Source organism: Zingiber officinale, chromosome 2A (assembly GCF_018446385.1).
Source record: "Zingiber officinale cultivar Zhangliang chromosome 2A, Zo_v1.1, whole genome shotgun sequence".
In the NCBI taxonomy this organism is placed as follows: domain Eukaryota; kingdom Viridiplantae; phylum Streptophyta; class Magnoliopsida; order Zingiberales; family Zingiberaceae; genus Zingiber; species Zingiber officinale.
The window spans coordinates 79466940-79539028 of NC_055988.1; the positions used below are offsets into that span (position 1 = coordinate 79466940).

A 72089-nucleotide genomic window follows, 5' to 3' on the forward strand; every position below is an offset into this window, starting at 1 on the left:
TAATAACCCAATACAAACCAATGAATAAGGCCTGGGTTCCGAAAGCGTGTTTGACCACGCAAATAGGACCCAACCAATATTATATCCCTAAAGATAAAATATATTACATAAAATCAAATAAACCAAATAAAAAACCAGAATACAAACCTGAACTAAAAAATTTAAAATCTAAACATATTAAAACTCAACAAAATATAAATTATCACTAAGTAAAATATAATTATAAAAGAAATAGACATAAACTGAAAACTAAAAATTAAATTAATGGTCATTAATTCAGGGGGAGGCTCCAGAATAGCTGGCACCTCCAAAACTAACCTACCCGGCAGGGTAACCCTAACCAACCTACCCAACAGGGTAATTAGCATTAGTTAAAAAGGGTTCAAATTTAATTTGAAAAATGGTACTGGTAAAATTTTGGATGATAGTACGTTAGGGAAGCTTAGTCTATGCATGTCTAAGAAGATATGACTTCGACCTGGTGCATTTGGCTAAGTAGAACTGACCGAAGCTACCCTTTATAAATCCTAACCAGTTAGACCAAGGTTTTGTACTAAGTCCAGTAGATAGGACTATTTGGAAAACCTCGAAGACATGGTTACTTTAATGATATCCAAGTGACTCACCATAGCCCAGAAGTTTATCTAGAGAACGCCTATTTGTTGAACTCAAAGCTGAACCTGAATCTAACACAAGTTAAAAGTAAATCCAAAAATTGAACCTAATTCATCTCACAAAATTATAGGATTCCTTGACTGAAAACATAGATCGGGTGAGATGACTAAGAACCTAAAATGAAATGAAATTAATTAAAATTAAATTAATTAAATTTAAATTAAATTAAATTAAATTTAAATAAAATAAAATAAATTAATTAAAATTAAATTAAATTAAATTAAATTAAATTAAATTAAATTTAAATTAAATTTAAATTAAATTTAAATTAATTAAATTAAATAAAGTTAAATTAAATTAAAATAAACGAAATTAAAAATTATTTTAAAAATCTTTTTAACTTAAAATTATTTTAAAAACATTATTAACTTAAAATTATTTAAAAAATTATCTTAACTTAAAAATTATTTTAAAAATTATTTTAACTTAAAAATTATCTTAACTTAAAAATTATTTAAAAAAAACTTAAAAAATTATTTTTAAAAAAATCATTAAACAAAAAAACTTTTTAAAATAATTTTAAAAATCCTTTTAAAAATATTATTTTAAAAATCATTTTAAAAACAATTTTAAAAAAAAACTTTAAAAATCATTTTAAAAATTAAAAAATTTTAAAAATCATTTTAAAAATCATTTTAAAAACTTTAAAAATCATTTTAAAAATTCATTTAAAAAATTATTTTAAAAACTTTTAAATATTATTTTAAAAATCATTTTAAAAATTATTTTAAAAATCATTTTAAAAATTTTAAAAATCATTTTAAAAATTAAAAACTTATGAAAATCATTTTAAAAACTATTTTAAACATCATTTTAAAAAACTTTAAAAATTATTTTAAAAATTCTTCAAAAACTATTTAAAAATTATTTAAAACCAGTTAATTTTTTTTTAAAAACTATCTTAAAAATTCTTTAAAAAACTATTTTAATAATTATTTAAAAACTCTTTTAAAAATATATTAAAATAAATAAAATTAAATTCAATCAAATTAAATAAAATTAATTAAATTAAATTAATTAAATTAAATTAAAGTAAATTAAATTAAAATAAACGAAATTAAAAATTATTTTAAAAATATTTTTAACTTAAAATTATTTAAAAAATTATCTTAACTTAAAAATTATTTTAACTTACAAACTATCTTAACTTAAAAATTATTTTAAAAAAAAATAAAAAATTATTTTTTAAAAAATCATTAAAAAAAACTTTTTAAAATCATTTTAAAAATTCTTTTACAAAAATTATTTTAAAAATCATTTTAAAAACAATTTAAAAAAAACTTTAAAAATCATTTTAAAAATTAAAAACTTTTAATAATCATTTTAAAAACTTTAAAAATCATTTTAAAAACTTTAAAAATAATTTTAAAAATTCTTTAAAAAAATTATTTTAAAAACTTTTAAAAATTATTTTAAAAATCATTTTAAAAACTATTTTGAAAAATTATTTTAAAAATTTTAAAAATTCTTTTAAAAATTTTAAAAATTCTTTTAAAATTTAAAAACTTTTAAAAATCATTTGAAAAACTATTTTAAACATCATTTTAAAAAACTTTAAAAATTATTTTAAAAATTCTTCAAAAACTATTTTAAAATTCTTTAAAAACTATTTTAAAAATTCTTAAAAACTATTTTAAAATTCTTTAAAAACTATCTTAAAAATTCTTTAAAAAACTATTTTAAAAATTATTTAAAAACTCTTTTAAAAATTATTTTAAAAACTCTTTTAAAAATTATTATAAAAACTCTTTTAAAAATTATTTTAAAAATTCTTTTAAAAAATTATTTTAATAACTCATTTAAAAATGATTTTAAAAAATTATTTTAAAAGTCATTTTAAAAATTATTTTAAAAATGTTTTAAAAAAACTATATTAAAAATTATTTTAAAAATTATTTGAAAAATTCTTTTAAAAATTATATTTAAAATTCTTTTAAAAATTACTTTAAAAACTCTTTTTAAAATTATTTAAAAAATTCTTTTAAAAATTATTTAAAAATTCTTTTAATTTTTTTTTAAAAAACTTTTTTAAAAATTCTTTAAAAAATTATTTAAATAAAAATTCTTTAAAAACTATTTTAAAAACTCTTTATTAACTATTTTAAAAATTCTTTACAAAGTATTTAAAAAAAAACTTTTAAAACTCATTTTAAAAATTCTTTTAATATTTTTTTAAAAACCTTAAAAAAAATTCATTTTGAAAATCCTTTAATTTTTTTTACTTTAAAAATTCAGTTTAAAAATATTTTTAAAATCTTTTAAAGATTATTTAAAAATTCATTTAAATTTATTTAACAATTAAAAGACATTAAAAGTCATTCTAAAACTAAGACACTTAAGTTAATTAAAACTTTAAAACTTGAATTATATCTTAAAATTAAAACTTAAATTAACTTAAAATAAAATTTAAAGCTTAAATTAAAAATGAAATTTAAAACTGAAATTTTAACAATTAAAAAGTAAATAATTAAAGTAAAAAAGATTAACTGTAGTCAATTGTATTTTAAATTAGATATGATCTTATATTAAAAAAAAACTAATTAATCCTTAATTTAACTCAATCAATTTTAATTTTGACATTAGTCAAGATAAACCTAACTTAAGTAATCCTAATTAAAGGTAACATAGGTTACTTAATCAAAACTTAAAGATTAAGTAAATGATAAACAAAAGATAAATTATAACTATTATCCATTGATATTAAGCCAATGAATACAAAATTTAATCAGATAAGTTAAGTAAATAAAAGTTAATCAATAAACTATTGATAATGATTAACTATTATTAAGTTTGTAATAAATTACTTATTATTAAGAATAATTGATTATTCATTAATTTCAATAATCTTATTCTTATCAAAAAACTATACCAAGTATATAAAAATACGTATATAAATAATATACTCGATAAACATAAGTGTTACTAACACTTAGGTACAAAAATGTATTGAGGCTGTAAAATTTAATATAACCAAACCTTAGTATTAACTTAAGTGGGAGATATTAAATTAATGGGAGTAACAAATTCTAGGGGAGGTTGAATTCTTTTCTTTTTATCAAATTTCTATTTAAATCTCTTTAGAAAATCCTACCTCAATTTAATATATATATATATACACACACACTAAAAATCTCACTTTAAATACTTTTTTGTGAATATTTTTAAAAAATTTTATTTTAAAATTATGTCAGGTTTAGGGGAGGATTAAATCAACTTATTTTCATACCTAGTACCAAAATTATTTTCTCTTTAAGTACCTAATATATCCATTTTTGAAAACGAGCTTTTATAAAACTAAGCTTTTACAATTGGCTTTAATTAGTTTTGAAAAGTAAATTTTACAAACTTAGTTTTGAAATTTTGATTTTGAAAACTTAGGTTTGAAAAGAGTTTCAAAGTTGAAACTTGGTTTGAAAAATTTACACCGTGATCGTGAAACTTTGATCTTGAAAAACTCATGTTTGCAAAATGTTCCAAGTTGAAACTTATTTTTCTTGAAACTTGGAACTTAAAAATTTATGTTTAAAAATTAGACTATCTAAACTTAACTTCCCTACACTTATACTTGAAAATTAGCTTTTAAAAACTTTCTCTTTAAGTTTGCAAATTCATTTAATTTTGCAAAAATTATCTTTAAATTACTCAAAATATACTAAGTTATGTTGCTAAATTAGCCATCTTCCAAAACTTAGCTATTTTACAAACGTTAAGAAATAAAAGCTAAAATACTATGTGTTAAAATTTAAAACTCCCCCAAATTAACTTGACATCATTTCTTAAAATTTTTTACTTTGTTTGTACTCTGTATTGTTGATTATGTCCTTCTTCGATGAATGTCAAAGGGGGAGGGATAGGTGGTTAAGTTAGAGCAACTAAATGTAAATTTGAACAACTAACTTAAAACCTTAAAAACCTCAAAAATCATGCTTGATTTTTGCATATGTTTTAAACTAACTTAACCAGGTTGTCATTCCATCAAAAGGGGGAGATTATTGGTGCGGTTAGCACTAACGGTCTAACTCAAGTTTTGATGAATGACACACTAGATTAAGTTAGGTTTGTCGTGATCTAACACTTTGACCGAGTGTGCAGGATAAGTCCAGATAGGTCGACGGGCTGACTGGATGTCTAGCACGAAGTCCAAGTGGGTCGACGGGCTGACTGGACGCTTGGCGAGAAGTCCAGCTAGGTCGACGTGCTGACCGGATAGCTGGCAAGAAGTCTAAGCGAGTCGACGGGCTGACCAGACGCTTCGCGAGAAGTCCAGCTAGGTCGATGGGCTGACCGGATAGCTGGCGAGAAGTCCAGACGGGTCGAAGGGCTGACCGGACGTCTGGCAGGTGAGTAAAGGTAAGTCATTGGAAGAGAGTGACTGTGAGGGCGCATTCCCGGGAAGGGAACATTAGGCGTCGATCTGGCTTAGATCCATTTTGGATATCTAAGTCGAGATCGTGACTAGATTCCGGTCTCGGAAAGACGGAATCTAAGTCATACTTTTCATATTGAACTTATAAACTGTGCTAACACTTTATTTTGCAGGATATACATTATCTATTTGCCTCGGACTAACCTTGTCTTGCAGGAAAGATGGTCCCTGGAGAAAGGTGGTCCGAGCGCCCGGAGGTCCGAGCGCCCTGGAGGCAACTTTTATCCTATCGCGTCGTCGCCACGTGGAGCTCACTAGTTGGACCTGCCACGTCTCACCAGGGTGCCCGGAAAGGATCCGGGGCGCCCCGAGCCTCATATAAAAGGAGGGTCAGGGGTGGAGCTCAAAACAACAATTGAAAAGAAGATCTTCTGCTGCTTGCTCTGCTGCTCTGCGCTCCTACGACGCTAACAAAGTTCCGACAACACACTTCTCCTTTTCGATTTATTTCTTTGTCGATATTTCTTTTATTTTCATTAGCATTCTCTGTACTTAATTTGTAATAAATTTTGAATTGCTAGTGATTGCCCACCGAAAGCACTCAAAGAGTGTGGGCCTTGGAGTAGGAGTCGACACAGGCTCCGAACCAAGTAAAATTGGTCTGTGTTAGCATTGCTTAATTTTTCCGCTGCATTTAACTCTCTTATCGACAAATTTTTTATAATTGATATTCACCCCCCCTCTATCGAAACGTTACGATCCAACAGTTATCTTTGTTCAATATGATTTTATATGAGCCTATAAGTTCAATTGTTAAGTAAATTTGTGTTGTGAATTGAAGAGTTGATGGATGATTTTCTTGATTCAATGATGCATTGAATTTGAATTTAATTGCAGTAAAATTGATATTGAATTCTCCTTGATGATATAAGACTAGAATTTGAATCGAATCTAGAGTGTGCACATATTCACTAGTTACCCTTGGAAAAATATGACTTGGGACTCCTTACTACATGTGTCATTTTAGTTAATGTGAGTTTCCAATCTTAATTAATTTGATGCGCCTCGTGACATACAAAATGGCCAACACCAAATTTTGGCGCCGTTGCCAAGGAAGTAACTAGCAATGTGTGTTTATTTTAGATTGATCATTGATTGAGTTTATTTGTTAGCATATTGATTGGTTTGATTGCTTATTCTTTTTGTATTTTCATGTTGACTTATTCTTGAATTTTTAAGTGATTTTACTGTTCATAATTTCATGTGATTGAAACTTTATGCTCTTGAGTCTTCGAATTTGATTTTTAGTGTTGTAGTGAAAGAACAGGAGATTTCTTTAGCATGGATCCATATTTTCAAAATTTTGGAGGTGGAATGGAGAATCAGTATTTTCATCCTAAGTATCAATTTTACCCAAACATAGATCAACAAAATAGGTATGAGTCATTTTCAAATGGTTTTAATGCTAATTGGGTGGATAATTCATGTTTCAGGTATGAAAGTGCACAAGGACAATTTATTGATCTATATCCAGTCTACCAAAATTCATATGGATTTCAAGAGGTTTCAACAAATTTTATGGCACAATTTTTTCAACAAAACGATCCTCAGATGGATGAGTTAACATGGAAACTCAGAGAGATTATGCAACAAAAGAGTGAACATCATGAGCAGTAATTCTCAAGGATACAGAACATACAGAATCAGTTAGATCAGATTGCATCATCCATTCATCAGTTATAAACACAAAACGCCAGTGAGGAGTTGGATTGTGGAGTTCTTGTCAGGCTTGACACTGCATCTACTTCTTCATTAGATTCTTTAAGTACTTTTTATTGTTGTGATAATGTATTTGAACCTACTTTTGATTCTACTAATGATGTTGCTCTAGATGTTGGAAATGATGCAGGAATCGATTTTGGAGATGATTTAAGTGTAGGGGATTGTTTACTAGAAGCATTACCTCAAGAATCATCAAGAATTGAAGATGTAAGTGTAGATACTTGTGTTATGGAGCCAAACACCCAAGAATCACTATATGAGGATGTACATTCACCAGAACCAGAGCTTGAGCATTTACATGATGAGAAGGAGGTAACAATCACCACTCCAGGTACCGTTCAAAAAGAAAAGGTGAGTATTTTTTTTGTGATTTATCAGAAAATTCAATAGAGGTACCATTCATTGATTTCATTAGATGTGATTCATTTCTTGATACATTTTATACCCACACTAAAGTTCTCCTATTTTCTTTTGATCCCATATGTGTTTGGGAGGGATTTTCTTTTAATGATGTTGTAGGAGAATACAAGCTTCCAGAGTGGATGCTTGAACTGAACCGACTCAGACCTCCAGAAAGGATTTGCAATGGAAAAATGGTAAATAAAAAGAAGTTGATTGCAACCAAGGATACTCCACTTCCGGGATGGATTCTTCTTTTAAATCTACTACAACCACCGGGGAAAAGGGGAGTTTGTTCCGACTTAATTTTCTTTTACATTTTAATTCATGCTTTATGTTTAGTCTTTTCTTTAATAAATTCTTTAAGTATAAAGGTTGATTTTCTTACTGCATTTAGTTATGTTTACAATTGGTAATTTTCTTATTGCATTAGATTTTGAGTGTGAATAAAAAAATGACACCCCCTAGCAAATTTTTCTATAACATGTTGGAAGTAGGGAATGTGAGCTAGATTTGATAATCTATTTTGGAGCTTAATGTCAATAATGGACTTTTAATTTTCTTAAGGTTTCTATTTAATAATGGACACTTGATTGGTAAATTGGATTGATACTTTTTCATGCCTAGTGAGGATGAGCCTTAATTGAGTGATGCACTTGTGCTATTGCACTCTAGAACTTGCTTTGATTCTTTCAAAATCACAATCCAATGGATTAAATCATGTTTATGAAGGTAAATCGATTAGCTTAATTCTCTTCCACACAATATCTTGCTATAATCATCATATCCTTTTATTCTATTTCGATTCTTCATCTTTCAATCTTCTATACATTTTGGATGTGGATACATTAGATGTTATATGATGAAATTCTGGTTGGGATATACAAGAGTTGAAGTGTGGGGGAAGAATAGGAATACATTGAATTCAGTTATATATATATAAGATTGATTTCAATTTTTGATATTGGCAAGCCTCTTTGTATATGAGTTGTTGAATTTGTTTCAAAACAGTGAGATGTAGAGAGTTGAAGAGGATTAGAAATTGGCACAAAATAGTTGACACAAACATTGGGCCTGAAAAGTTGAAGTATCAGCACCACCTTAGGCTTGGTAATGTACATTAAAAAAATCCAAAAATTCCAGCAACTTGTGTTTTTTGTTGTGGAACCAATTGAGACACAATCAAAGTTGATTTTGAAGCTATAGATCCATTTGTGATTGCCAATCTTTGAGAATTTCTGAGCTAATGTTTAGTTGACAAAGAATGAATGGCTAGCAGTGGAGTTTCAAGAGATGCTGTAATTGGTTCATCAACACTGTTTGTTGGAATTTGTTGCTGGAACGAGTGTAAAGCAAAGGAGAATCAAAGAAGTTTGGAAGATGGTATCAAGAATGAATAAGACTTTTATCAATAGCTTAATATCAGTGAAAGACATTGGCATAAGACAAATGCAATAGTTTACAGAAATGCAGATGATCAGAAATAGCTTGATGAGCATTCTATCAGAAACAATGAAGATACAAAATTTAAAAGCTATCAGTGGTTGTACCAATATGTTATGTTCCTCTAAGAAAAATCAAATCAGCTGAAGTATCAAAGGAATACATAATATCTATAGAAACATGGCTGCACGATGAATTGAGTAGCTAAATTTATTTGAGTTGAACAGGAAACTATTTTGCATTAGGCCTGATATACAAAATTATCATAACCATTTTAGGCCTGATATGTTAAAAATCAGGCCCAGAAGAAAGATTCAGGAAAGGGAAGCTGAGTTGCTCACTGTGGAGAATTGTATCAGGGATCTATATTGATTTTCTGATTAGGAAGGAATTGAAGACAAACTATATTTGATTGAGTGTAGAATAAGATATTCTATTGAGGTTAAAGTTTCAAAGTTTGGTCTGAAATTCCAAGAAGATCAGAGAAGTAGTACTAAAAACAGTAAAAGCAGAAATTCAGACTTGATATTGTTGTGTTTTGAAATCTGGATTGCTTAATTCTTGACATTGAAGCTCTGTAGTGAATTCAGAAGATGTTGTGTTCTGAAAGTAGTAGAAGTTGACTGATCATTGCACAGAATCTGCAGGATGCAGATTTTAAAAAAATGCAGAAATTCAGAAAGTGAATTGTGATTTTTGAAACACTCAAGTTGTTAAAATGGAGTAGCTGAAATTGTTTAGAGAAAGCTGCTATTTGGAAGTTTAAGCTGATGATCAAGGTGCTAAATACAGTGAAGAAGCAGATTCTTAAACTTGCTGAATTCTAGAAGCTGCTGTTTGAAACTGCAAATAGTTTCGCTGTAGAAGTAGTAATGTTTTTCTGCTGGAAATTTGATCATTAGGGATCTAGATTCGGAATTTTATTACCATTCCATTCATGAAGCACTTGAAGATGGTATCATTGAATTTGAAAAGAAGAAAGAAAGGGTAGAACTTGAGACTTGAAACAGTGAGGTGAAAAATAGATTTTAGTTTTTGAGTTATATCAAGTGTGTGTCAACTTCAAATCAGTGAGAAACGTAAGTGAAGATCTTGTATTTTCAGTAACAAATATTGGATAATTTGGTTATTGTTGTGCTCCATTTTTGGCAAGAGAATTCTTCGTGTAACATATCTACATAGTTGCTAAATGTTAATCTGTAATCTGATGAAATATTAATCTGTTGCTGAGAACCTGATCAAGGAGCAGGATTCGAACTTTGATTAGTGATTGACATTCAATTCAAGAATCATTCTTTATGGTTTTATAAGGTTGTAAAAGAGATAAATGTAAATGTTGTCAGCCAATTGATACTATTGCAGTGAAGAGATGAAAGATGAGAATAGTTTACTTGAAATCTGTATGGAGTTTAATTTGTTGGTTTCAAATTAAAGATGGAATCATTTTTTTTCAGCTAATCGAGAATTAGCTACAAGTTACAATGAAGGAAAGGTTCAAGAAGTCTAAATGTTGAGGATTGAAACTGATAATTCATTGCAGCAACAAGTGCTCAACTAAGTTGATACAACAATTCCAAATATGAAGATTTCAGATTCAGTACTTTAACATCAGAAGCAGCTATACTTCAAGTTCCCATCACTGAGTTAATGATCCTACTGTTCTGAATTGTAATGATGCCACCAAGATTTGTAAGTCTTAAGTTGCTCAAATCAGTGAGGAAAATGCAGAATTCAAAAACTGAACAGCATTGAAATGTTTGTAGTTTTTGTTTTAGCTAAATTTCCAAATTGGGAATAGATTGAAGTCAGGCCTTCATTTGTGGAGAATAAACTGAGATGATTCATTGATATTCTAGCTTCTTGGCTTTAATCCTTGAGTGAAATCAGAGGCTGAAATGAAACCGCACAGTGATGCTTTAGAGGGTGTTGTTTTGCTGGAAACTGAGTTATAGAAGATAATTGTATTCAAGAAGCATTCAAGGTTGTATTAATATAAAGGATTGCATCATAAGCTTTGGAAACAAATGACTCAAGTTGAAGATCTAGTTTCCTTAATGTTTTTTTTTATCATATACATTCTGAAACTGAAAATAAGTGAAGTGCTAATCTGGGCAGTGCAGAAGATATGAATTGCTGGTCTTTGCTGATTTCTGAACAGCAACTTTACATATTTTGTGACTTATGTTCTGATTAAAAAGGGGATTGAATTCAAGTTTTTATTGATTGGATGCTAAATGTGAGACATGGATAAGTTCATCTATTCAGTACTCAAGCTAGAATGACTTGGAATTCTAAATCTTGATACACTATGCTAATTCTTTGAAGTTGCAGAATGCTACAGGTAATTGAGAATAAAGGAAATAGAACATAACAAAAAGTGCATATCTGTCCCTATAGCTAATGTATTAATTTGTTGAGAACTTGTTGAGTTTTATTGCTCGAGACGAGCAAAGATCTAAGTGTGGGGGAGATAAGGTATGACCTGAGTGTATTATTGATGGATTGAATGAAAAATCAGAGAACAAGGAAGTGCAAATTGATACCATATCAGTTGATGAAATGCTGAAATGTTGAAGTAAATTCCAGAATGCAGAATTTTGTATCAAGGGAAGAATTTTATATCGAAGAATTTTGAAGAATCAAAGTGCTGAAATTGGAATTTACAGAGCTGGAATTCAAGGTTATTTTGCATTGGCCAGTGATGCAGTTTTGTGCCGGAATTTTGAAAGGCTAAGAATTGAAGCTAAGTAAATGAAGATTGCTGGATTTGGGAGTGAATGAAATGGTTGTTAAGGAGTAGTTATTAGAGATGCATTCATTGAAATTAAAAGAATAGGAAACTGAAATTGTTGATCAATGGTGAAGTAATTGGAAGAAAGTTAAGGAAGAAGGAAGTATGGCCAAGTATTCATTTATATAGTACTCTTTTGTATCCATGTCTTCCACTAGAACTTAAACTCATACTTTCTTTCCATTCTTTTCTTTGTTGCTAATTCTTCCTTTTCTTATCTTTTCTTGCAACTAATGCTTTGATGTGCACTTAATTTATATCTCCTATTTCTTCATGATTAACCTTCATATTGTGATTTTGTATCCATGATCATGGTAGAGAGTAGAAGATAAGCAAGCTTATGGTAGTTCAAGAAGCACAAGTAGCATGAGTGCTCTCCATTTTTGTGATTACATGTGAAATAGGATGAGGGCCACAAAAATTCTATATTGTGAGGTTTTTAGTGTGAAAATAATTTCAATTTAATCATGATAGATGGAAACTATTATGTTGTTAACCAAGAGTTAAATTTGAAGTCCATGAATGCTTGAGATTTTGGAATGTGATAATCTTAGATGGTTCACTTTCTTTATTTTCTAATCATGTTTAGGAATTTGTTTAGGGGGTGCCATTTAAGTAGGATTTTTAGTTTTCTTGACTTGAACGAGATGTCCAAGACTAAGTGTGGGGGATTTGATAACCATGATTTTGGCTATATTATTGTGAATCATAATGCATATTTTTATTGGTCTATTCATAGCTTAATCTCGCATTTACATCATATTTCGTAATTGCATATGATTTTAGACCTAATTGCAAATTAGCTTATTTTCATGGTATTTGATGCTAATATTTATTTATTATTTTGTAGGCATTAAAAGGGTCATGGACCTGATCAGATCAGGCCACACTTGGGCTTAAATCTAGGGCAAAATGAGGCGATCAAGCTTTGGATCGATTTGGACCGTTCGTTGAAGATCGGAGAGATCTGAGCCATTCGTTGAGAATCTGGTCCATCCGACCTAATGAGGAGCAGATCTCATCCGTTGATGAAGATCCAGATCCAAGATGATCCAACCGTTGATCCAGCCCAAATCAATCTGGACCGTCCGATCAATTTTGAGGAGGTTTAAAAGCCGCGTGAGAAGCTACAGTTCACTCGGCTCGACGTTTTCGCGACATCGCACTGTTCTTCTTCCTACTTCCATGACGCCGAGGCTCCGTTCCTCAATTCCATATCTGAGGCCATGTTTCTTCAATGACGGTGATCCTAAGCTGCCGGCGTCCATCTTCCGGTGATCAGAGAGTGGCAGAGGGAGGTTTCTTGGCGCGAATTTGAATCTGTTTCACTGCCGTGATCCTGTGAGAGGGAGGTTTCTCAATCAGCGATCTCCGTATCCAACTGAGCTCAGAGGGAGGTTTCTTTGAGTTTCAGATCTTCTTCCGACTCTCATTCCATAGCTAAATTGGTAAGATCTGATCAATCAAACTAGTTTGGCGAATCTCAAATTTATACTCTGTTTCTTCGGTCGATGGGATTATCAGTTAGATGGGAGCTTGAGGGGAGGTGTCCAAGAGCCATGAGCATCATCTGGTGATAGTTGGAAGCTTGGCAGTTCGTTGGATCTTTGAGGGGAGGTTTCCGAGAACAAATATGTTCAACAGCGGATTGATGAAGGATTTGATCCGAGTTTGGGTTTTGGAATGTTTAGGGTTTTGTTTCTTTCACTTTTGTCTTTGAATTGTGTTCAAACATGCTCAGATCCTATGATCTGATGTCTTTGTTTTGTAATTTTGGTTCTGATTTCTTACTTGCAGTTTTTATTTTGTTGAATTTCGGCAATTAAAACCCATGATCAGTTACTTAAGAAGTTTGCAATTCTAATTAGATTAGTTAGTTTAACTACTTGGATTCTGAGAACTTCTGCCATTAGATCCTCGTTTTTAATGGTTAGATTAGTTTGTAATTTAGTTTTTGTTTTGGATCAGAAGTTAGGATTGACACAAGTTTGTTAGTTTAGGTTATTTAGTTTGCAAAGCTTTTATTCGGTTCATTGACATGTTATGATTGTGATCATGCTTACATTTGGAATGTTTATTTTGATATATTGATTGTTATCTCTGTTCAATATGATTTTGTATGAGCCTATAAGTTCAATTGTTAAGTAAATTTGTGTTGTGAATTGAAGAGTTGATGAATGATTTTCTTGATTCAATGATTCATTGAATTCGAATTTAATTGTAGTAAAATTGATATTGAATTCTCCTTGATGATATAAGAGTAGAATTTGAATCGAATCTAGAGTGTGCACATATTCACTAGTTACCCTTGGAAAAATACGACTTGGGACTCCTTACTACACGTGTTATTTTAGTTAATGTGAGTTTTCAATCTTAATTAATTTGATGCGCCTCGTGATATACAAAAAGGCTAACACCAGACACCTCTCTAAGATTCTATGGACGATTGGTTGGGAGTCGATGCTAGATTTGGTCCTTCACCGTGCCCTAGCCGCAGCACCTTCGGCGATCGACTGCAAGATCCGCCGAACAGCAACTCCTCTGCCGAAGATAGTATGGGCTCCGCTGGTTTCTGTCGTGTTCTAGCAAGCTCCGATGACTTCCTCCTCGGTGGCGTCGACGATCGACAAAGATCCCTGGGGTTGGCTTCGACTCGTCCGCGAGAGAGACAAGGAGGAAGAAGAGTTTGGGGGAAAGGTCGGGGAAGAGGGGTGGATCGGCGATTTTTAGGTTGGGTTCGGTGATTAAGGGTTATTTAAACTTAGGGTTACTTGATTAAGTCCTAAGTCATAATATCAATCAAGTCACACTTAAATGGGTATCCCAAACAGACTTTATCCGTACCCGCCAATTCGTCCCCTCACAACCCGTCGTACGAGCTCCGAAAAATTCCCAGAAAATTTCTAAAAATTCTAGAAAAATTTTATAAGGCTATTTCCCAAATAACCTTATTATTTAAATTTCCCGATATCTTACATTCTCCCCTACTAATAAAAATTTGGTCCCCAAATTTCGCTATAACCAACAGCAAAAACTAGAATATAACCAAACAATATAAATGCATAAAGGACTCTAACCCACATACCTCAAGTAAAAAGATGAGGGTATCGAGCTCGCATCGTATCCTCCAGCTCCCAAGTAGCCTCCTCGTCAGAATGATGCTGTCATCCAACTTTAACCAGCCGAACAGTCTTGTTCCACAGCTGACGCTCTCTATAACCCAGAATCTGTACCGGAACCTCCTCGTAAGTGACGTTAGGCTAAATAGGAACTGATATATCTGACAGAACATGTGTTGGGTCAGATACGTATCTCCTCAGGATAGATACATGGAATACATCGTGGATGCCTGCTAAAGATGGTGGTAGCGCCAAACGGTAAGCTACTGCTCCAATCCTCTCCAAGATCTGGAATGACCCAATATATCATGGAGCTAACTTACCTCGAAGACCAAATCTCTTCACCCCTTTCGTGGGTGAAACTCTCAAAAATACATGATCACCAATAGAGAACTCCAGGGGTCTCCGTCGCTGATCATCATAACTCTTCTGACGGTCCTGAGCCTCTGACATCCTCCGTCTGATAGTACGAACCAACTTTGCCTCCTGCTGAGCTCTCTGAGGTCCTAAGAGCTGGGCCTCCCCAACCTCCTCCCAGAGGATGGGTGTCCGACAAGGTCTACCATACAACGCCTCAAACGGTGCCATCTGGATAGCCAAATGATAGCTGTTATTGTAGGCGAACTCCACTAATGATAGGTGGTCCTCCCAACTGCCTCCGAAGTCCATAACACAAGACCTCAGCAAATCCTCCAAAGTCTGAATAGTCCGTTCTGACTGCCCATCTGTCTGTGGATGGAATGCCGTACTGAAATAAAGCCGTGTGCCCAAGGCCTGCTGCAGACTCTGCCAGAATCGGGACGTGAACCATGGGTCTCTATCAGATATAATGCTCAAAGGAACACCATGCAATCTGACAATCTCTTGACAGTACAACTCGGCTAATCGATCCAGAGAATCAGTCTTCCGGATCGCTATAAAATGTGCGGATTTGGTTAATTGGTCAACGATTACCCAAATCGCATCATGACCTCGTCGATTCCTAGGCAATCATACCACAAAATCCATAGTAATATGCTCCCACTTCCACTCTGGGATAGGGATCCTCTGAAGTAAACCAACAGGTCTCTGGTACTCAGCCTTCACCTGCTGACAGACAAGACATCTAGCTACAAACTCTGTGATGTCTTTCTTCATAACGTTCCACCAATAGGAACGCCTCAAATCGCGATACATACAAGTTCCACCTGAGTGGATAGCAAATCTAGAACGATGAGCCTCCTAAAGTAACTCCTCCATGACCGGGTGAGACGGAGGCACACATAATCTTCCCCGGAAATAAATAATACCCTCGTCATCTCGTGCAAACTCGGTCTGCTGCCCGGAAGTTATCTGGCTGCCAATGAACTATAAATGCTGATCTCCGACCTGGGCCTCTCGAATCCTCATCCTGATCGATGACTGAGCAACCATGGTAATAAGAATACCCTGCTCTGTCCGTCCCTGCTCCTCAAGGCCCAACTCGGAGAATCCCTTAATCAAATCTGTGACTAAGATTCGGTGACAAGCTAAAGTCCCTCTGGACTTTCTGCTAAGTGCATCAACAACCACATTAGCTTTCCCCGGGTGATAGCTAATAATATAATCATAATCCTTCAGGAACTCCATCCATCTCCTCTGTTGGAGATTGAGTTCCTTCTGTGTGAAAATATAATTGAGACTCTTATGATCAGTAAGCATCTCAAAAGTAATACCATAAAGAAGGTGTTGCCAAATCTTCAAAGCAAAGATAATAGCAGATAACTCTAAATCATGTACTAGATAATTCTTCTCATGTTCCTTTAACTGACAAGAAGCATAGGAGAGTGTTAGGATCCTTCGTACGGAGGCTAGAGAGGGGGGTGTGAATAGCCGACCCCAAATTCGCTTTCTTTCTACAAATCGAGTTAGCAGCGGAAATAAAACAGTAGAAAGGAAACGGTGAGAAGATCAAACCTCAAACTCGATGGATGTAACGAGGTTCGGAGATGAACTCCTACTCCTCGGCGTGTCCGTAAGGTGGATGAAGCCTACCAATCCGTCGGTGGATGAGTCCCCGGAGAACCGGCTAATACAATATACTCCTTCTGGGTGGAGAAACCTCGCCACAATGTTTCTTGCACAAGCAAGATAGGAGTACAACAGATACAAGAAAGCAAAAAATGAAATGACACACTTGCTTGCCTTTCTTGTTGACTGGAGTGATGAAGCAGCAGCTTCACACCAGCAGCAGCTGACGAGAAGCTCACGCGAAGCTTCAGCTGCGAGGAGCTCAGCAAAGCTCTGATAGCAGGTAAGAGCAGAAGCTCTAGAACACAAGAACAGAAGTTCTAAGGAGGAAGTAGCAACAGCAACGAAGCCCTGTAGCTTCTTTTATACCTGCGAAGAAAAACACGAAGAAATATAGCAGTTGCGTCGCAACGGCTAGTGCCCTGATCGGTCCACAGACCGATCAGGAGTGTGCCTGATCGGTCCACAGATCGATCAGCGCTTTCTCCCGAACTCCGCTAGCTACTGATCGTGCTCTGATCGGTCGTGGGGACCAATCAGGGTATGGCCTGATCGGTCTGCTGACCGATCAGGGCTTATTGAGTGCGGTTCCTCGCACTCCTCAAGATCGTCACCTGATCGGTCGGCAGATCGATCAGGATATCGTCTGATCGGTCTTGCAGACCGATCAGGCTCCATGCTGATCGGTCCCCAGACCGATCAGTAAGCTCACAGAATCGATGCGTGCCTTCTGTTTGTTATCTGATCGATCAGCAGACCGATCAAATACACAAGCGTATCACTGGATCGGTCTGGTGACCGATCCAGAGCTTGGTTTTTGCCCAAACCAAGTCCCAAGTCTCCCAAACCAACATCCGGTCAACCTTGACCTGTTGGTCCATCATGCTTAGCATCCGGTCACTCCCTTGACCTGCTAAGACTCCCTACCAAGTGCCCGGTCAATCCCTTTGACCCAATTGGACTTTCCTCTTTGTGTCAAGTATCCGGTCACTCCCTTGACCTACTTGACCTTCTCAACACCAGATGTCCTGATCACCCTTGATCCATCTGGATTTTCCCTTGCCCGGCTTCACTCACCAGGACTTTCACCTAGCTTCACTCACTAGGGTTTTCACCTGGCTTCACTCACCAGGATTTCCAATCTGCCTGGCTTCACTCACCAGGACTTCCAAACTGCCTGGCTTCACTCACCAGGACTTTCCCGAATGCCTGGCTTCACTCACCAGGACTTCCACTTTCACCTAGCTTCACTTACTAGGATTTTCACCTGGCTTCACTCACCAGGATTTCCCGACTGCCTGGCTTCACTCACCAGGACTTCTCCGACTGCCTGGCTTCACTCACCAGGACTTTTCCCCGTGCCAAACTCCCTGTTTGGACTTTCCCCGTGCCAAGTCTCCGTACTTGGACTTTTCCAGTGCCAAGTCTCCATACTTGGACTTTTCGCGTGCCAAGCTCCCTGCTTGGACTTTTCCCGAATCAGGTCAACCAGGTCAACCTTGACCTAAGGTTGCACCTACAATCTCCCAAACACCTATTCTTGTCAAACATCAAGAATACAACTCTCTTCTCGTCAAACATCGTCAAACATCAAAACACAACTCGAGTCAGGTCAACTCGAGTCAGGTCAACCAGGTCAACTATGACCTAAGGTTGCACCAACAATCTCCCCCTTTTTGATGTTTTACAAAATCCAAAATCAAGTTAGGTTAACCCGATAACCTAACTTAGGTTTACCAATGTTCTTCCTTGAACATTCTTCCAAAACCTACACTCTCCCCCTTGGGACATCTCTCCCCCTTTTTGACACACATCAAAAAGAGGGAATCAAGGTCAAGAGTTTCTTCCTAATGAAAGTCCTATACCTTTCATTGAAACCCTTAATTTCCCCCTTGATACTAAACTCAACACTCAACTTAGTGACAATCCCATATCACTGATCCTCAAAAGTCTTAAAAACTCCCCCTAAAAGTCAACTCCCCCTTGACAATTAGTTAAGACTCCCCCTAAAGGTCAACTCCCCCTTGACCATTGCACCAACAATGTCTTGGAGAGTTTCAAACCTTTAGAAACCCGAAACTCAACTCCCACAGCTGAAATTTCAGACCACAGTCGAAATTCAGCAAATTCAGCACTCCTGATCGGTCACCGGACCGATCAGGACCCCTCTGGATCCAGCCTTCCCTGGATCGGTCCAGTGACCGATCCAAGTTCAGATCAGGCGGTTTCTGATTTCTTCTCTCCCGAAATTCAGAAACTCACAACAAATTCTAGAAAATTTGAAAAATTATGAAATTTTGAGGATACATTCCTCATACCATATACTGTCAAGGAAAAATAGTTTTCTATGAAAATAACTTCCATTTTTCAATCTTGATACAAAGTTCAAAAGACTTTGAAATAGTTCAAAGTTAAGTAAACTTTGTATCACAATGTTCAATGATGAATGCTATCACTAGAATGGCTTCATCAAGGTTTCTCAAATCAATTTTGAAATGATTTTTAACCCTTTAATTTAGGACCACAATCTTAGGGCTAAATGTACATGACTTGTACATAGGCTTTCCCTATGATCCTCAATTTCTTGAATTAGGCTCATCTAGGTACAAGAACTATGCACCTTGATCCTAACTCATGATCCTAATATCTCACACACATCTAAAGTGTATCAAACACATCCAAGTCAATTTTGATGTGAGATATGGGTTTAGGTCATCTTAGGCTAAGTTCTCATGCATTTTCTAAACACCAATTTGATCTCAATATCAAATTGTGTTTCTATCCTTAAATAAATTTAAATTGATCATTAATGCAAGAGATGATGACATGACATGAAATAATATCATAAATAGAAGCATGTGCCAATGTCATGATGTCATGGCATAAAGTTTGGAACTTAAATAAACATGACATAAAACTAACCTAAGCATTATCATGACATTTCAAAAGATAAACTTAAATATGATGTCATGACATGTGAGGGCAAACAATCATGGCAAGATTTAGCATGAATAAGACATACCTAGATTACCTATCTAAGTATCCTTAGCCTTAGCTAATATTTAAGCTTTAACCCTTGATTGCCCTAATATGCCAAAATCCTAATTTTGACACTTCTTGAACTCTAGATTCATTCATGCCACTTAAAGATCAAATTTATCCTCAAATCTTGCCATGTTTCATTTTTCCTCAAGAGTTCTCTAGATTTTCCCAAATTGTGCCAATTGAAATTAACATCATCATTTTCCATGATGGCACATTTTACTCTTCCAAGGAGTAAATATTCCATTTCATTTTCAAAGGTTCCCAAAAACCTTGAAAATGCTCCTTGAGCGTCAATTTCCTCAAAGTTGGGTTAACTACCCTTCTAATCGGAGTTGACACTCTCTAACCCATCTATGGGGTAGAGAAGATGCTCCTAGGAACCCAATACCTATTTGAGCTCATTGGGTTCACTAAATATTCACTAGGGATGACTTCCCTAGCAACCCTCCTAATGACCCTCTTAGGCTTTAAAGCCTTGGTCATTTGGGACTCATCAAGATCAACTCTAGGGGTGACTCCCCTTGTGACCTTGGTGATGGTCTTCCTAGCCCTAGATTTTGTTCCATAATCGAATGGAACATTATGATAAGTGGGCTTGACCACTTGGGACTTAGGTTTGTGACCCAAACCTTTCTTGTCCTTGGACATTGGTTTTTGACCCTTAAACCCTAGAGATGACTTCTCCAAGTTCTTAAGAGCCTTTTCCAAAGTATCAAGTCTTGACCTCAAGACTTGATTCTCTTCTTCTAATACCTCAAGTTTTAATTTGTCATTGTTCTTTGAGGCATTCCTAGGCATGTGTCTAGTTGATTTGGGATTCCTACCTAGGTTTTCCTTAGCCTTAGATGAGTTAATTCTAGGGTTGACTTTCCTAGTGTTATCCTTATCTAGGCTCACATGTTTGGCACCTAAGCACATATATTGATTCCTAAGATTATCATGCTTATCATTCTTGACAATTGCAATAAAACTACTAGCATGAGTCTTATTATTATTGCAAGAATGTGCCTTAAATGTTACCTTAGGGTTTGCCTTAGCTCCCCCTATCGACGTGCTCGGTCTCTTGTCCTTGTGAGATTGCCTCCCCCTCGGACATTGACTCCGATAATGTCCCCTTCGCTTGCATTGAAAGCACACCACGTGCTCTTTGCCTTTGCATATCGGGACTCCGGCTTTCTTGACCTTTGGCGCCGGTGGAGACTTCCTAACCCTCTTTGGACACTTACTCTTGTAGTGCCCAAATTCCCTACACTCAAAGCACATTATGTGTAATTTGCTAGAAATTAAAATGCTTGAGTTACCTAGGTTTGAGGATGGATGAACGCTCTCTCCTTCATCCCTTTCGGAGGTAGAAGCTTCTTCTTCTTGCTCCGAGCTTGAAGAAGAACTCTCCTTGTCTTCTTTAGATGTTGAGTGGCCCTCAACTTCTAAATCCATTCCTCCATGATGTGAACTCCTTGGCTCACTTGACTCCTCTTCATGACTTGAAGTGGAGTTCTCCTCATGGAACTTTGTCAAGTTATTCCACAACTCCTTGGCATCGTTATATCCACCTATCCTACACAAAACATCATTAGGTAAAGAGAATTCAATGATTTTCGTTACCTCATCATTGATGGTTGATTGGTGGATTTGCTCCTTGGTCCACTCCTTCTTCTCTAGGGTTTCTCCTTTCTTGTCCATCGGAGGCTTGAAACCTAATTGAACACAACTCCTATTTTCAAGGTTAGACATAAGAAAATACATCATTCTTACCTTCCAATATGCGAAGTCGCAGCACTCGTAGAAGGGTGGAAACATAATGTCTTCTCCGAGTCGATCCATTCTCTAGCTTGTGCTCCCACGGGTGTTAATCCGACGAAGAGCGCGCCTCGCTCTGATACCACATGTTAGGATCCTTCGTACGGAGGCTAGAGAGGGGGGGGGGTGTGAATAGCCGACCCCAAATTCGCTTTCTTTCTACAAGTCGAGTTAGCAGCGGAAATAAAACAGTAGAAAGGAAACGGTGAGAAGATCAAACCTCAAACTCGATGGATGTAACGAGGTTCGGAGATCAACTCCTACTCCTCGGCGTGTCCGTAAGGTGGACGAAGCCTACCAATCCGTCGGTGGATGAGTCCCCGGAGAACCGGCTAATACAATATACTCCTTCTGGGTGGAGAAACCTCGCCACAATGTTTCTTGCACAAGCAAGATAGGAGTACAACAGATACAAGAAAGCAAAAAATAATATGAAACACTTGCTTGCCTTTCTTGTTGACTGGAGTGATGAAGCAGCAGCTTCACACCGGCGAGAATCCAATGAGAAGCTCACGCTTCAAATGCGAGGAGCTCAAAGAAGCTCGATAGCGGTAGAGCGAAGCTCTAGAGCACAAGAATACCTGCGAAGAAGACAGCGAAGAAACTAGCCGTTGCGTCGCAACGGCTAGTGCCCTGATCGGTCCACAGACCGATCAGGAGTGTGCCTGATCGGTCCACAGACCGATCAGGAGTGTCCCTGATCGGTCCACAGATCGATCAGCGCTTTCTCCCGAACTCCGCTAGCTACTGATCATGCTCTGATCGGTCGTGGGGACCGATCAGGGTATGGCCTGATCGGTCTGTTGACCGATCAGGGCTTATTGAGTGCGGTTCCTCGCACTCCTCAAGATCGTCACCTGATCGGTCGGCAGACCGATCAGGATATCGCCTGATCGGTCTTGCAGACCGATCAGGGTCCATGCTGATCGGTCCCCAGACCGATCGATAAGCCCTGAATCGATCGTGCCTTCGTTTGTTATCCGATCGATCGTGACCGATCAAATACACAGCGATCACCGGATCGGTGCGGTGACCGATCCAGAGCTTGGTTTTTGCCCAAACCAAGTCCCAAGTCTCCCAAACCAACATCCGGTCAACCTTGACCTGTTGGTACATCATGCTTAGCATCCGGTCACTCCCTTGACCTGCTAAGACTCCCTACCAAGTGTCCGGTCAATCCCTTTGACCCACTTGGACTTTCCTCTTTGTGTCAAGTATCCGGTCACTCCCTTGACCTACTTGACCTTCTCAACACCAGATGTCCGATCACCCTTGATCCATCTGGATTTTCCCTTGCCCGGCTTCACTCACCAGGACTTTCACCTAGCTTCACTCACTAGGGTTTTCACCTGGCTTCACTCACCAGGATTTCCAATCTGCGGCTTCACTCACCGGGACTTTCAATCCGCCCTGCTTCACTCACGGGACTTTCCAAATGCCTGGCTTCACCATCACGACTTTCAATTTACCTAGCTTCACTCACTAGGATTTTCACGGCTTCACTCACCAGGATTTCCCGACTGCCTGGCTTCACTCACCAGGACTTCTCCGACTGCCTGGCTTCACTCACCAGGACTTTTCCCCGTGCCAAACTCCCTGTTTGGACTTTCCCCGTGCCAAGTCTCCATACTTGGACTTTTCCAGTGCCAAGTCTCCATACTTGGACTTTTCGCGTGCCAAGCTCCCTGCTTGGACTTTTCCCGAATCAGGTCAACCAGGTCAACCTTGACCTAAGGTTGCACCTACAATCTCCCAAACACCTATTCTTGTCAAACATCAAGAATACAACTCTCTTCTCGTCAAACATCGTCAAACATCAAAACACAACTCGAGTTAGGTCAACTCGAGTCAGGTCAATCAGGTCAACTATGACCTAAGGTTGCACCAACAGAGACTACCCTGCCGTGCTGCATCAGAACAGCGCCCAAGCCTTGTAGAGATGCGTCTGTATAAAGTACAAAACCGTCCTCTCCTAAAGGTAAAACTAAAATTGATGTCGATACTAATCTCCGCTTCAACTCCTGAAAGCTAGTCTCGCAGGCATCTGATCAAGTGAACTTCACGCCTTTCCTAGTCAAACGTGTCAACGGCATAGCAATGCTAGAGAAACTCTCAACAAATCATCTCTAATATCTAGCTAATCACAAGAAACTACGGATCTCCTAGACTGACTTCAACTGCTCCCAGCTAGTGATAGCCTCGATCTTCTGAGGATCTACTGAAATACCTCGGCTTGACACCACGTGTTCCAGAAAACCAACTTAGGATAACCAAAAAGCACACTTACTAAACTTCGCATACAGATGATGTCATCGAAGAGTCTCCAAGACTATGTAAAGATGTTGTGCGTGCTCCTCCTCGGAACGCGAATAGATCAATATATCATCGATAAACACAATAACAAACTGGTCTAGGTACTCCAGAAAAATACGGTTCATCAAATCCATAAATACTGTGGGGGCATTGGTAAGCCCAAATGACATTACCAAAAACTCATAATGTCCGTATCTGGTGCGGAATACCATCTTCTGAATATCAGAATCTTTGTCTCTCAGCTAATGATATCCAGACCACAGATCAATCTTAGAATATACTGATGTATCTCTGAGCTGATCAATTAAATCCTCAATCCGTGCCTGTAATCGATACACAACCTTAGAGTACCATCCTTCTTATTGACGAATAATACCAAAGAACACTAGGGCGGAATATCGTGGAGTTCTCCACAAGGACACCGAAATGCTCCTGCCTGTGCATGCCGTATGCAGCTTTTGCAGGAGGAGCTATCCTCTGCTGACGATGCGATGATTGGGCTCTCAGCCTACCTCGCTGAGTCCCGGACTGACCAAATTGTCCTCCCGAAATAGAAACCCCGGAAGCTACATGCTGAGCCTTCAGCGAATAGTCTCGGCTCACGTGCCCAGGCAGTTTACAATAATAGCAAACTAACTGTCCCAGGGTGCATGCAGAGGTGATGTGATCTCGGGATCCACATCGAGTGCAGTGAGTCACCGGTGGACAGTTTCTGGTTTTGCTGAGAAGACCGGGAACATGCTGATGAAGATCGTCCTGACTTCTGGGGTCGACCAGATGCCCCAGAAGTACCCTGACTTGTCTGAGTGCGACTGCTCTATTGTTGTCCTGTGGTCTATGGCTGCTGAATCTGTCCGGAAGTCCGATCAGTCTGTTTTCTCTTCTTATCCGCATTTACTCTCTGCTGAGCTGACTCAATCATAAGAGCCCTATCCAGTGCCTCTATGTATGATGTTATACCAAGACCGGCAATCTTCACCTGAAGATGTCCATCCAGTCCCTGGACAAACTGAAGCATACGAGATCTGTCATCGACAACCAACTCAGGACAGAATCTGGCCAACCGATTAAATTCGGCATTATACTCCATCACTGAGCGGTTATTCTATCGAAGATTCAGAAAATCCTGCTGACGAGTCATCTGATATGCTCGGGGGAAATACTGACTCTCGAACACCTCCCTAAATCTCGTCCAGGTAATATGCTGCTCGCCTATAATGGAGCGCTGTGTGTCCCACCAAATCTCTGCCCCGTCTCGCAAGTGGTAAGCAGCCAGCTTAGCCTTCTCCCACTCGGAGCAGGCCATGTAAAAGAATGTCCGCTCCATAGTCTCTATCCAAGACTGAGCTATGCTCGGATCAGTCTCCCCATGGAACAATGTGAATCGGCTCTTCACCGACTCTGCCAAGGCTGGAATCCGTGCTCGTGCTACAACTATATCCATGGGAATCGCCGAGGAACTGGGCAGAACCACCGGGGCTGATCCTATGGGTGGTACTGAGGGATAGGTCGGAAGGGGTACCACTGGTGCTGCCACATAAACTAGGGTGGGTACTGCTAGTGGAACTACTGAGTATGCATGAGTAGGGGTGACTGAACGTATGGTGGGCGGTACCGGATAAGGAGCAACCGGTACTGCTGGTACTGGTGCCGAATATGTAGAAATCAACACCGGTGCTTGTGGTGCCAAGTACGCAGTAACAGGCACGACTAGAGGGGGTGCTGGGTATGCTGTGGGTACTGCTGATGTGGGAGGTGCTGGATATGCCGATGGTGGTACCACTGGTGGTACAGTCGAGGTATGTACCTCTGAAGTCGGAACCGTCGGGATCTTATAATCCGACATGCCTATAATATCCTGACGAGTCTGTCCCTAACGAACAAGCTCGACCCGAGCAGATCTCTCTAAAGACTCTGTCTCTAGAGAATGTATCGCCCTCTTACGTGGTCGCCCACGTCTCGGTACCGGAACACGTGTATATGTCATATATGTAAACAAAATGTTACCCAGATATCACTACAGGTATGAGAACTATAAAATTACCTATTTTACCTATTTTCCGTCTGGAGATATCCTGTCGCTGCTTAGTCCCCAAATAGAACCTCGTCAAAATATCTCGAAATTCCGAAACGAGAAAATCGACGGAATCCGTATAAATCAAAATACCGAAATAAGCTCGCAAGACTCGTAAAAACATACCAGTATCACAAACGAGGCTCTGATACCAAATAAATTGTCACACCCCAGGTAGTCCCTGCCAGAAGAAATTTCGACAGCATCTCCCCTGTACGGGTGACAATATGAATCCAAGAATACATATATCACTCCTCGACCCACACGATCAGAACAATACAATACAAAAACAAACAACCCACGCAATTATATAACCAATCCACACAGTTTATATAGACAATCCACGTAGTTTAATATACAGCCTTCGACTGTTAACAAAAATTACTAAAAGAAAAGACGATAAGGAATCATCTCAGATATATGTAAATCCTACTCCACTACAACGAAGAAACGAAATCCACGAAGTAATGAAATATCCGCGGCGGAAAACATAAGAAGAAAGCCCAAAGAGTTCAACATAAAGTCCTCAATACAAGAACCCACATCACCGGTATACACTACAAAAAAACCTACAAATACCGACGGCATTCCCGACTTAATTTAATTCAGTCGGGAAATACCGATTGAATTTATTTCAGTCGGGAAATACCGACTGAATTTATTTCAGTCGGGATTTACTGACTGAATTAAATTCAGTCGGTAATATTCCGACTGAATATATATTTCAGTCGGTATTTACCGACTGAATATATATTTCAGTCGGTATTTACCGACTGAATATAATATTCAGTCGGCAAATCCTTTAACGGGTTCGGGTATTGATGTTTACCGACGGAATATTAATGTCGTCGGTAAAACCAGTATTCAGGCGCTCCGATTAGTGTTAGGGGTTTCCGACAGGTTGTAACATTCCATCGGTAATTACCGACGGAATTATGATTCCGTCAGTAAATGCCGACGGAATTAAATTTTGTCGGTAAAATAGAGTAAAAATTAGGGCACGGTATGACTTTCCTCTCCGCACGAACTCAATCTTCTCTCCTCTTTGCATCCTCGACGATCGACAACCGGCGATCTCGGCATCCAGCCTCGTGTCCTCTCCCGTTCTCGGTGATCAGCAACAGGCGACTCTGGTATGCTCCTCTCCTCCCTCTTCTCTTCTATTTGACGCGCACGCCGCCTGCTACGCCAGCGCCTTCTCCCCAGGCGTGTGCTCCGTCGGTGGCTGCTCCCCAGCCGCCTGCTCGTGGCAGCCGTCCACCGTTGGCGCCTGCTTACTGTAGGCCGGCGCCCTCAGGGCCCTGTTCACTGCAGGCCGGCGGCGCATGCCCCTTCTCACGGCAGCCGACCGCCGCATGCCCCTGCTCGCGGCAACAGGCAGCCGCATGGCTGGCCGCCCAGGGCTTGATACATCAGGCCCCTACTCGTAGCAGGCCTTCCGCCGCAGGCCCCTGCTCGCGGCAGGTAGGCGCCGCAGGCCTGTGCTCGTGGCTGGCAGGCGCCACAGGCCCGTGCTCGCGGCTGGCCGTAGACCCGTGCTTGTGGCTGGCCGCAGCCCCCTGCTTGTGGCTGGCCGCAGGCCCCTGCTCGCGGCTGGCCACAGGCCCGTGCTCGCGACTGGCCATGTCAATTTATGCATCAACACTGTGTGTAGTCTATTTAGGAGTTTAATGTAATTTAACTTCAAAAGCAAGCAATTGTTGTTTTTGTAAGCATTCAGAAGCAAGCAATTGTTGTTTTTGTAAGCATAGGATTAGATGAACAGTTGAAAGACTTGATTAAAATTTACCAAAGAAGCTAAAAAAACATTTGGAAACAAAACATTTGATCTCTAAATAACTTATTCACCTAATAAGATTTAAGTTAAAACAATTTGTTATGATTACCAAGACAAAATAAAATTTACAAAAAAAACTCCGGTTTGAATTTGCATCAGGTCTACTGTCACAATTTTGTTAGGAACTGTATGACCTACCCATACACATCTTGGTCACGTACACAATTAGGAGCCTTGAGAACTATAGACCTTTTACTCTGTTAGCTAGAGCCCTAGAGCCAATCATTTGATGATTGTATTTTGGACTTATTGTATCATATTCTATATATATAAAGGCATTTTTTGATTTTGGTTATTATACTTACTTGTATTGGTGCCAAATAAACTAAGTATAATAATGTCCTTGAGTAGACGGTTCTCACCTATATCAATCGGTTAGTTGAACCGATAGTGAGATGATATAGGGAACACTACTCTTAATCATTCCTAGTCGAGTATTAACATTCAGGGACAATGTTAATGCAATAAGACTAGCATGTAGGTCAACTCGATGACTTGATCTCACAAGTCATGGATATAGAGATATCAAGTTGACACATGGGTATACATTAGAGAATGTATACTGAATGACCCGCCATGAGAAAGTATCATGGATCGTTATATGAGTGTCATATACTTTCTCATGTGGCTATTAGTATGACTACTAGTCCTTAGACCTGAAGTCACCATAGATCCCTACATAAGGAGTTATGTACTTTGGTTTCGTCAAACGTCACCCGTAACTGGGTGGACTATAAAGGCGATTACTGGGTATGTAACAAATTAAGCGTAGGGATGTGAGTGATGTAGATGGGATCTATCCCTCCTATATGACGGGAGTGACATCGGTATTCTTGATAGAGTGAGACCACGAAGTGCATGGTCATGCCCAAATGAGTCAATATAGGATATTGAGCTCATTTGATTTAGTGAGTCTACTTGGAGTTCAAGATTTAGATTGGTCAGAGGATGACACGGTCTATGCCTCACGTTGACCAATCTAGATGTCTAGGATAGAAGGACACTTGTCATATATTGTGAGGAGTCACAATTAGTAGTCACAAGGTGATGTTGGATCTCGAAATTCTTGTAACTTGGGTAGTAATGATGTGTTGCTAGATACCGCTCATTACTTATGCTCCTAAATGGGTTTAGGGCATTGCCAACGTTACAAGAACCTATAGGGTCATACACTAAGGACAATTAGATGGAGATTAGGTTCATATGATGAACCAAAAGGATTAGATTCATTTGATGAATCAAATTGGATTAAGAGTAATCCTAATTGGGCTAACTTGAGTTGGACTCAAGTTGATTCATGTATTCAATGAGTCTAATTTAGATTATGACTCATTAAATCAACTTAATTTAATGAATTAGATTCATTATATTAAGTTGGCTTGAATCAAATGGTTAGATTAGATCAACCATGGAAGAGATTTTGTCAAGTTTGACTTGACTTGAGAGGAAGATTAAAAGTCAAGTTTGACTTGACTTTATGCCACCTCATTGGTGAGTTGGCATTGATGTGGACCAATGATGATGCACCACATCATCATGGTTGCCACCTCATGGGAGTTACTAGTGAGTGCCACCTCATGGAGGTTACATTCCCTCTTTAATGACAACTTAATGCATTAATGAGGGGGTTATATTTGGGAAATGTGGCCGGCCACAATTTGAATGAAAATGGATTCATTTTCATTCAAGTGATTAGTATTGCATCTTCTTCTTCTCAAGCTCTCCCTCTCCTCCTTCCTTGGCCGAACCACATAGGTGCTAGCACACCTTGGTTTTTGGTCACCTCCACCTAGTGTGTTCGTGTGGATACGTGTAGAGAGTTGTCTACGTCGACAACTTCGAGATCCGGCGTATCGAGGATGAGCGGGATACGCAAAAGGGCACGCAACAAGGGTAAAGATCTTCATCATGTAGATCTAGAAGTTTTGTAACTTGTACTCGTATGTTTTCAAATTCTTTCTTCGCACGAGATCCGTTGGCTAGGGTGATTCGGGGTTTCCGCGACGTGAAAAAGCAGTTTTCGCGGCCCGAAAAACCCAACAGTGGTATCAAAGCCACGTGCGAAGCTTGTACGAGTTTAATTTGATTTTTATGAAAAATTAAAGCTTCTGTACATTTCTGTAAATTTATGGTTTTTATAGTTTTAAGAGTAATATTTCTCGTAGAAGCGAAGCACAAGTGTTTATACACTTGTAGGCTTCGACTACCGAGAAGTTTTTCCCAAAACGACATCGTTTCGACCCAAATCTTTTTGGGACAGCGGGATAAGGTGCTCTTGGATCGCTTAGGAGCAACTCGCGATGGTTAGATCGCGGGTAGGGGTACTGCCCCTAACCTCGCAAGGGGATTTGCTTCGTGATTGCGCCCGAAATCGCTAATCGGGACCGTCGGGAAAAATTTACTCATAAAATCTGTAAAATTATGAAAAATTACAGAAAAATTACAGTCATATATAATTTTGAATTATATATTAATTTTGTGATAGTCATGGCCCAAAGACCCAATTCGATTGGACAATTGTGTTGTAATTCATAATACGGCCTGCGTGCCGTTATGTATTTTATTTTTTTTTATTTTTTTTGACCTGTGCGTCGTGCCTTTCTTTTATTCTGGTTGTAAATTAGATTTAGACTCGAATGTAACTCGAGTTTCAAAATTGTAATGTACAAAATTGGAGCTGTGGAAGGTCCACTCGAGACGGAGTTACGAGGAAGGCGCGAGCAACACAAGGTGGTCAAAAGGAAGGCGCTTGAGAAGTTGACCTTAGGTTGACCATCCGGTCTTCTCATTGGCTTGAGAAGATCGTAGTAGGGCCATGACTAATCACAAAACTTAGTTAATTACTTGTGTATATGATGCATATTTAATTAAGTAATTAATTAGTGCCTAGCGATTAAGATTAGATCTAAATCGTGCACAAGATGCACCCTTACGATTAGATTAGATCTACATCGTGTACAAGATGCACTCTATCGATTAGATTAGATCTATTTCGTGTATATGATACAACATCATTTAGATTAGATCTAAATCACGACAACTCAAAATGCCTACCATGTCGTGATACCTACCACTACCTCGATCGCATGATGTTGTTGAATCTGTCAAAGCAGAGCAACACATACTATCTTGGTAGGGTACGGAGGGACAATCTTGGTCCCGCCTATCAACGCATGGGTGAGTTCAAACTCAATTAGATTGAGTATTCCTAGTTTACTCGGTTGGATCGAGTACAACTATAAGCATTCTTCCAATGGTTGGAAAGGTAGGACAAAATCACGTTTATATTAATTCTCGGGCGTATTAGCCAAAGCTAACTCGAGTTTTAATATAAATGCGGATTTCATCCTATAAACAAGAGTTGCGTAGAGATGTAATTGGTAATCGTTACCTACCGATCATACTAAGTCTTGGGCGTATTAGCCAAAGCTAACTCAAGGGTTAGTATGATGTGGATCTTGTCCCACATGAATTATAGAATTCAGTGGGAGCATCATTTAGTTAAAGGCCTAATTAAATGATTAAGAATATGATATTTATTTCGCTTTATTTCTGTTGTAGATAACCATGACGCCAAATACGAACACCTTCTCTCTGCGTTCGTCCTTAAGAAGGACAAGCTCAACGAGCAAATTTCCGGTGATGCAGAATAGAATAGTTCTCACTCGTGAACGAATCGATGTTCCGAGCAGCCCATTCCGGAGGCTCCTCCTACTACTGCCACGCGAGCAGACCGAGATGCTTACAAGAAGCATCAAGATGACGCATTAGATGTGTCCTGTCTTATGCTCGCAACCATGAACTTAGAGCTTTAGAAGCAACATGAGTTGATGAGCGCTTACGATATAGTTGAACATCTTTGTCACCTATATCAAGGACAAGCAAGGCACTGGAAGAGGAACCCAAAGAATACCGAAGATCTTAAGAAGAAGAGAAATAAGATTTCTACTTCAGGTATACATGTTATAGAAGTCAACCTTTCTATTTCTTCATCGTGGGTATTAGATAATGGATGCTTCTTACATTTGTATTAATGTACAAGCGAAATAGCAGGGCATTGACGAAGGGTGAGATAGACCTCACGAGTAGGCAATGAAGCACGGGTTGTTGTTGTGTAGGAACTTACCATCTATCTCTTCCCTCTGGGCTTGTACTAGAATTAGATGATTGTTGTTATGTGCCTGCCTTGACTAAGAACATAATTTCAGTTTCTTGTTTGGATAAGAAAGGATTTTCGTTTATAATAAAGAAGAAATGTTGTTTCGTCTATTTAAACGATATGTTCTATTGTAGTGCACCTCTGATAAACGGACTCTATATTCTAGATCTTGAGAGCCCTATCTATAACATAAATACCAAGAGGTTCAAGTCAAACGACATGAACCAAACCTACCTCAGGCACTGTCGCTTAGGTCATATAAATGACAAGCGCTTATCCCAGCTCCATAAGGATGGTTTGCTGGACTCATTTGATTTTGAATCATATGAGATATGCGAGTCATGCCTACGAGGCAAGATGACCAAGACTCCCTTTAGTGGGCACAGCGAGAGAGCAACTGATTTGTTAGGACTCATACATAGTGATGTATGTGGCCCTTTCAATGTTGCTGCTAGAGGTGGTTATAGATACTTCATCACATTTACTGATGACTTCAGTAGATATGGTTATGTGTACTTGATGACACATAAGTCTGAATCCTTTGAAAAGTTCAAAGAATTCAAGAATGAAGTACAGAACCAGCTTGGCAAGAGTATTAAGATACTTCGATCAGATCGAGGTGGAGAATACCTTAGCCATGAGTTTCGTGACTACCTAGCTGAGTGTGAGATTCTATCCCAACTCACTCCTCCTGGAACACCACAGTGGAATGGTGTATCCGAAAGGAGGAATCATACCCTATTAGATATGGTACGATCTATGATGAGTCACACTGATCTTCCGACATACCTTTGGGGCTATGCTCTAGACACGGCAGCTTTTATACTCAACTGAGTTCCATCCAAGGCCATGATTAAGACACCATATAGGATATGGACTGGGAGAGATGCCCAGGTGTCTTTCATGAGGATTTGGGGTTGTGAGGCTTACGTACGACGTCAAGTCTCAGACAAATTAGGACCCAAATCCGACAAGTGCTATTTCATTGGATATCCCAAGGAAACTAAGGGATATTACTTCTACATTCACAAGATAGTTGTGGCAAAGACTGGGGTCTTTCTAGAAAGGGACTTTGTTTCTAGAAAGACTAGTGGGAGCGCGTTCGATCTTGAAGAAGTTCAAGATGCGAACAATAGCACTGATGCCTCGATGGAAATTGAACTGGAACCACAAAGTGTTGTGGATGATGTTCCACAAGGAGTTGAGGAACAACAACCAGTTCAAGTAGACATTCCTCTTCGCAGGTCTGATAGGGTACGTCGTCAGCCTGAGAGATACTCATTTCTCTTGTCTGACCATGATGACGTTGTGCTCATAGAGGATGAGCCTACCACCTATTAGGAAGTTGTGATGAGACTAGATTCCGAGAAATGGCTAGAGGCCATGAGATCCGAGATGGAATCCATGTACACCAACCAAGTTTGGACTTTGGTTGATCCACCTGAAGGGGTAAAACTCATAGGGTGCAAGTGGGTCCTTAAGAGAAAGACTGACATGGATGTACTTATTTATAAGGGTCGCTTGGTAGCTAAAGGTTTCAAACAGATTCATGGTATTGATTATGATGAGACCTTTTCTCCAGTAGCAATGTTTAAGTCCATTCGGATCATGCTTGCTATTGCAGCCTACCATGGCTATGAGATATGGCAGATGGATGTCAAAACCGCGTTTCTGAATGGAAACCTGCTCGAGGATGTGTACATGACACAACCTGAGGGTTTTGTAGATCCACAGCATACTAGTAGAGTATGCAAGCTGCATAGGTCCATTTATGGACTAAAGCAAGCTTCTCGGAGCTGGAATCTTCGATTCGATGATGCAATCAAACTGTTTGGTTTCATCAAGAACGAAGATGAACCTTGTGTCTACAAGAAGGTTGTAGGGGATATAGTTGTCTTCCTCATATTGTATGTGGATGACATACTACTCATTGGGAAGGACATCCCTATGCTTCAGTCTGTCAAGACCTGGCTAGGGAGTTGCTTCTCAATGAAGGACTTAGGTGAGGCATCTCGTATTCTAGGGATACAGATCTATAGAGATAGATCTAAGAGATTGCTTGGCCTAAGTCAGAGTACATACATTGACAAGGTACTCCTTCGGTTTACCATGCAGAACTCCAAGAAGGGATTTCTGCCGATGTCACATGGCGTGAGTCTTTCAAAGACTCAAGGTCCCTCTTCTAAAGAGGAGAGAGACCGCATGGATCAGATCCCTTATGCCTCAGCCATAGGATCGATCATGTACGCCATGCTATGTACTCGACCTGATGTCTCATATGCTTTGAGCATGACGAGCAGATACCAGTCAGATCCAGGTGAAAGTCACTGGATAGCGGTCAAGAATATTCTTAAGTACTTAAGAAGGACTAAAGAATATTTCTTGATATATGGAGGTAATGATGAGCTAGCTGTAAAGGGTTATAGTGATGCTAGCTTCCAGACCGACCAGGATGACTATAGATCGCAGTCGGGGTTCGTATTTTGCATTAATGGTGGTGCTGTCAGCTGGAAGAGTTCGAAGCAGGATACAGTAGCTGATTCTACAACAGAAGCCGAGTACATTGCTGCATCAGAGGCAGCAAAGGAGGCAGTTTGGATCCGCAAGTTCATCACTGAACTTGGGGTGGTTCCTAGCATTGCTGACCCCATTGAGCTCTATTGTGACAACAATGGAGCTATAGCACAGGCGAAGGAACCTCGCTCACACCAGCGGACCAAACACATACTACGACGCTTCCATCTAATTCGAGAGATCATCGAGAGAGGAGATGTGAAGATTTACAGAGTACCTACAGAGGCTAACATCGCAGATCCCTTGACCAAGGCTTTGGCACAGAAGAAGCATGATGGTCACACTAGGTCATTTGGGCTTAGAGCCTACACTGATTGGCACTAGTGCTAGTGGGAGATTGTTAGCTAGAGCCCTAGAGCCAATCATTTGATGATTGTATTTTGGACTTATTGTATCATATTCTATATATATAAAGGCATTTTTTGATTTTGGTTATTATACTTACTTGTATTGGTGCCAAATAAACTAAGTATAATAATGTCCTTGAGTAGACGGTTCTCACCTATATTAATCGGTTAGTTGAACCGATAGTGAGATGATATAGGGAACACTACTCTTAATCATTCCTAGTCGAGTATTAACATTCAGGGACAATGTTAATGCAATAAGACTAGCATGTAGGTCAACTCGATGACTTGATCTCACAAGTCATGGATATAGAGATATCAAGTTGACACATGGGTATACATTAGAGAATGTATACTGAATTACCCGCCATGAGAAAGTATCATGGATCGTTATATGAGTGTCATATACTTTCTCATGTGGCTATTAGTATGACTACTAGTCCTTAGACCTGAAGTCACCATAGATCCCTACATAAGGAGTTATGTACTTTGGTTTCGTCAAACGTCACCCGTAACTGGGTGGACTATAAAGGCGATTACTGGGTATGTAACAAATTATGCGGAGGGATGTGAGTGATGTAGATGGGATCTATCCCTCCTATATGACGGGAGTGACATCGGTATTCTTGATAGAGTGAGACCACGAAGTGCATGGCCATGCCCAAATGAGTCAATATAGGATATTGAGCTCATTTGATTTAGTGAGTCTACTTGGAGTTCAAGATTTAGATTGGTCAGAGGATGACACGGTCTATGCCTCACGTTGACCAATCTAGATGTCTAGGATAGAAGGACACTTGTCATATATTGTGAGGAGTCACAATTAGGAGTCACAAGGTGATGTTGGATCTCGACATTCTTGTAACTTGGGTAGTAATGATGTGTTGCTAGATACCGCTCATTACTTATGCTCCTAAATGGGTTTAGGGCATTGCCAATGTTACAAGAACCTATAGGGTCATACACTAAGGACAATTAGATGGAGATTAGGTTCATATGATGAACCAAAAGGATTAGATTCATTTGATGAATCAAATTGGATTAAGAGTAATCCTAATTGGGCTAACTTGAGTTGGACTCAAGTTGATTCATGTATTCAATGAGTCTAATTTAGATTATGACTCATTAAATCAACTTAATTTAATGAATTAGATTCATTATATTAAGTTGGCTTGAATCAAATGGTTAGATTAGATCAACCATGGAAGAGATTTGGTCAAGTTTGACTTGACTTGAGAGGAAGATTAAAAGTCAAGTTTGACTTGACTTTATGCCACCTCATTGGTGAGTTGACATTGATGTGGACCAATGATGATGCACCACATCATCATGGTTGCCACCTCATGGGAGTTACTAGTGAGTGCCACCTCATGGAGGTTACATTCCCTCTTTAATGACAACTTAATGCATTAATGAGGGGGTTACATTTGGGAAATGTGGCCGGCCACAATTTGAATGAAAATGGATTCATTTTCATTCAAGTGATTAGTATTGCATCTTCTTCTTCTCAAGCTCTCCCTCTCCTCCTTCCTTGGCCCAACCACATAGGTGCTAGCACACCTTGGTTTTTGGTCACCTCCACCTAGTGTGTTCGTGTGGATACGTGTAGAGAGTTGTCTACGTTGACAACTTCGAGATCCGGCGTACCGAGGACGAGCGGGATACGCAAAAGGGCACGCAACAAGGGTAAAGATCTTCATCATGTAGATCTAGAAGTTTTGTAACTTGTACTCGTATGTTTTCAAATTCTTTCTTCGCACGAGATCCGTTGGCTAGGGTGATTCGGGGTTTCCGCGACGCGAAAAAGCGGTTTTCGCGACCCGAAAAACCCAACATACTCTACCTATTGTCATTTTTTCATACTTAACTAGTTTGATCAGTCTTTCAATGTAATTGTCAAGTAGCTTGTAAGAATAAGACACTAAATAATGATAGTGATTTTTAAATACTTTATTATGATGTGTTGTAATGATATTTTGTAGATATTATATCTCATGGCAGATCATCCAGCACCACCACTTCGTGGATCTACAGTTCTTAGGGTTGTTGGAGAGTCGTAAGTATTTTTTAATTATTAGTAATTCATGTTCTTTTTTTAAACATATATCTTATGTTTTAAAATTGTTTATATGCAGATTTACTCCTGACGACCATCGAGTATCCACATACATTACAAAAAAATTTAAAGAAAGAGTCTGCATTGCTGGTACTACATGGAGACATGTAGATTGTGAGACTAAAAATTTTTATTATAATGAATTTGTGGTAAGTAACTTGAATATGTACAATATATTTAATCTTTAATATACTAAATTTTTAATTTCTAATTGCAGAAAAAATATACATGGGAGGAAGGACATGAGGTAGAATTTGTAGCGACTTGGAATATTTACTGTGCCAATTTATACAAGGACCTTTTATATTATATGAGAAAGGATGACACTAGACCAGCTTATGTATCCGACGAGATTTGGAGTGCATGGACGACCACTTGGTTTGCAGAAAGATGGCAGACAAAGGCTCTAAAAGCTCGAGAAAATAGGAATACAGAGCTATGTGACCCGAGTACCGGATCTGCTCGGCATACATCAGGATCTCGATCTATTGTTGAGCATGCCATGGATCTGGTGAATTAAATTTAATATTTTTTAAATTAAATTTTTATTTATTAATAAGCTTGTATATTTGTGAACCAACTTATTTGTGCATGCAGGAGCGTTCTTTAGAAAGACAACCCACTTGTCTGGATGTCTTTCTTAAGACTCACAAGAGAAAGGATGGAGCATATATAGATCTTCGATCAAAGAACATTGGGATTTGAATTTTTAACTTTATTATAATTAATCGTTATTCATTATTAATTAACTCTAGTAATTGTGTACAAAATATAAATTGTATATTTTTTTCTACACAGGAGGAAATGACAAGTAGGGTCGCTCAAGCATCTCAGCCACCAGTAGAGGGAGGGGAGTCACAGGATCTATCCACCCAGCAAATAAATGAAATTTATTATGATGTTGTGGGTGGAAGGACAAAGAACTCCTCCCTCTACGGTCTTGGCTCCCAGGCCAAGGTGGTATTTGATCGCTTGAGGACTCCTAGGGGTCGTGCCAGTTCCTCTTCTTCTTCTTTTGAGGTGGAGTCATTAAAAAAAGAAAATCAAGAATTGAAGACTCAGATGACTACCATGGATCAGAGGTGGGAGGAGAGATGGGCTACTCAGGAGCAGACATTGCCCCAGATGCGAGTAGCCATTACTAGATGGGACCGATCACAGCCGTCCCAGCCACAAGATCCCCAGCCATAGCATGGTATTGAGTCACAGGAGACTCGAGACCCATTAGACCCTGCTGATGATTAGATTTTTCTGAGGTATGTTTAATTACAACTAAATTTTTTTCTTAGTGCAATCATTCTAGTTGTTATTAATTCAATATTAATGTTGTTTGATTGTGAATCGAACATCTGGTTTACTTTATTTTGCAGGAGTCCATATTGATACATTCACGACCGTACTATCATTGGATATCTACAATATAATCCAGGTATTTTATTACATGCAAAATTAGTTATATATTACAATTCTTAAGTTATATATTACATTTATATCGATTCAGTCTGATTATAATATCTTATATTTGACTTTTACAAGATTATATTTGAATGTATGTGTAGGTGATGTATCATGGTAAGTTTGGATATTTTATATTTGACATTGAGTTGTCAGTACTTTTGGATGTTTATAATTGTCAGTACTTGATATTTGGTTATGTTTTATTTTGTATTGAATTTTGGAGATATGGCCACTTGTTAGTATGTTTTGTATTGTTTTTTAGACAGTTTTATCATTTGTTTGTGAGCATATTGTATGTTGTGTTGGTTGTTGATTGTGTGGACACTACAACAAAATCGCTCATAGACATCGGTTTTCCACCGGTGTCTATTTGATTTTCGACCGATGTCTATGAAGCCGATGTTAAAAGTCTACCATTTTAGACATCGGGTTAAAACCGGTGTAGTATCACTTAACGACACCGGTCTTCGAATCGGTTATTAACCGGTGTAGTATCACTTAACGACACCGTTTCATAAACGGTGTAAAACCGATGTAATATTGTATGTTAATAACACCAGTTTTGGCAGCGGTAAATGACCGATGTAATATTACTTTATAACACCGGTTTTACATCGGTGGAAAACCGATGTAATATGTATATTTTTTAACAACACAGATTTGATTTTAAAACCGACAATAACAAAAAAAAATACACAAATATTCACAAATTGTACAAATATTCTTCATTCAATAATATCCATAAAATACACAAATATTCACAAATTATATAAATAATCTTCTTACAACAATATCCATAAAATACCCAAACATTCTTTTTACATCAAAAGCTAGCTAATAGATATCAAAATCAAAATATAACATTCTGTTAACACATCAAGGTACAACTGTCTCAAATGTAATCTAGCATGCATTCAGTCCACTCAAACCGCACTTCATCAATTTCAACTCTGGAGTACTTGAGATTTGTAAACTGTAAAAACACATAAATAATATATTAGTAAATCAAGACCAAAAATCATAGTTGAAAAAGTAGTAAGAGCAACAGGTAACAAGATGACTAATTTGAATGCTTAAAAAGAGACCTATTCATCATTTATCTCAACCACATCAATGCTTACTTCAATGCTTGCAATAAGGATCTTCAGTGATTCACAAGGTATCAGAAAGTTGAATTTGCAGTTACAAATGAAGTAAAAGAATCATATTCAGCTGTCAAAAGATAACTAGGTCCATGCTCTTAGAGAGAATCATACAAAACAAAATGAAAGGTTTTGAGCATAAAAAAAAAAAAATGTTAGTCATGCCAAGACTGAGGTCACTCATCTATCTATCATTTCAACCTAATAAATTAGTTACTTTGGTTTTACAAAGTCTCCCAATTGTGTAGAAAGATCACAGAAGAATATTCCTGATATAAGTTAACTTTCTTTAGTAGAAACAACCAATAGCGCTATAACAAATCCAGGAACAGCAACCAACCATTAGTCACTAATATATGAAGATATTGCAAATGGAAGTGAACTTAAAGAAACAAAAAGAGCAAATAAAAATCAACTAGACAGCAATGGATCCATCATAAAAAATTGTGCAAAAACTAATAAATAATAATAAGGGTTACAAATCACTCCTACACAATCAGCACTACACTTGCTTCCAACTAAGAGAGCCTATAATTAAACAATCAAAAGTGTACCAATAATTCTCCTTTCTGATAAATAGCTGTAATAATAAATCAAAAGCATAGCATGTTGTGCTCATATAGCTAACAATAAAAGTGAAACAAAAAAATATAGCTCTTGGGAATTAACTGACACGTATGGTAAACATGACCACCAAATCAAAGATGAAGTGTGCGAAAAATACCTTTGGTTTCTCTTCCTCCTTTGGTTTCAGTAGCTCTTCCTTTGAAATAGCTTTCCCTGCAGAAAATAATTCAGTCACTCAGCAGTCAGAAACATGCAAATATAACACTACAAAACCGGTAGAATCTGGGCTTCCAAATGTACATGAAAAAATTTCAAATTCAATGCTGTGTCAGAGAACTCAAACCTTTTGCATCACGATATACTGGTTCTGCACTTTTACCACTCAAACTAGGATCCAAGGATGCAAATCTGGGACAAAAAAACAAAGAATAGTGAACATATATATACCAGTCGTGAAGGCATACTCAGCCGATGTCGTATCCTTTTCCCAGTCCTTCCATCTGTGTATCTGCCCAAGAGAAGATTATCAATGCAAAGTGGATACTGCAACAGCTAAACTAAATCATCCTCAGGCAATGCTATGGAATTATTCAGAATGATACATAATGTAATCCACTACTCTGTCACTGCAGATTCACCTTTGCTCTTCCAAGGACCATTATAAGAGCACTATTTACCACATGAAACTCAGCCAAAAAGAAGATCAGAATGTGCTACTGGTGCAAGCCTGTGGCAGTAAACTAATGCAACCATGTCTCTGTGCATCTTCCTTCCCAAAAAATATCCTCTAGCTCCAACACCACGAAAACAGTGACATCTTCTCGCGATGTTGCCTACCATCAGCTCATCCAAACTCAAGAAATCCAATAAGATAAAGGGGCAGAAAAAGGAGAAAGCATGATGCTCATGGGATCACGAAGTATGGAATTGGATGTGTATGCTTATCGTCCAGCTGAACCTATTGTTTTCGCAAGGAATAGGATGACTTTAGGGACCACTTACTTTCTGGTGCATTTTTCTCAAAGTACTCATTTATGTTGAGTGGTGAGTTCCACCAGCAGTCTGAAGATGCCCTGGTTCTCATGTTCATGAGATAATAGTGGCACAAGCTGCCTCTTTCTGGGGCATCTCTACTCCCACCCACCCATGGCAGAGACAGATTATGCTGGCTTGGATGGAGCCACTAAGGAGAGGGGCATACATTACATCTTTAAGAATGTTATCATCATCTCTGTGAAACCATTTCCTAGGATCAACATGGAAAAGGTATGATCTTGCTTTTTTTTTGTTTTTTGTTTTTTTGATCTGTCTGCTGTCCAGTGACCTACTTGCAAGAATGGAAAAATCAGATGAAATCCGTACCTGCATTATTTAAACAGCACATTCAATATTTTGCATTATCTGTGAAATCTCACCTCATTGGCACTGATGTGAAATTGTTTGATGAGAGGACTAAACTCACATAAGCAATCAACAAGTATGGGGGAGATAATTGAGAGAATGTGGACTAAACTCACATAAGCAATCAACAAGTATGGGGGAGATGATTGAGAGAATGTTTTGGAGGTCCCACTGGGAATCACCACCGTTGTATACTTTAAGCTAAATCAGTGCACCCAATCCACAAAATGAGGCAGTGGACAGCTCCTTTTCCTCTGGTTTTCTTTCTCTTTTACTTGACGTCGCAAGCTTGCAGATGCTTCCTCCCTGGATAAAACTTGCCCAAAGTTGAATGTTCTGGCCGCATCCCTTAAGCTCGAATTGGCCTTCAGATTCCCAAAGTTGCAACTGGTGCAAGCCTGTGGCCGGTGTGGCCATACATAAAGAAAGCAACAGTTAAACAAAAAACAATTGACTAATCAACTTAACAACAATCAAATAAAACCTAACTATGCATAAAAGCTAAACATGTATCACATTGTCACCCTATGATACAAGATTAACAATCATACATAAATAAAACTAAACAAAGTAAAGCTAAACACTCCACATGTATCATAAGGAAATAACACATAGATTAAACACAAAAGTAAACTAACAACTAAACATGAAACATTCAATAGGAAAATAAACTAACTATCCAAACCACTATTCCGCGATCAACTCCAATCGACTACCTCCTTTGTCACAAGGGGGCCCGGAGATGGAACCAGCAACGCCGGTGGACAGCAATACAGATGACTAAACTGATCCCGGACAATGATACATAATGGCTGGTTCTTCCCGCAGTTAAACACTTCAGTGAAGAGCAACAGATTACACAAAAATTACTGTCCTCACCCTCTGATCTACTGATTCCACCAACACAAACTACGTGAAGTTGAATAGCAGAGAGATGAAATGAAGCTTGCTGCCAGAATTGAAGATTGAAGTTGCTGGGATCATGCCAGCATTCGCAACCACGTTCGTGGAAGTCCACAACAGCCTCAGTGTTGGATTTCAGTAAGGCTTCACCAGAGAAGATGTTCAAGGCCAGCTCCGTCCTCCTTTGAGTTTCCCTGCTCTCGCTACCACGTTGGCAAGGGATTTCAGACTTGGTCAAATCAGAGATGAGGGAATCCTCCGGCGCAACCACGCCGGTGAAAACCCTAATTAAATCCGCCGCCTGTTGATGGATAATTCGGGGAAAATGGAGAAGAGGGATCCTCACCGGAGTAAATGCTGAAGGCCAGCTTCGTCCTCCTCTGAGTTGCCCTTCTCAAACGCCGTCGGAGTTGCTGTTGTCGCCGCTTGGAGCAGATCACAAGAAGGCGGATTTGGGGGCGTCGGTCATGCGAGAGAGGAACAAAAAGAAAGAAAAATGAAGAGGAGAGACAAAGCCCGTGCCAATTTTTGCTTCTAGGCACTGTGCCGATTAAAGGCATTGTAGCTTCTCAATGCCGATTAGGGACATGGTCAAGGCCGGTGTGGCCATACATAGCCGGGTGTCGGAGGCGTTGGCGCCGATGCGGACTGTGCGGCTGACCCGGGACAGGGGACGAGACGCGGCGACGATGCGGCGGCTGCTGGCGGTGGAGGGGGGCCTGGCGGTGTGCCCGGAGGGGACGACGTGCCGGGAGCCGTACCTGCTGCGGTTCAGCCCGCTGTTCGCGGAGGTGGCGGAGGAGGTGGTGCCGGTGGCTCTGGACGCGCGGGTGGGAATGCTGTACGCTACCAAGGCCTCCTCTTCTCAACCAAATGGAGGAGTTGGAGGAGATGCGGTGTGGTTGGACGGAGAAGCAAGTTCGTCGTGTCTTGATCCTGATCGGGAGAGGATCTAGGAAGGGGGGACGAGGGAGATGAGGTTGAGAGAGATGGTCGGAGGTTTAGGTTTAGGCTGAGAGAGATGGTCGGATGGTCGGAGGTTTAGGTTATCACGAGAGAGATGTTGCGCGGAGGAAGGGCGGGATAAAGATTCAGGTTTGGAGGGAATTCACAGTGTGCAGATTTTGGCTTGTGGGGAAAAATTAAAATATTATTTGGGTTCATTAACATCGGATTTTAAAAACCGATGTTAAAATCGGTGTCTATTAACCAAAAAAAGGGTGCTCATAGACATCGCCTAAAAAACCGATGTCTATGAGCTAAAATCTGCGCTCATAGACACCGGTTTTTAAAAAAACCGGTGTAAAATACTCAAAGACATCGGTTTTAGCCTAAAACCGTTATTGTTCCACTGATGTCTATGAGTGATTTTGTTGTAGTGGGATTGTTATTATATATGATTTGTGTTTGTGTTACAATCGTTTGTGATGATTTTTATTGTATAAAAATTGTATATATGATAAGTGGGAAATGCAGAGCAGACATTTCAAAATTTTTACTAGAAATTACTGACGGAATTTCGCATTCCGTCAGTAATCTATCGAACTGCACTAAGATATTTACGATACATTGCCGACGGAAATGTTAATTCCGTCGGTAATTCCTGACGGAATTAACATTTCCGTCGGTGATTCCCGACGGAATTAACATTTTCGTCGGTGATTCCCGACGGAATTAATATTTCCGTCGGTAATTCCTGACAGAGTAATGAATTCCGTCGGTGATTTACCGACGGAATATGATTCAGTCGATAAGCTCTGTTATCCACCGTTTGCCCTTTGCCGATGGGTAAGTTTTCTGTTGTTAATGTATACCGACGGAATTCATACATTCCGTCAGTAATTACCGACTGAATATATTTTCCGTCGGTAAATTTAGCCCCGACCCAATTCTTTCCGATATCAAAAATTCTGTCGGTATTCCGTCGGAAAGCTCATTTACCGACGGAATGCCGATAGAATATTCAGTCGTTATTCGTGACTATTTTTGTAGTGATATAAAGGCATAGAACGAATACAAAACATCTACAACCGAAAATCATCGCAACAATGGGGGGCTAGCGACTGGAATCTCCCGACGGCCTCAACCTGAAAAGTAGTAATATAACGGGGTGAGTTCAATGAACTCAGCAGGAAACCAATAGATATGTACAGTAACATATAACTACCAGCAATAACCAATGGTACAGTCTCCTAAACCATAGAACCTACAGTACAGTCTCCTAACAGTATAATAGGTATGCATAGCTGAATAAACTGTAGTAACTAACAATAAGCATGTAATACAGTCTACAGCAAGAATAATAAGAAATGCATAACAGAAATAAACTGTACTCACCTGCAAATCCTCTGAGCTGTAACTATGAACATACATAGGTAAAAATAGTCAGAGCAAATAAGTATGTATCCTGTATGCATGTCAATCATATGCAGTCATCAAAATGCATCATCCAATATGCAACAATCACAATAAATGCAATCTGTGTATATGATGCCATATGACATGGTCACCCCTGACGCCAGTCAGCCATCTCACACACGATGGTGAGACCGAGTGAGTAGGGCTGTGACACCGTGCACTCTGCCATCACTACCCCTGAAGAGTGACCGAGTGGACGGGATACTGTCGGAGTACAACTATCCTCCTACCTCAAACATAGTGAGGGAGTGCAATGCTCTCATCTCTCGGTACGCGATGACGGGGAGGGATCCCTACCTGCTACCACGCTGCAGTCACACTACCCATGAGCGGACCAGCGGAGCACTACAGAGCAACTGCCATACACACCCTGGGTGTTGTGCCACTACCCATGCAGTGGTCACGTTGTGTGCAGGCCCATGTAACCAGCCGACGAGCTCAACAATAATGGAGTCGTCAATCGCCCAGCATGCAATCATGCGGGATGGTGCATGATGCTACAGTATGTCATACCTGAACATAGCCTCCTCCATATATATGTGTGCCAAAAAGGTAAACGCATATATATAACCATGATATAAGCAGCATAAATCCAAGAACATCACATATAACAATGATATACGTATCATGAATCCAAAGACACGTATCAAATGTGTAAAGCAACTAATCTAGTATAGTGAAGCACTATAAATACATCTATCTCTATGAACACAGATACGCATGGCAAGAAATAAAAGTATACTAGACTAATGTATAGCAAATAACAGTAGAATCATGTATCAGGTATCATCTAAGCTAAAACTTGGAAAGTGCTTAATCTACCAAATACTACTAGTTATATGTAAAATACACATATCATAAGACAATATCGAAAAGATAAGTCAAAGGGTACCAGCCTCGAATATCGGGTTGTATCAATCCAAATCCGAAGTCGAGACGTCCGTCTCGAATCAGAGTCCTGCGTCAAACAAACAATACATATATATTTTATTTAGCTACATCAAATGAATAGATAAATAAAATCCCTAAACTAAATTAGGGCAAAACCCTAATCACATCCAACTCATCCTACCTAATAAATCTAACGGTTAATTAGGGTTAGTTACCTAATCCCTAATTGCCAATTAGATTAATATAAGCAAATAATTCTAATCACAACAACTAACCATCTAGTAATCATGTAATCCAATTATCCCTAATTCAATATGATCTACAACCAAAAATCAAAAACCCTACACCATACCTCAACCTCACCGCCCCCTGTTGATACTGGAACAAAGTGTTCTGCTAGATGGAGTGGCTACCGGAACCAAGGAAAACTCCATAGCAAGAACAAAACCTCACCTCCTGATCGGATCAAGAAGGGTTCAATCAATGGAGATCACAGATCACACAATAAACCTTCAAGCCTCTGCTCGACAACTCAATTGATCCCATCATCTTCAACCGAAACCTAAACCAACCACAAGAAGATGACCAATCTAATCAGGGAAAGAATCCAGCACAAGAAGAGTCAATTCCAAAAGAAGAACCCTAATCTAGCTAAACCCTTGAATCAATAAGGATCCAGTGATGAATCAAGAGGTAAATCGGGAAGAGGGGTTTTCGGTTAATGCTAGCTTACCCACGCCGACGATCGAGTGGCACAAATCCGGACTAGGGCACCTCTCCAAGCTTCGGTGGACGATTGGTTGGGAGTTGATGCGAGATCTGGTCCTTCACCGTGCCCTAGCCGCAGCACCTTCGGTGATCTGCCGCAAGATCCGCCGAACAGCAACTCCTCAGCCGAAGATAATATGGGCTCCGCTGGTTTCCGTCGTGTTCCAGCAAGCTTCGATGACTTCCTCCTCGGCCGCGTCGACGATCGACGAAGAACCCTCGGCTTGGCTTCGACTCATCCGCGAGAGAGACAAGGAGGAAGAAGAGTCTGGGGGAAAGGTCGAGGAAGAGGGGTGGATCGGCGATTTTTAGGTTGGGTTCGGTGATTAAGGGTTATTTAAACTTAGGGTTATTTGATTAAGTCCTAAGTCATAATATCAATCAAGTCACACTTAAATGGGTATTCCAAACAGACTTTATCCGTACCCGTCAATTCGTCCCCTCACAATCCGTCGTACGAGCTCCGAAAAATTCTCAAAAAATTTCTAAAAATTTCAGAAAAATTTTATAAGGATATTTCCCAAATAACCTTATTATTTAAATTTCCCAATATCTTACATAGGAAGTCCAAGTGGGTCATGGAGAACCGGACACTTAGCATGAGACAGTAAGTCCAAGAGGGTCAAGGTTGACCAGACACTTAGCACGAGGAGAAAAGTCCAAGTGGATCAAAGGATTGACCAGACACTTGGTGAAGAAGTCCTAGCAGGTCAAGGTTGATAGGAAGCAGCTAGGCATGAGGAGTTCCAATAGGTCACAGTTAACCGGATGTTGGATTTGGGGACCCTTGAGCTTGAGTTAAGCAAGTCAAGGGTGGTCAATCAATCATCCGATCGATTGGATCGAAGCCCAAAAGATCAGCCGATCGATTGGGAGAGTGCTGCGATAAACAACAGCCTAATTGATCGACTGATTGATTGGGAGTGTTTATCACAAGCACATAAGCCTCCCCAATTGATCAGCCTATCAATTGGGCATCGCTAATCAATCGAACGATCAATTGGGGCTGAATTTCTCGCGCAGATGCGAGAAGGCTGAATCGATCGGTCGATCGATTCAGGCTTTTCCAGCGAGAGCACAGAGGCACTTTGAATCGATCGACCGATCGATTCAACCCTCCCCAATCGATTGGTCAATTGATTGGGATGTGATCATTGTGCAGGTAGTGAGTGATGGACGACTGCAATTGCGTGGATGTGATGTGGCAATCGATTGGGAGCCCTAAAAGTGTCAAGTATAAAGTTGTGGCAAGCTTTCTTCTCCATAGTGTTCTCGACTCAAGCCTTCTTCCATCGGTCGTAGGTTTCTTCTCCACTGAGCTCACCGATACACACCAGATTTTGGAGGCTTAGAGAGGAGTGTTGTTGCACTTCCAAGAAAGTCAAGAGGTGTATTCAAGCAAGAAGAAGAGCAAGCTAGGGTTTCTTCATTGTAAATGTTGTAAGATTTGATATTGTATTTTTGTATTTCTTTCTTCTTGTATATCTTTGTGTGTGAGCTTGTACGAGGCTTCTCCACCTCTGCTAGTTACCAAGAAGGAGTTATTTCATAGTGGATGAGTGAGTGAGGGTCGGATCCTTGGATTAGTCACTTTTTTTTTAGGTGTATATCAAGTAAATCTTGGTGTTAGCATTGGAGCTTGCTTCGAGATTATTTTCACTGTAAAAGATCAACAATGACGAAGCGAGCGAGCTATTCACCCCCTCTCCCCCCTCTAGCTAAATCGACCCTAAACATGAGCATCGAGAGTATTGATGAAGGGAGATCAACTCGAACGATGAGTCTGGCACAATAAGTGAGGCACGACTCTTACCTCCCAACTAGCTTTACGATGCTATTCAAATGCTATCTAGAAGTGTATGTAAATTGAAAAATAAATATATGGATTTAAAAATATGAAACAGGGAGTTAAATATAAATTTAGCTAAAGTATGTCCATTAGAATTTTCAGACAAAATTATAATAGAAAAATCTAAATTATAAGAGCAACTAGAAATTTTAGAAAAAAGATAATGCATGCTCATATGCTTTAGAAGTAAAAAAAAATATTACATATAATAGAGGGCTAAACTCGTATATTAGAAACAATAGAGGCCAAATTATAAAAGTAGCCTGAAAATATATTCTTAGAAAATTTATGATAAACCTAGTATATAAAAATTTATTTTGGATTCTCAAATCATAATTAATATAAATCAATTAATTTTTTTTAAGAACACTAGAATTTAAATTTAGTGTAATTTTAACATTGTTTAACAATTTAATTGTTTCATATATTAATTGTTCATATTTTGAGTTAAAACTTGTTATTGTGTTACATGATTTTATTGACTACCAGAAATATTTTTGAAATTTTTTACCTCTTTACATTTTTTTAATTTCTTATTTTGAAAAACAAATTTTAATGATTAAAAATGCTTATAAAATTTATTCTTAAAATTTTAATTTTTCTGTGATAATAAGTTACGTTTTTTATTAGAGTAAATTTTTTTTAGAATTTTTGACGATTATTCGATTTTTTATGAATTTTTATCGATAAATGTAATTTAAAATTTAAATTATTTTCAGAAATTAATTTTGAAAAAAATACCTGATTTTTTGGGAAGTTGTCGTTTTATTTTGGATGGTGAGAAAAATAGCAAGATTTTCTAGACTTAAAAACTATTTTTAATAATTAATTTAAAAAATAATATTATATGTTTAAAAATATTTATTATCATTACACTGTTAAATATTTTGTAGGTAAAAATTTTTATATTGGTCTAATTAATTTTGTTTGACTTTGACAAAAATCTTCATGATTTTTTTAAACATAAAAGTAATTATTAATTTATTTTTATCAAAAAAATTAATTGATAAAATTAGTACCTTTTTGAAATTTAATTTTAGTTAAAAGGAATATTACTGAAAATTCTATTTCATATCACTAGAAAAAGTTTCAATATTTTCTAATTGTTTTTTGATTTTTTTCCTAATATATATATTTTTTTTGATGTGATCAAAGGGAAAGAAAATTAAGATTAAATTTAAGGAGAGGTATTGATTTAATTATTTACTTGTTAATTATTTACTTGTTATAATTGTAAAACTTATTGCAGTTAATTGCAATATAACCAATTTTATTGTTTGATTTGAGGCACATCAAAAAGAAAGAGATTATAAGTACCCCAGGTTAGTTTTGATGTCATTAACCAAGTCAAGTTAGATTCTGTGTTATTATATATCTTATATCTAAGTATGCAGGAACTTAAGAATACAGGAAGTCGAAAGAAAGACGCAGCGAGAGAGAAGGATGACATGAGAAGTGAGTCGACGGGCTCAGTGCATCCGAGAGATGAGAGCTGCGGAAAAGTAGACTGATGGACGAGAATGACGAGCACGACGCTTCAGAGAGACCAGAAGATGGGGAGAAAGATTGCTTAAGAATAAGACCGGAGTTGGGTTTGGATGGGCTTAACTCTGGATGGCCGGAGAATCACCCAAGTGACTAGAGAACCAACCGGGCCAGTCAACACAAAGTTGACTTGTCGAGGCGCTTGGACCAAGTCCAGGTGCCCAGACCAGTCCAGGTGCCCGAACCAATCCGGGTGCCCAGATGGGCTTGGACCAAGAACATGCACCTCATTGAGCCATTACAATGAGGATCAGATTTGGAGTCCACATCAACAGCCTCAGACTCCTGGATTGGTCTAGGCGACCGAGTACTAATAAGGAGCTTATCACAAAGACATTGCGAAGAGGATCAAGGAGACTAATGGAGGCGCTCGGACCCGGTCTAAGTGCCCAGAATCTACCACGTTAGCAAACGACTACTTTCAACCAGTGGGCTATAAATTGAGCCATGGTCCTTTTAGTTCGTATAACACACTCATTTTTAACGCTTGTAATCTTCAATTTAGATACTTATGCTTTCAACGGTGTAAGGGGCTCTCCGCTTCCAAGAAAGGAGATCTTTATTGAGCTTAATTCTGTCTTGGATTAACAACCATCTAGGTTGCAAGCCAAGTAAAATCACTGCCTCTTACTTTTCTTTTATGCTAATTATTTTTATTGTTTAATTAGTGTGGGTCCTTGCTGAGACAATTGCAAGAGAAAGTGTTATATTCATTTATAGGTTATTCACCCCCTCTAGTCGGCCTACACGGGACTAATTGAAACTATATCCTCAACTACCTTGCTGACTCACTATATGTTATATACAACACAAAGAGAACATCTAAAGAGTTGTGAGAGTCCTTGGACAAGAAGTACAAGATGGAGGATGCGGGGGCCAAGAAATTCAATTTGGATCGATTCCTGGACTACAAGATAGTTAACTCCACAATGGTGATCAGCCAAGTCCAGGAGCTTTAAGTGATCCTGCATGAGATTCACTTGGACAGTATGATTCTGAGTGAAACCTTTCAGGTAGCTACTATCATTGAGAAGTTATCTCCCAGTTAGAAGTGTTTGTGCAATATCCATAGGTCAAGGTTGACCTGGTTGACTAAGTTTGAGTTGGCTCAAGTTTGAGTCTTGATGTTTGGATTTTGATGTTTGACAATACATGGAGATTGCAGATGCAATCGTCCGTTTGAGGAGATTGTTGATACAATTCCCCTCTGATCAAGGTTGACCAGTTAGATGTGAAGAAGAGTCAAGTAGGTCAAAGGGTTGACCGGATACTTGAATGGGAAAAGTCCTAACTAGAAGTTAGGCAGTTGAAAGTCCGGGTAAGTGAAGCCAGACAGTTGGGAAATCTTGGTGAGTAGAGCTAGGTGAAAGACCTAGTGAGTGAAGGTAGGCAGTTGGAAAAAATCCTAGTGAGTGAAGCTAGGTGATAGTCCTGGTGAGTGAAGCCAGGTAGGTGAAAGTCCCAGTGAGTGAAGTCGGACAGTGGGAAAATCCTGGTGAGTGAAGCCAGGTGAAAACCCAAATAAGTGAAGCTAGGTGAAAGTCCTGGTAAGTGAAGTCAGGCAGATGGGAAGTCCTAATGAGTGAAGTTAGGCAGATGGAAAGACCTTTTGAGTGAAGCCAAGCACGTGGAAATCTAGGTGGGTCAAAGTTGGATGAACACCTGGTATTGAGAAGTTCAAGTAGGTCAAAGGATTGACTGAATACTTGGCACAAGGAAATCCAAATGGGTCAAGGGTGACCGGATATCTGGCGGAAGGAAGTCCAAGTGGGTCATGGAGGATTGGACACTTGGCACGAGATGATAAATCTAAGTGGGTTAAGGAGAACCACACTTGGTGATCAGAAGCCCAACGAGAAGTTGGCAAAGAGAAAGTCTAGATGAGTCAAAAGTTGACCGAACACTTAGCGGTCGTAAGTCCAATAGGGAGTTGGCATGGAACTAGGAAGTTCGGATGTAGTAAACTTTCGAAGGCCATAACTTTTGACTCGGATATCGGAATGAGATGATCTCAGATGCGAAACGAAGCTCGTTTCATGCTCTACACATTTTTCTACTTTCCAATCTATTGGCCAATCAATTAGGGGGGTCAATCAATTAGCCAATCGATTGGTTGATGCGATTTAGTGCAGAAACTGTCTTAATCGATTAGGTAATCAATCAAAACTTCCCCAATCAATTAGTCAATCGATTGGGAGAGTTTCTAAATGAACAGTGAGATTTTGAATTGATCAATTGATTGATTGAAAGCTGCCCATTGATTAGCCGATTGATTGGGCTCAATTTTTCTCGTGAGAACGCGAGGCGGACGGAATCGATTGGTAAATCGATTCAAGAATTTCTGCAAAGAGCACAGAGGCATTCTGAATCGATCAGTCGATCAATTCAAGCCTTCCCAATCGATTGGGATTTGACCGTTGCTCAAGATGCAGGCGATGGACGGCTGTGATGGTTGGGATGTGACGTGGGAATCGATTGGGGCGAAATCCAATCGATTGGGAGCATAGTATATCGCTGTTGAGAGCGATTTCCTCAGTAGCTTTTTGCCTGATTCTTCTCTGACGACTTCACATAATTTCTCCACTACTTCTCCGCTAGTTCTTGAAGGCTCTTGGGGAAAAGTGCTGGTGCACTTCCAAGGTTCAAGAGGCAACAACAAGCAACAAGTAAGTAAGAAAAAATGGTGTTCATTTGTATTCTTGTGTTTTTCTTCTTGCGTGTATTGTATTTTGTTGTGTGAGTTTGTACGAGGCTTCTCCGCCTCTGGTTGCAACCTAGAAGGAGTGTTTTTATTAGTGGAGAGCGTGTCATGTGTGGGTCCTTGGATTAGTCACCTCTTTTTCAGGTGGATACCAAGTAAATCCTAAGTATTAGTATTGCTTGAGTATTTTCCGCTACATATCATCATCAAAGAAGCAAGCAAGCGCGCGACGAGCAATTCACCCCCCTCTAGCACCAAATGACCCTAACAAGTGGTATCAGAATGAGGTCACTCTTTACTGAAATCATCACCGGAAGGGGCAAAAAGGCCAGAGGGTGAAGAAGTTGGAGCAAAATTCATCAAGTCAAAGAATTCATCAAGAGCTCAACTTCAAGATGGAATTCTGAGATTGACTCGGATTCGACACAAGGGTGCCTCCACCATTCATATCAACAAGCTTCGATTCTTGGAAATCAAGAATCAAAAATTTCCTTATGATGGAGATAAATCAATGGTTTGCTCTAATAGAAGGCTTTGAAGCTCCAAAGAATTCAAAAGGCAAGATCCTCAAGAAGATCAAATAGAGTCAAGAGCAAATCCAAAGGTGCGAGGCAAATGACAAGCTAACCAAATTATTCGTTAGTTTATTGCCAAGCACAATTCTATGCAAAATTGGAGAATTTGAAGATGCAAAAGAATTGTGGACCAAATTGGCTAAGCTTCATGGAGAACCCTCCACTACACCAAACCAAGAGAAATCCAAAGAGGGCAATTCATTGGAGCAAGAGCAAAAGGAGGAGGACACCGAGGTTGAGAGATGCTCAACATCGGAAGAAGAAGGAGCTTCATCCTCAACGGAGTGCAATGAGAAGGGCAAAGAGGGAGCATACTCTTTGTTCCATATAGAGGATGAAGATGAAGAGGCCTCCACCTTGAGGATTGAGGGGGAGCGACCTTCATTGACACCAGATCAAGAAGAAGGAGAAGCTTCTACTTCCGGTTCAAGAGAAGAAGAAGATGGGGCAACCTCCACAACGCAAAAAAATCAAATGGAGAATTAAGTGCTATCCCTACCCGTGAAGGTATAATTAGCTCAAGTAAAAATAAAAATCATATTATATGTTTTGAGTGTAGGAAACATGGGCACTATAAGAGCAATTACCCTAAATTGACCAAGAAGAAGGGCCAAGTGACACCAAAGGGCAAGGAGAAGTCCAATGAGATCGCCCCCACAACAAAGAAGAGCAAGGAGCACATAGTGTGCTTCTTGTGTAATCAAAAAGGATATTACCGGAGCCAATGTCCAAAGGGGAAAAAGTAGGTCAATCCCAAAAGAGGAAGCACAAGTCAAGGGGGAGCTCTTAAGAGCAAACCTAAGGTAACATTTATTGATGCAATTCCTCTTAGAAATGGTAAAAAACATGCTAATTCTAGTTTATATCATTTTAATGTCATTTATCATAAAAATAGAAAGCATGATAGCATTAAGAAAAAATATGTAGCTCTTCATGCTAAAACTACCTCACCTAAGTGTTGGATCGAGATCGCGCTAGAAGGGGGGGGGTGAATAGCGCTCGTGGCTTTCACGCATTTCGGATTTGAAAAACTCGACGAGTAAGCAGCAGAATAGAAAGAAATAATAAACACACACAAAGACACCAAGGGTTTACTTGGTTCAGAGCTTAGGGCGACTCCTACTCCAAGGCCCGCGATCGTTGATCGCTTTTCGATGGGTAACAACTATAAAATCGATAAGAGTATAATAAGTGTTACAATTAAATGTACTGAAATGAAAACTTATACCGATAACTAGAGATGAAGAAAATGAAGCTTCGGGTTGTCGGGTACTTGCAAAAGCACTTTTGGGTCATCTTGTTAGCAGCACACGAGAGAATGCCACTTTAGAATTGATTGATTCAAGCTGTTGCTCGAACACCCCTTTTATACATTGCTAGAGGCACCTCAAACCTCATCCAAGGCGCCTCCAAGCCTCCCGAGTCAGCCGCGTGGATCAGTGCAGAAACCTTCGTTGCTTATCCTGCTTGAGGCGCCTAGTCCAAGACACCTCCAAGCCCTGCTCCAAGGCGCCTCCAGCTCCTCTTCGTAGCCAACTTCTATTTTGCACCCGAGGCGCCTCCAAGCTCCATGGAGGCGCCTCGGACATTGTTCATCCGAGGCTTAGTTTGTTCCTTTTGTACCTACAAGACACATTAGTCCTAAAACAACATACCCTGCAAGACAAAGTTAGAACAGATATAAACATGATAAATCAAGTGATCGACAATCATCGGACTGTCCGGGTCTGACTTCGGATTTCCAATCGGAAACCCTAGGTCGACCCGACGCCTACTGTTCTCTCTGCGGGGAACGCGTCCTCACCTACTCCCCTCAGGAGAGATTACTTGATGCCAGTCCAGTCCTCCAGACCGACTGGACTTTCTGCCTAGGGTTACCACCCCCTAGGATCTAGGGTTACGACCCCCTAGGGTTTTTCTCCACTTAGGGTTACCTCCCCCTAGGACCTAAGGTTACCCCCCCTTAGGATTTTCACCACCTAGGGTTACCACCTCTAGGACCTAAGGTTGCCGCCCCTTAGGATTTTCACCTTGCCTAACTGCAGCTAGAATTTTTGCCTAAGAACACTTAGGACTTTCCTGCAATCTCCATCAGACATGTTAGATCACAAATAAGCTTAACTTTGATTCCTTTGTCATCTTCAAAACTTGGGTTCGATCGTCGGATGCTTCCCGCACCAACAATCTCCCCCTTTTTGATTATGGCAATTGAAATTCAAAGTTAAGTAAAATAGATGCATAAATGATCTTCAAAGTTTAAGTAAGAAACATAAGCAAGCTTAAGTAAATAAATTTAAATGCAAGCATAACTTAAGCTAAAACATACTTAAACTTTTAACGATGTAAGACTCCCCCTTAATAAGAGCTCTTTTTAATTTAAATTTTAAATTTTGCTTTGAATTTTCCTACTCTTCCCCTTTGCCATATATCAAAATAAACAAGGGAGTAAAAAAGGAACATTGATTAATGGCCTTAGCTTGTTTTTAACTTTTCAAAAATGTTTAGAAAAGATAAAAGCATTTATTACTTAGCTTTTAGGAGTTAATAATATTGTAAAACTTTTAGCTAAGTGAAACTTTTAACTTTTAGAAATTAATATTCTTGATTAAGTTTGAAAAATGACTTTAGCCAAGGAAAATTATTTTGACTTTGAAAAGTAATTCAACTAAATTTTAAAAAAATATTGAAAGCCTTAAAAAGCTAGGTAAGCTTGTAAAATGCTTAATTTGAAAAGTTAAATTTGAAAGGCTTTGTTGAAAAATATTTCGTTAAATTCTTAAAGCCTTTTTTAAAAGACATTTTCTTTATTTCGAAAAGTTTTTTGAACAATATTAAGTTAAAATTAAAAAAGTTTTTTCGAAAAATACTTAGCTTAATTTTAAAAGAATCTAAAAAATATTTAACTAAATTTTGAAAGAAGTTAACAGACACTTAGTTTAGAAAGTTTTTTGCAAAAAGAATAGAATTTTGAAAATATTTTTTAAAAAAACTTTAAAACACTTAGTTAAATTTAACATGCCTTTTGAGGGATATCTAGCTAAGATTTAGGTTAATTTGAAAAAATATTTGGTAAAGTAATTTGAAAATCTGGATTTTGAAAAGACTTCAAAAAAGACTAAGTTTAAAAGGCTTTTGAGAGAAAAAATAAGCTTGTAAAGTTGCAACTAAGGCCATTTTCACATAAGTTCAAGAAGTCCTAAAGTCCAAGCATGAGTAATTTGAAAATTAAGATTAATCATTTAGTTCCTGGGGCCAAATGTCTAACCATTTAGCTACTAGCTGGTTACCTAGAGGGTAACAACTTTCACTTGGTTAGTCAAGTTAAGTCAATGATCCAGTTAGATTTGACTAGGGCTGGATAACTTAACTTGATTAATGTAATGTTGACTTTTAACGCCCAGACTTACTTCGATGCACAGAAATAAGTATTTTGAAGTCTAGGTTGTACCCTATGCATCTCACGCTGTTCTAAGTTTCTCAAACACAAGCAAGTTATGTCTAGTGTACTTGTGAGATATTCTGGCTGAAACTAGAGGAACATGATTTCTAGGGTTAGTGCCTAGGCTAAGTCTAAATTTTGAAAGTCTAATAAAATTGGGATTTTGAAGACATTTTTCCTAGAATTTTTAAAAGAAACTAAGCAAAAGTCTAATTTGTGCAGAACTAAGCAACTTAAATATAACAAAAACTAGTAAGCAGAAAAATAGGTTGAGTAACTAAATTCTGATAAGCAAAAGTTTAACTAGGCAATAATAGAATAGCAGATGAAAGTGTCTGTGTCCAAAGTCCAAAGTACAATGCATGAAAAGATAGCATCAATGAGTAGGATCATCAGCTGGAGGTGGTGCAAGAGGCTGCTCGGGTGTAGGTTGTCCCTGACGAAGAGAGGAAAAGCCGGAGGCTATCTCTACGCGAAGCATGTGAAATTCGTCCAAGATAAGCCGTCGTGTCTGTGCGGAGTGAATCTCGAGACGTGTAAGTCAGTCCTCGACCGATAAGGAGGTGGATGGCCGTGTCGAGGTCGAGGGCCTTGTCGAACTAGAGGGATGTCCATGAATATCCTCGGCTGTAAACTCTAACCAGTCCTCTCCCTCTGCTGGAGCAAAGAAGGCAACAAACTCGCCGTCTGTCTCGGGCCCTATTGGAGTAGCAGCTGGCTGTGGTCTACCTTTCTAAGCTAGGATGCCCTCAGCGGTGATGTCTATGTGAGCTAATCTGAGATTACGATGCCCGAACTCATCATAATGTCCTAGAGGGACAACTGCCCCCTGGGTGGTATCAATCCAAAGGGTCGAGAAAATAGATGTCAGGATGTGACAGTAGGGCATGTGGATCTCATGGGACGTGACTAGACTAGATGCATGAACGATGTTATGGAACATATGTAATGCTATATCGATATATAAGCGCTGACATAATGCATATAGGAAAAAGGAATGTGAAGGTCGCATATTCAGGACATCCCGAGATGTGATCGGCAAAATACATACTGTCAGGACTCTGTACATAACATAGTCCTGAACCCTAAGTGAGAGTGACCTGAACTCGGTCAGGACCTCTGGTCTCTCTTCCCCAAAGAAATACATATAGATGGTGTCTAATGTGATGTGGGAATAGGGGCCACCAAATGGCAAATCTCTAGCCGGGTAACACAAAAAGGGACATGTAGATGATCTAAGCTCTAGATTAGTGCAAATCAAAGAAGGGGTAAACTGGATATCCTGTCCACCAACTCTGGTGGAGTAGGTCAGATTGTCAACCTTCTCGAGGTTGTTGAAGAACTGAGCACATAGGTCCTAATTTACTGCATGAATGTAATAAACCAGTTTACTAAGTTGATAATGTAGGACCGTTGGGCCGGCTAGAAGGGTTGATAAATAACCTGTCAATTAAAAACAAACAACCCTTCCTCAAACGATTAAGCTAACACTTGTAAAATGAATTAAGCAGATAAATAAAAGCATAAAAGAAAAGATGAGGCACCAGATGTTTACTTGGTTACAACCGATGTGGTTGTTAATCCAAGGAAGATTAAGCTCAAAAACTCCTTCAGGCGGAGAAGCCTCTTACAGCGTTTAGGCACAGAAAACAGAAGCTTAACTACAACTAAAGCATACAAGTGTTTGGAAATAGAATGATCGTGATTGTTGAAAAGCTTCTGGACCAAGGCTATATTTATAGCCTTGGTCGGGGTGCCTGGAAGGGTACCAGGCGCCCTGGGGGGGATAAATTTTATCCCCCAATGGTTGGATCGAGTCAAAGCTCGATCCTGTGAAAAAGTCACTTTCGAGCGCCCGGAAGGGTTCCGGGCGCCCAGGACAGCTTCGGGCGCCCCGGAGCCAAAAGTCAACCCAGTTGACTTTTGGTCCATGCTCTCTTCTCTGGTTCAGCTCGCCTCTGGTCCGGGTCTTTCTGCTCCAGCTCCGCTTGCTTGGGTGATCTCTGACATCCGGAATAGGGCTCACCCGAACCCATCTTCCGGTCTTCTCGAGCGTGCTTCCCTCCGGCTTCTCGTCCCTCGGAATTATCGCGTGTCCCTTCTCGTCCACCAGCGTACTCATCCGTAGACTTCGTCCCTCGGTCGCACCCCGTGCCGACCTTCGCACTAGCTGCGTCTCTTGCTCCCCGAGTAATCTTCTGCTCCGGCTTTCGTACCTCGGAACCACCGCGCACACTTCCTTCTCGTCTGCCGATGTACTCTTCCGTAGCACCTCGTCCCTCGGACGCACCGCGTGACGTCCTTCTCGCTAGCTGCGTCTTCCGCTCGAGTACCTATGCTCCTAAGCTCCTACACACTTAGACATCAGGTTAGAAACAGACAGGACCTAACTTAACTTGTTGGTCACACCAAAACCAACCTTGGGGTTCCAACAGATAGTGCTCTATCATCTGGATCGTAGATTGACAAAACTAAGCAAAAAATGCCCTATTCAAGTACCGAGGTTTAATAGTGGTAAACTTATGTCTAGTGAACTCAATCCTATGCCGCTCTGAGGGGATCCTAGGATCGGTGGAAGGTATGTTAGCGGGAGCAGGATCAATGTTTCGACGTTTCCTATTTTGATTCAATCAATTCATACAGAAATGAAATAGACAAAAGTGATATATACGAACCCAATATTGACCAAGTCCAACTTGATTTGCCAGGTTGGACTTGGGTACCCATGCTTGGACTATCTTACATTTGGTCTATTAATAAGCGATAAATATTAACGAAAATTCTTTTTAGCTTTAAATCCTAGTCCGGATCGATTGTATACGACTTTCTGTTTTCCAAGAATCAAGTCAAGATTCTTGGAACCCAGTGTAAACTGTTCCAATGCAATCTTTAAATCTTTGATTTGAATTTTTAGGCTGGAATTCTCTTTCTCAAGCTTTTGGACTTGAGTTGAGGTTCCAGTCTGAACAGATTTGGTAAAAGATTCGGTATTAGTCGCTTCTTTAAGGGATGTTACTTCTTTTAGAAGCGACTTGATCTAAACATTGGACTTAGCTACTTTACGCATTAAATAATTAATTAAATTATAAAGATGATTCGTACTTACAGAGGGGTTTGGCCCTTCGGAAACAGATACGGATCCGTGGCTTCTCTCGGACTCGGCTTCTGATTCGTCCTCGCTTCCAGATTCGTTGGTGTAGTCCCGGGCTGTCAACACGAGAAAGCTTACATGCTCGAGTTCTTCATCGTCGGATTCCTCGGAAGAAGACTTGTCCCAAGTCACCTTCAGGGCCTTCTTTCTTCTTGGTTTCTTCGGATCCTTCTGGTTTGGGCAGTTCGCCTTGATGTGCCCCTTCTGATTGCACCCATAGCATGTCACCTCAAACTTTACCTTTGCTTGGGCCTCCTTGGATTGAATTGCCTTTTTGAGGTCCTTCTTGTCGAAGCCTTTCTTTTTCTTGTAGAGCTTCTTCACTAGGTTGACGAGTTCGGCAGTGAGTTCATCGTCGTCATTGTCTGAATCCGGTTCTTCTTCTGACTCTGGTTCGGTTCTGTTCTTTGGTTTTGACTCACGTGCTTTTCCTGTACCTGCAATCAAAGCCAAACCTTTCTCGGCCGGACGTGAGTTAATCTATTCATGAAGTTCAAACTCAACAAACAATTCATCTAATTTAATAACAAAAAGGTCCTTAGAGACCTTGTAGGCATCTACCATGGATGCCCACAAGGTATTCCTCGGAAAGGCGTTTAAGGAATACCTGATTACATCCCTGTTGTCTACCTTTTGCTCGATCGTATGTAGCCCATTGAGTAGATCTTGTATCCGGACGTGGAGTTGGGTAGCCGTCTCACCTCCCTGCAATTTAATATTATATAACTTATTAAATATTAAGTTCCTTTTACTCACCTTTGTGTCAGATGTTCCTTCATGAAGTTTGATCAGCTTCTCCCACAACTCCTTGGCCCTGGAAAAAGGGCCGACGTGGTTGAGTTCCTCCTTTGTTAGTCCACACTGGAGGGTGCAAGTTGCTCTAGCATTTTCTTCCACCTTCTTGATTAATGTTGGATCCCAGTCTTTATAGGGTATTGGTTTGCTGTCTCCATCAGTCGGTAGTTCAAACCTAGTCTTGACGATCATCCACATCTCGAACTGAATCTTCAGGAAATTCTCCATTCTACCCTTCCAGTAACCGAAGTATTCTCCGATGAAGAGCGGGAGACGGACAGTGTTGTAGCCTTCTTGTTGGGCCATTTAGAGAATATGCACAAAAAAAAAACAAAAAGATGTCCCAGGACTTGATCCTGGATTAGTAGTGCGGTATGGAAATAAGAATAAATTGCGTTCTCGAGTGGTGTTGCACCAAGTTCAAGAAAAGAATACGATTACGAAAAGAACTAGATCAGAATGTAGCAATTATGCTAATTTTAATCGACTCTGTAAACTAAAAAGTACCACGAAAAGAATGCTTGATTGGTGGTTGCACCAAATCAAAGCTACCCCATTCTAATACCAATTGTTGGATCGAGATCGCGCTAGAGGGGGGTGAATAACACTCGTGGCTTTCACGCGTTTCGGATTTGAAAAACTCGATGAGTAAGCAGCGGAATAGAAAGAAATAACAAACACACACAAAGACACCAAGGGTTTACATGGTTCAGAGCTTAGGGCGACTCCTACTTCAAGGCCCGCGATCGTTGATCGCTTTTCGATGGGTAACAACTATTAAATCGATAAGAGTATAATAAGTGTTTACAATTAAATGTACTGAAATGAAAACTTATACCGATAACTAGAGATGAAGAAAACGAAGCTTCGGGTTGTCGGGTACTTGCAAAAGCACTTTTGGGTCATCTTGTTAGCAGCACACGAGAGAAGGTCACTTTAGAATTGATTGATTCAAGCTGCTGCTCAAACACCCCTTTTATACACTGCTAGAGGCACCTCAAACCTCATCCAAGGCGCCTCCAAGCCTCCCGAGTCAACCGCGTGGATCAACGTAGAAACCTTCGTCGCTTATCCTGCTTGAGGCGCCTAGTCCAAGGCACCTCCAAGCCCTGCTCCAAGGCGCCTCCAGCTCCATCTGAGGCGCCTCCAGCTCCACTTCGTAGCCAACTTCTATTTTGCACCCGAGGTGCCTCCAAGCTCCATGGAGGTGCCTCGGACACTGTTCATCCGAGGCTTAGCTTGTTCCTTTTGTACCTGTAAGACATGTTAGTTCTAAAACAACATACACTGCAAGACAAAGTTAGAACAGATATAAACATGATAAATCAAGTGATCGACAGTCATCGGACTGTCCGGGTCTGACTTCAGATTTCTGACCAGAAACCCTAGGTCGACCCGACGCCTACTGTTCCCTCTGCGGGGAAGGCGTCCTTACCTACTCCCCTCAAGAGAGATTACCTGATGTCAGTCCGGTCCTCCAGACTGACTGGACTTTCTGCCTAGGGTTACCACCCCCTACGACCTAGGGTTACCGCCCCCTAGGGTTTTTCTCCACCTAGGGTTACCTCCCCCTAGGACCTAAGGTTACCCCCCTTATGATTTTCACCACCTAGGGTTACCACCCCCTAGGATCTAAGGTTGCCAGCCCCTAGGATTTTTACCTTGCCTAACCACAGCTAGGACTTTTGCCTAAGAACACTTAGGACTTTTCTGCAATCTCCATCAGATATGTTAGATCACAAATAAGCTTAACTTTGATTCCTTTGCCATTATTAAAACTTGGGTTCGATCGTTGGATGCTTCCCGCACCAACACTAAGGTTAGGAAGGTAGATAGCTACTTGAGCAAAAACACTAAGGATAGTAGATACAAGTCCAAAAATAGAAATGCTCAAAGATTTAAAGAAAAATCCAAAACTAAGGATTTAATGATGGAAAATCAAGTCTTGAGGTCAAGGCTTGATAACATGGAAAAGAGCTTAAAGAAAATCGAAAAGTTTCTTAAGGGCCAAAATGAGCATAACCTAGATTTAGGACATTAAAGGTTATTCAATGGCCATAGAGGTTTGGGATACAAACCCAAGGCTAAGAAGGATGTAATATCTTAATATAGGGTTCCATATAGCTATAGAACCAACCATAGGTCTAGGTGTCAAGTCAAGGATACAAGGGAAGTTATCCCTAGGAGTATCTTTGCAACAACAAATATGCTAAGACTTCTAAGAAGCCTAGAAAGGTCATTAGGAAGGTGTCAAGGGAAGTTATCCCTAGTGAATACCTAGAACATCCAAGGAGCACCAATAAGTGTTGGGTTCCTAGGAGCATCTTCTCTACCCTTTAGATGGGTTAGAGAGTGTCAACTCAAATTGGAAGGGTAGTTAACCCAACCTTGATGAAGTTGACACTCGGGGAGCGTTTTCAAGGTTATTGTTAACCTTTGAAAATAAAATGGATTATTATTTACTCTTTGGAAGAATAAAATGTGTCATAATTTTAGGAAATGGATTTAATTTTCATTGGCATAAAAAGGAAAAGAACAAAATAAATGTCAAGTTGGGTTTTGACATTTTCTTGAAGAAAATGGGGGCAATCTAGATAAATTTTAGGTTTAGCTAAGGATTAAGGATACTTAGATAGATAATCTAGATATATTTTATTTATGCTAAAACTTGCCATGATTGTTTACCCATTATATGTCATGATATCATATTTTGCATTCATACTTATTATGAAAAATATAAAAATATCATGTCATGTTATACATACATCATGTAGTTATAGTAGATTTTCTTTTGAAAATTATTCATTTTGATGTGTGTCATATATCATCATGCATTATTTTAATTTCCTTGAAATTAAGGACAAATGTCATTTACTAACAAGTGATATCCTAGGTGGATGTTCAAAATTTCTAAAATGCCTAGATAGATATGCATAATCCCTAGTTTAGGGCAAAACTAAACTTTACATCTCACAATGAACCATAAGGTGACTTGTATGTATTTTAGTATACATTGGATACAAGTGAGGTGTTAAGATGATGAACAAAACTCAAGATGTTGATTTAGTGCATTCTTTTTGAGTTTTAGGTTCATCAAAACACATAGTTATGTGTATTCCAATCATTTGGAAAGCTAATGTATAAGTCATGTGCATTAAGCTTAAAGAACATGGTTGGAAATTGGTTTTGAAAATGATTTTGCATATGCTTTAAGAATGAAAAGTTAGACACAAACTTGGAAGAAATATTGAAGTTTTTGTAAGTTTTTAATTTTATGTCAATCTTTAAAAAAATTGGAACTATTTTCATAGAAAACTATTTTTCCATGATAGTATATACCCTAAGTAATGTCTACATGAATTTTCATGATTTTTAGAATTTTGTAGAATTTTTAGGGCATTTCTAAATTTCGCTAAAATTAGATTTCAAGAAATCAGAAATCTAATCAATCAGCCGATCGATTGGAGGGTCTCAATCGATCAGTCGATTGATTGAGAATACATTTGTCGTGAGAAGAAGCTCGTTGAATCGATCAACTGATTGATTCACCTTGGATGGAACAATCAGTCAATCGATTCAAGGTCAAATTCTGCAAACAGAAGCTCGCGGAATCGATCAGTTGATCGATTGAAATTATGTCAATCGATTGAGACCCAACCCCAATCGATTGAGAAGGCTGATTTTGATTATAAATGTCTGATTTTGACACTTTAAACCAATTTTAATCTAGGAAACCATTCCTAACCCCTTGAAACATATTTGTGCACATTTTGGGGGGTTTTTATGATGAAAACAAGGATGGATTTGTTAAGGAAGACTAAGTTGAAGTTTAGGTTGAGGTTTGCATTCAAATATTGATACTTAAACCTCAAAACTTCTAATTTTGGATTTCCTAAAGGTTTAGGGATCCCAAGTCATTGTTGGTGCAATGACAGAAGTTTAGAGCATGTCTTTAGGGGGAGTCACTCGCTAAGGACATGGAAATTATTTTTCGAAACCATGGAAGGTGGTATATCCTTCGCTTGAAAAATGCCAATGAAGGGTATGGGACCTTCATTGTGTTTATGAAGAGATTTAATGCTCAAGGGTGGGCATTGAAGATAATGAAGGGTATGAGACCTTTATTATTGGATTGGTTAATGCTCAAGGGTGAGCATTGGAGATAATGAAGGGTATGAGACCTTCATTGTGGTGTTGTGAATAACGAGTGAAGTTGTGAACAACGGTGAGTAACTCTTCAGGGGGAGAATTTTTTGATGTGTGCCAATAGGGGGAGAATGTAGGGTTTAAGTTAGACCTTCATTACCTAAAGAGGAAGTTTACCCTCTAGGAAAGGGGAAGAATGAAGGAAATCATTCATGCCTTAGCATGAAAGGAAGTTGAGGCTACGGAATTAGCCTAAATTAAAGGTATTGTCAAGCATCAAAAAGGGGAAAATTGTTAATGCAATATCCCTAGGTCAAGGTTGACCTGGTTGACTAAACTTGAGTTCACTCAAGCTTGAGTCTTGATGTTCGGGTTTCAATGTTTGACAATACATGGAGATTGCAGATGTAATCGTCTGTTTGGGAAGATTGTTGATACAATTCCCCTCTGGTCAAGGTTGACCAGTTAGATATGAAGAAGAGTCAAGTAGGTCAAAGGGTTGATCAGATGCTTGACTGAGAAAAGTCCTAACTGGAGGTTAGGCAGTGAAAAGTCCTGGTGAGTGACGGTAGGTAGTTGGGAAATCCTGGTGAGTGAAGCCAGGTGAAAGACCTAGTGAGTGAAGCTAGGCAGTTGGGAAAATCCTAGTGAGTGAAGTTAGGTGAAAGTCCTGGTGAGTGAAGCTAGGTAGGTGAAAGTCCCGGTGAGTGAAGTTGGGCAGTGGGAAAATCCTGGTTAGTGAAGTCAGGTGAAAATCTTAGTGAGTGAAGCTAGGTGAAAGTCTTGGTGAGTGAAGCCAGGCAGATGGGAAGTCCTAGTGAGTAAAGCTAGGCAGATGGAAATACCTGGTGAGTGAAGTCAGGCACGTGGAAATCCAGGTGGGTCAAGGTTGATCGAACACCTGGTATTGAGAAGTCCAAGTAGGTCAAAGGATTGATCAAATATTTGGCATAAGGAAATCCAGATGGATCAAGGGTGACCGGACATCTGGTGGAAGGAAGTCCAAGTGGGGCATGGAGAATCGGACACTTGGCACGAGACGGTAAATCTAAGTGAGTCAAGGAGGACCGCACTTGGTGATCAGAAGTCCAATGAGAAGTTGGCTAAGAGAAAGTCCAGATGGGTCAAAAGTTGACCAAACACTTAGCGATAATAAGTCCAATAGGGAGTTGCATGGAACTAGGAAGTTCGAATGTAGTAAACTTCCAAAGGCCATAACTTTTGACTCGGATATCGGAATGAGGTGATCTCAGATGCGGAATGAAGCTCATTTCAAGCTCTACACATTTTTCTACTTGTCAATTGATTTGGGGGGGGGGGGGGTCAATCAATCAGCCAATCAATTGGTTGACGTGATTTGGTGTAGAAACTGTCTTGATCAATTGGGTAACGATCAAAACTTTCCCAATCGATTAGTCAATTGATTGGGAGAGTTTCTAAGAGAATAGTGAGCTTCTGAATTGATTAGTTGATCAATTAAAAGCTGCCAATGTTAGCTAGAGCTCTAGAACCAATCATTTGATGATTGTATTATGGACTTGTTGTATCATATTCTATATATAAATAAAGGCATTTGGTTTTTGGTTATTATACTTACTTGTATTGGTGCCAAATAAACAAAGTATAATAACGTCCTTGAGTAGAAAGGTTCTTACCTATATCAATCGATTGGTTGAATCGATAGTGAGATGATATAGGGAACACTACTCTTAACCATTCCTAGTCGAGTATTAACATTCAGGGACAATGTTAATGCAATAAGACTAGCATGTAGGTCAACTCAATGACTTGATCTCACAAGTCATGGATATAGAGATATCAAGTTGACACATGGGTATGCATTAGAGAATGTATACTGAATGACCCGCCATGAGAAAGTATCATGGATCGTTATATGAGTGTCATATACTTTCTCATGTGGCTATTAGTATGACTACTAGTCCTTAGACCTGAAGTCACCATGGTTCCCTACATAAGGAGTTATGTACTTTGGTTTCGTCAAACGCCACCCGTAACTGGGTGGACTATAAAGGCGATTACTGGGTATGTAACAAATTATGCGGAAGGATGTGAGTGATGTAGATGGGATCTATCCCTCCTATATGATGGGAGAGACATCGGTATTCTTGATAAAGTGAGACCACGAAGTGCATGGCCATGCCCAAATGAGTCAATATGAGATATTGAGCTCATTTGATTTAGTGAGTCTACTTGGAGTTCAGGATTTAGATTGATCAGAGGATAACACGCTCTATGCCTCACATTGATCAATCTAGATGTCTAGGATAGAAGGGCACTTGTCATATATTGTGAGGAGTCACAATTAGTAGTTACAAGGTGATGTTGGATCTCATCATTCTTGTAACTTGGGTAGTAATGATGTGTTGCTAGATATCGCTCATTACTTATGCTCCTAAATGGGTTTAGGGGCATTGCCAACATTACAAGAACCTATTGGGTCACACACTAAGGACAATTAGATGGAGATTAGGTTCATATAATGAAGAGGATTAGATTCATTTGATGAATCAAATTGGATTAAGAGTAATCCTAATTGGGCTAATTGAGTTAGACTCAAGTTGATTCATGTGTTCAATGAGTCTAATTTAGATTATGACTCATTGAATCAATTTAATTAAATGAATTAGATTCATTATATTAAATTGGCTTGAATCAAATGGTTGGATTAGATCAACCATGGGAGAGATTTGGTCAAGTTTGACTTGACTTGAGAGGAAGAGGAAGAGTCAAGTTTGACTTGACTATTTGCCACATCATTAGTGATTTGGCATTAGGAGGACTAATGATGATGTGCCACATCATCAAAGTGTTCCACCTCATGGGGGTTACAAAGCCATTCTCTTTAATGGCTACATTTAATGAGAATGGGGGTTACATTTTGGAAATGTGGCCGGCCACAATTTTGAATGAATTGGATTCATTTTCATTCAAGTGGCATTATTCCATCTTCTTCCTCAAGTGCTCTTCTCCTTTCTCCCTCTCCTCCTTCTTGGCCGAATCATCAAAAGGTGCTAGCACATCTTTTGTGTGATTTTCCATCTATGTGTTCGTGTGCATACATATAGAGAGTTGTCTACGTTGACAACTTCGAGATCCGGCACCATTTGGACGAGCGGGAACGCGAAGGGCTTCGCTTCAAAGGTATAACCTTTTCTTTTGTAGATCTAAGTGTAGATCTAGGTATAAACTCGTATTCGTATGTTTTCAAACCTTTTCTTTGCACAGATCCGTTGGCTAGGGGCTTTCGGGGTTTCCGCGACGCAAAAAAGCGGTTTTCGCGGCCCGAAAAACCCAACAGTGGTATCAGAGACACGTGCGAAGATGAATACGATTTTATTTTGTGTTTTATGAAAACTTTTCAGTTCTGTAATATTCTGTAAATTTATGATTTTTATAGTTTTTATGGGTATTTTTCTTGTAGAAGCGAAGCACAAGTGTTTCGACACTTGTAGGCTTCGACTACCGAGAAGTTTTTCCCAAAACGGCCAAGTTTCGCCCCAAAACTTTTTGGGACAGCGGGTTAAGGCGCTGTTAGATCGCAAAGGAACCCTCGCGATGGTTAGATCGCGGGTAGGGGCGATGCCCCTAGCCCCGCAAGGGGATTCGTTCCGCGATTGCGCCCGAAACCCGCTAAACGGAACCGCCGGGAAATTGTACTCGTAAACATTGTAAAATTATAGGAAAAATTAAAGAAAATTGTAGAAATATATAATTTCGAATTATATATTATTTTTGTGATAGTCATGGCCCAAAGACCCAATTCGATTGGATAATTTGTGTTGTAATTCGAAATATGGCATGCGTGCCATTTTGTGTGTTTGCGTGTGCTGTATTTGATACGCGACCTGCGAGTCGTGCCTCCCTATTTATATTCTGGTTGTAAATTAGATTTAGACTCGAATGTAACTCGAGTTTCAAAATGTAATGTAAATTTTGAAGCGGTGGAAGGTCCACTCAAGACGGAGTTACGAGGAAGGCGCGAGCAACACAAGGTGGTCAAAAGGAAGGCGCTTGAGAAGTTGTTGACCTTAGGTTGACCATCCGATCTTCTCATTGGCTTGAGAAGATCGTAGTAGGGCCATGACATAATCATAAAATTATTTAATTAATTGCTTTTGTGTGTATGTGATGCATGCTAGTTAATTAAGTAATTAATTAGTGCCTAACGATTAGATTAGATCTAAGTCGTGCACATGATGCACCCTTCGATTAGATTAGATCTATCGAGTATATGATAAGCATCATCGTTTAGATTAGATCTAAATCGCGACAACTCGTAATGCCTACCATGCCGTGATACCTACCACTACCTCGATCGCATGTTGTTGTTGAATCTGCCAAAGCAGAGCAACACATACTGTCACGCCCCAGAGGAGTCCCTGTCCGAGAAAATTTCGGCAGCATCTCCCCTGTACGGTGGACAATCTGAAACTTTTCTACATCCTCATATACCTCAGCCACAGGCGGCTGGAATAATAACAATAAATAAAAAACAATCACCACGCAGTTTATATAGATATTCAGCCTCTGGTTGTCACAACCACGCAGTTAAGATAATTAAACGGTATAATAATACTCTAACTCGAAATCCACCCTATTCCACTACACTCGTAAAGCTCAAATCCGACGAACTCACCTCTTCTGCCGTCCAGGCAGGCATGTAGTAAAATAAAATCCAAATCCAAATCCATCGCAATAATAAAATCCATACAATATCCATAAGCAGAATAGTCCAAAACATAACATGTTCAAAATAGTCTAGACCAGAAAAGAAACCAAAGAAAGCCAAACATATCCTCGAGGTCTGCAAGGACCAGCACTACGTGCAATGAGGACTAGCGACTGGAACTCCCTCCGGACAGCATCAACCTGGAAATAACAACAATGGAGGCAGGGTGAGTCCAACACTCAGCAGGTACAATTGATCGATATGCAAAGTAAAGAAACAACACCTAGCACTAATCATGCGTACAGTCTCCTGATAAGAAAGATAAAAATGCATCTGAAGTAAACAGGAGAATACTGTACTAACCAGGTCCTGAGTATAAGGTCAAACAGTCCGAGGGATAAGGAAATCCTGTATGCATGTCAAACATAGGTATCCAAACAATATGCAGCATATAAATGCAGCAAACACAAACACAAGCAATAAATGCATCATGCATATGATGCCAATGATGCGTCTTGGTCACCGACGCCATCGATCATCTCACACACAATAGTGAGGCCGAGTGGGTAGGGTGACAACTGCACTCTGTACTCACTCCTGAGTGACCGAGTGGACGGAATGTTGTCGAGTACACCTATCCTCCTACCCCAAATCATAGATGGGGGAGCTTAATGCTCTCAACTCCCGGTACACGATGACGGGAGGAATCCCTGCCGGATAACACGTTGTGTCTCACTACCCATGAGTGGACCAACGGTGCCTAACAGAGTACACTCTCTGCCGGCTACCACTAACCCATGAGTGGTGGTGTGTGCAGATCCATGTAACTGGCGATGTGCTCAACAATAATGGAGCGGACTATCGCACAGCATGCAATCATGCAAATGATGCATGGCAATAACCATATAAACATCCTGACCTAATCCATATATATAGAAAAGTGAACCCTAGGTCAACGAATCATATCGAATCAAAGGTACACAGAAGGTATAAAAACCTAGGTCCTGAACATGGTGAAGCATGGTATATCACTACCCCCTATAAGCATGTATAAACAGGTAAAATATACATGAGATGCAAATCAATCAATCAATCAAGCACGTACCAAGATTTGGATAGTGATTAACCGAAACAGATAAGAAACACAATTGATGCAATATGTTAATTTCATTACTAAGCATATCAAAGACAAAAAGTCAAAAGTACCCGCCTCCAATAGGAAAGTCCAATCTGGTCCAAATACGACGTCGAGATACTCGTCTCGCATCAAAGACCTGTATCACCAATATATACATTTTTATTTAGCTACCTTCAAATAAATTTAATATAGCCAAATAAAAACCTCCAAACCAATTTAGGGAAAAACCCTTATCACATAACCATTATCCCACCTAAACAAAGTTTAACGATACAATGATTTAGTTACCAAATCTTCAATCCACCACTAGATCAAGAATCCAACTTAATTCCATTTACACATGATTAATCATCAACATAATCAATCACCTAATTCAAATACATAAACAATTATGTATGTACCAATTCCTACCTAAATTAAATTCAACTCTGAAACCTCATGCTATGTAAATCTGATATCCAAGCCAACTTACCTTAATTTGCCAGAGATCTAGCTGCTGAAAAGTCTGTGATTGCAGCTATGGATTGTCCGCGTACAATGTTGACTGAAGCAGGGTAAAAGGATGCTGTCCTCTACATCAAATGTTTCCTAACTCAACCAAGATATCTATACATGACAGTAATGCACTAAGAACTTCCTCAGCTTCCTTTGCTTCTTGTGGATTTAATGGAAGACCAAGTGCAAGTGCCAGTGTGCTGTTAAGAACAAAGCCCATTAAACCATGGCATAGATTGGAGTGATGCCTGAACTTAGCAATCTATCAATTAACCTTGTAATCTAATCAAGCTCAATCCAACAACCTTACCCCAGACTTCTCTCCTGTAGATGTTGTCACGACCACCCTTCTTACTACTACTACTCTCTAAGGATGACCGTTACTTAACTACTAACTCTACTTAACCGGTATGATTAAAAATCACATGGAAACCCTACCGAAAAATTTCGACAGAGTCTCCCCTGTTCCGGTGACCTTATTCAACAATACATGCAATATATACTCAGCCACAAGCGGCTGGAACACATATCATTCAACCATGCAGTATAATAAATCCAAAATAAAGAAAACAACACAAGAAATCATCACACAAGATTACAATTCTTCTACTACGTCCTAATCATATCAAAATAACAAATACTATCTCAAATACTCCTAACATAGCAAAAGACAATAAAAACTAAACTAAAACTTCTTTCCTAGTCCCAAGGCTTCCATAGTCCTGGCATCACACATCCTTCGAACACCTCCTTGTCGCCTTCCTTTCTATATCTTTTCCTTTCCTGTATCTGCAGTAAGAGGAAGTGTAGTCTATAAGCAAAATTTACTTAGTAAGCGCTATCTAACTCACAAAATCTCGATATGTATGTATATAAATAAAAACATGCTAAAACTGAATGCTAACATGTAAAGCTACTCATGCTCATACATAGCAAAGGAATCATACTAACTGAAATACTAAACATGTATAACTAATCATGCTCATCTACTAGTGAAAGAAACATACTGAAAGGCTAAACATGTAAAGTAAATCTATACAATCATGCTAGCATAAAGAACTAAACTTACTGAATTCTAAACACCTTCTGAATCTTATTTCACTTGTTTAAAAACTTATTCTTTAAATACTTTATACTTATGTAAAACTTTCAAAAACTTATACTTATAATACTTCAAAATAATAATCA

General features: G+C 39.1%; 1 long non-coding RNA gene across 1 annotated transcript; it reads right to left on the reverse strand.

Annotated features, from left to right (window-relative positions):
• Positions 1-39200: 39200 nt before the first annotated feature.
• LOC122041307 lies at positions 39201-42748 on the reverse strand. The gene is made up of 6 exons (XR_006128951.1): positions 42647-42748; positions 42114-42503; positions 41514-41795; positions 40340-41358; positions 40154-40209; positions 39201-39260 (listed from the first exon to the last, which is right to left on the reverse strand). It is a non-coding gene; the product is annotated as an uncharacterized LOC122041307 (long non-coding RNA).
• Positions 42749-72089: the final 29341 nt, after the last annotated feature.